Source organism: Pelophylax lessonae (assembly GCF_965119305.1).
Source record: "Pelophylax lessonae genome assembly, chromosome: 8".
Classification (NCBI taxonomy): Eukaryota; Metazoa; Chordata; class Amphibia; order Anura; family Ranidae; genus Pelophylax; species Pelophylax lessonae.
This window is the reverse complement of record NC_138775.1, coordinates 200,593,360-200,665,448: the sequence shown is the minus strand read 5'-3', so window position 1 is coordinate 200,665,448 and position 72,089 is coordinate 200,593,360. Positions and strand designations below refer to the sequence as shown.

At 43.3% G+C, this 72,089-nt stretch overlaps 1 protein-coding gene across 2 annotated transcripts; it reads left to right on the top strand.

Moving 5' to 3' along the window:
* The first annotated feature begins 38,947 nt into the window (after window positions 1-38,947).
* ZNF326 (zinc finger protein 326) lies at window positions 38,948-52,787 on the top strand. 2 transcript variants are annotated; one of them, XM_082265969.1, is made up of 10 exons: window positions 38,948-39,029; window positions 39,532-39,607; window positions 42,466-42,847; window positions 44,629-44,809; window positions 45,655-45,754; window positions 46,923-47,070; window positions 47,806-47,932; window positions 48,649-48,779; window positions 51,517-51,612; window positions 52,533-52,787. In XM_082265969.1, the coding sequence occupies exons 1-10, from the start codon at window positions 38,987-38,989 to the stop codon at window positions 52,710-52,712; spliced, it is 1,464 nt and encodes a 487-aa protein (XP_082122095.1). In that variant the 5' UTR covers window positions 38,948-38,986; the 3' UTR covers window positions 52,713-52,787. The 2 variants fall into 2 exon arrangements, with proteins under 2 accessions (XP_082122095.1, XP_082122094.1); XM_082265968.1 differs by having other exon boundaries at window positions 45,652-45,754; window positions 52,533-52,786.
* Window positions 52,788-72,089: the final 19,302 nt, after the last annotated feature.

Here is a 72,089-nt window from a genome sequence, read left to right as displayed (position 1 = left end):
CCTCTAGACTTTCAATGTAAAATATTTGTAAGATGAGACTGTGTCTTAGATTTTTAATTCCATCTCCAATATACTGTACAGTTCTGACCTTTCTATGCAATATTGTGGCATAAAGCTGAACACATTTCCATAGAACAATGCCACCAGCTGATCTCTGCTGTCATTTTCTGTTGTGAACAATTCAGCAGTCAGTTTTGATGTTGCTTGTTCTTTCCCCTTGTGGGAGGAGAGCAATGAAGACTGTTCCAAGTCTGCCTAAATTGACAATTTAAGCAGTTTCAATAACTCCTTCATCTTCTATGGCAAATTGCCTTAACATCCATTTGTCTAATAACACATGGAGAGACCATTCAATTATCCAACCACAAACAGATCCAGACATATTTATTAGATAACAAAATCTTTCCCATTCCTAATCTGATGTTAAAAAATCCAGGATGCTTTTGTTGTTTAGTTAATAACTATGCAAATAAATACCTAATAATGTGGAATGCGTTATTACTATAATACAGTATCAGTTAGGTGTAGCCCTTTGTGAAGGTATGAAGAAAATAAATGATAGTTGACCTTCTATTAGTTGCAATGGGTTACAGTATACCATTGCTCACTCCACTTCATTTATTATCCCAGCTCCATAAAATGGTAGTGGGTTATCTCCACCATAGGTGTGCACAGCCTATTGCATTAGCAGTGATGGCGAACCTTGGCACTCCAGATGTTTTGGAACTACATTTCCCATGATGCTCATGCACTCTGCAGTGTAGTTGAGCATCATGGGAAATGTAGTTTCAAAACATTTGGGGTGCCAAGGTTTGCCATCACTGCATTAGGGTAAGCACGTGTGTGTCTACTTATATATGGCCATGGCACATTGATCTCCCTGCCTGCACAGTGAAAGAGAAATGCGTAAGCACTTATCTTATGGCAGAGCCAGTGTTCTGCCGAAAACTCCAACTTGCGGAGAACTCCGACGTTGCTTCCGGTGACTGTACACCAGGAATAATTGGAGATTTCGACCAACTGGTGTTTTCACAGAACACAGGCAGCCTTTACACTCTGGTCCATGCTATAAGGAGTGGACATTGTTAGTACGCTTGCTAGTTGTTGCCGCCTTGGAGGCGGCCACGTTTTTGGTTACTAGCGGGCGGACAAACCATGTCCACTAATTATAGCATGTACAGGAGTGTATACGCTGCCGCCTGTTCTGTGAAAACGCCAAGATGTAGAAATCTCCAATTATTCATGATGTACAGTCACCAGAAGTGATGTGATTGGAGTTCTCGGCAAGTTGGAGTTCTTGGCAGAACGCCGATAAGAGAGAGATCTTTCCCATCTTCCTGCCGGTGTAACGTGAGAATTACCTACCCTGTGAGAAAAACCTACCCCTCGTCACTTCCGGCCAGGAACAGCTGAGCAGCGCAGCAGTGCGCATGCTCACAGCCCCGGATACCTAATGGAAGAGCTGAGGATCAGACTAGTGCGCATGCGCACTAGTCTGAAACGATCTCGGTGTCCGTTAAAAAAACCTACCGACGCGGCGTAGCCGAGAGCAGGGAAGTGACCGGGACAGGAGTGGAGATGACTCATGGTGCAGCACAGCTGTTTTAATGTAACTGCTCGCGTTACACAGACTGCCGTGAACCGGAAGTGACGAGGGTAGGTTTTTCTCACGGGTAGGTAATTCTCACGGAACACCGGCACACAGAGCGATAATGTTAATGTGCATGGGGTGATTAGGGTGTGCCCAGGCACATCTAGCACTCTCTGAAGGCCTATGACAGGGATCCTCAAACTACAGCCCTCCAGCTGTTGTGGAACTACACATCCCATGAGGCATTGTAAAAGTCTAACATTCACAGATATGACTAGGGATGATGGTAATTGTAGTTCCTGAACAACTGGAGGGCCATAGTTTAAAGACCCCTGGCCTATGATTTCCACTAATTTTAAAATATCTGCTCATCCAGACCTATTGATAACTGGCAATAAGAAAGAATATTCTTTTCTTTTGAACTTCAGCTAAACTTTCTATGCCAGAACTGACTCCACAAAAATGGCCCTATTGAATAGAGTTATTTTGTTAAATGTAGTAACTTGGAAGACCAGTCACAATTTTCTTTGCTGAAATTAGTCCAGTACAAGGTAGATAATTCAGTACCTGCGTCCCCTAAGGCTGGGTTCACATATGTGCGAATTGGATGTGGGTTTCCCCACATTCAATTCGCATGACATGCGAGTGTCACCTCTCAATGGAGCCCGTTCACACAGGCCCTGGGCAGTCGTGGAGCGGATTGCAAATGGGTCCTGTGTGTGTGTGTGTTTGGGTCCAGGTCAGTTGCGAATTCAGGCAAAAAATCGGACCTGATTTAAAGGTACATAGGTTGAAAAAAGGCACAAGTCCATCTGGCTCAAGCAATAAAAAACAGTAACGAAAACCCAACCATACAATCCCATATACACAATCCTATACCCGCAGTTGATCCAGAGGAAGGTGAAAAATCCCAGCAAAGCATGATCCAATTTGCTACAGCAGGGGAAAAAAATTCCTTCCTGATCCCCCGAGAGGCAATCGAATATTCCCTGGATCAACTTTACCGATAAATATTAGTACCCAGTTATATTCTATACACCTAGGAAAGAATCCAGGCCTTTTTTAAAGCAATCTAGTGAGCTGGCCAGAACCACCTCTGAAGGGAGTCTATTCCACATTTTCACAGCTCTTACCGTGAAGAAACCTTTCCGTATTTGGAGACGAAATCTGTTTTCCTCTAGACGTAAAGAGAAACCTCTTGTCCTCTGTGTTGACTTTAAAGTGAATAACTCATCACCAAGTTCACTATATGGACCCCTTATGTATTTATACACCTGAACCGGAGAACAGACACGCACCGTACCCCAGGCACAAATTCATGGCCGCTCATATGTGAACCCGGCCTAAGGCCTCATGCACACAAGGCGTTTGCCCAGCCCTCCTATACTCTTTCTGGCAGCAGCATTTTGGCTTGAAGCTTCTAAACATGTGTAGCTTGTTCAGGCGCGTCAGCGTTTGGTTAATAATTAAATTGGGCAGAATAATAATTTATTCTGGTCATTGAAGTAAATTAATGCTTAAGTGTTAAATGCGCCCAGCGGTTACCCGCGTCAAGCATTTTTTTTGCCCAAACTCTGCTACATCTGGGCGCGCTGGCTGTGTTTTTTTTTTTTTTTTGGTCTGCCTCTAAATATCCTACTCTAAACAGTTTTGTGTGCATGGATACAGGCCAACATGGAGGCGTGTTTAGAAGGAGAAAGAAAATGCCAGATGCCCCTAGGAGCAGCTTTAAAAACGGCCAGTGTGCGTGAGCCCTAACCGTGCTTCCTACAGCAAAATACTTCATCTGTCAATCCCACGCATGGGGATTCACAAGAGCATAGCGCCTTGGCAGGGCTGACCAAGATGGAAACAATGTCAAGGCGCTTTGCTGATCACATCTGGGGTGCCGTGAATTAGAGTGAAAAGGCGCATTAACAGGTGACGTAAGCATACAATTATAGCAATATCTATGGAAGGAAGATGCTGTGCAGGGTTTGATCCTTGTCTACATTCTGTAAGTAAAAGAACCTTGTTGATGGGTTAAAGTGGGGCCTGCATTAGTTTTCTTTTTTAGGCTTTTGGTGCACTGATGCCACACGCTGGAGTCTCCCGGATGGGCGGCAGCATTTTACGTGAGTTAAATTGCTGGCTTTTATGCATATGGTTTTACCTTGTTATTATAATACAGTTATGTTGCTACAGTATGGGTTTGATTTACTAAAACTGAGGAGTGCAAAATCTGGTGCAGCTCTGCAGAGAAACCAACCAGCTTCCATATTAAAGCCCCTGGTCACATTGGCATGATTTGACATGTGGCGCTGCACTGATTTCCAAAAGTTGTTCCTGCACTACTTTTGGTGACTTTGGGGGTGACTTCAATAGACATTTGTGCATGAACTCACGCAGATGTCTTTCAAGTCTCCCCCAGAGTCAGACTGAAATGCAGCTTTGAAATCATGTGAGTTCAGATGAAGTCGCAGGATTTCAAAGCTGCATTCGGTGTGAATGAGGGCCAATTGTCAAAGCTTAATTGAACAAGCTGAAGTTGATTGGCTACCATGTACATCTGCACAAGATTTTACACTCTCCAGTTTTAGTAAATGAACCCTTATGACTCTCTTTATATGATCCATTCTCCAGAGGAGAGTCTTTTTTTCGCACCCGAAGGGATCTGGTCATCCTGCTAAAGGTTCTACAGCGCTCCTGACTTCCATACTAGTGGGGTTCCGAGATCTGATTTGACCATCGAAGGAGAGTTTTCTTTTCCCAGGTGGAGTTCTGTCACCTGGCTAAGGATTGCAAAGCCTCTACATTAATGGGGTCTGATAAGTTAGCATTTATAATACCTGGTGATGGGATCTTCATAATTGGATTAAAATTTGTGCAATTTTATTTGGGATCAATACATCTGGTGAGTGGTAGTATTTCTCAATGCTGTTGGAGTTTTATAAATATACATGATGACCTTATAAAGTCTAATTTTCTATGCTGAATTCTAGGATGAATATAGGTAGTCTCACTTCTGGCACCGCAGCGGTGATCCATTTTGTCCAAAAAGGATTTACATATGATTTATTCAACCAAGGACTGAGACTTCAATGTGTCACCACAATTATATCGCAATCACCTAGTGCTTTGGGAAATATCGAAATATTAAATGATAAATAGATCGTTTACAAATAATGCGTGTACCGTAAAAAGATGAAGCTACTGCCTTATAAATAAATAAATCAATAAACAATGTGTATAACTCCTCCTATAGAAAACAAAACCCATGAAAGTCAGACACATAAGCAGCGCAAAAATTACATATAACCCACAATAGGGATATACGCAGGAGAATCAACAGTTTGTTTACACAGTCCAAAAGATAGGATGGCCAATCGCCACAAAGTGTTGCAAAACCATGCGCCTTCACCGCACCACCTGACCCCACCTTAAGTAATGCTCACTCACCAGCTGATATCATATGCTGTGCCTTTAAAACATCCTTCCATACTCCACTCGAGTTTCCCCAGAGATATGCCGATCCACCATACACCTTCCAATGGTATACGGTAGCTGCTCCACAAAAAAGCTTGCAACCATGTGAAGGTCCACCGCACACCTCAGTGGCACACTCAGGCAGGAGATGGAAAGAGCGTATATAAAAAAGAGCGTATATAAAAAAGAGCGTATATAAAAAAGAGAGGGCTCATAAGGCAGTAGTCCAAATATGCTTTATTAAAAAAAACAAAAAACCCTTTCCCCTCTCAATACACTCACAAGGATTAAAATCAAATAGCACAGTAAAGAAATCTAATTCAGAACAGACAGACACGGGTGCCGGCTGAGCCACCGGAGTATCACCGTCCTTCGCTCGTCAGCTTTCCTGGAAGATCCCGAAGCCGCTCGTGGCAGCCGCTCTGCGTCCAGTTGTCAGGGTGACCGCGTGCTCATGCCGACGCGTTTCGTCATCAACAGACTTCGACTTCTATGTGTATTTGTGCTACGGATTTCTATTTGGTAGGTGTGGGGGGGGGGGGGGGGCTTGTCCTGGGGCATATGGAAAAAGAAAGAATTTGAGCTGGAGGGGATAGGGGCAGAAATGTACTGGGAGGATGGGGAATTTTTGCTTAGGGGGTTAGCATGCAAAATAGTACTCTGTATTTTTTTTGAGGGAGGGGGATTTTCGCTGACACATAATGCCCATACATTCTGGGGGGGGCACAATTTGGCATATTCGCCCTGGGTTCTAGATGATCTCATCATGGTCAGTGTGTACACTTCAATTTAAAGTGTAACTCCACTTTTGAGATAAAAACATTCCCCTCTCTATATGTACATTGCAAGGATTTTAACAAACTTTGTTGTAAATTCCTACCTTTGGTTATTCTGAAGAAATCCCTGTGTGTTCCTCTGTATCCATGTGGGAAAGTAATGCCTCGTTTCCACTGAGCGGATCGGTTCGGTACAGTACGCTAATTTGAGTGTTTCCATTATGAAAGTGGCCCATACAACCGAACCAAACCGCACCATTCCTGGTCCTGCTTCAGATGTAGGGCCATAGGAAATGGTACGGTACGGTTAGGGTGGAGCTACTGTCGCCACACAATAGAGTCCACTGATTGGCGGACAGGAAACCATCAATGCTCACGTCAAATGAAAGAGCAAAACAAACACCTCATTTGGTGTAAACCCCGCATGGTCCCTGGTAGCTTGACTTGCAGTGGAAACGCTCACCTGAATAGACCGGACCATTCTAACCCTTCCAAACTGTACCGACCCAAACCGTTCCGCTCAGTGGAAACAAGGCATTAGTGTAATAGGAGTGGTTTCATAATTATCAATCAGCTGTGCACCCGCAGGGCTCTAATGAGGAAAGCCTGCATCCCTTTAGAAGTGTTCCTATCGGGAGTCTCTCACCAAAAATGACATTTTTGTTGCAGGGGATGCCAGAAATCTGATTTGTATCTTAGGCAGACTTCTGGTAAAATCAGTGAGCCAATCACACAAGCAGGAAATTATGTTTCTGGGAGGAGTTCTGTACACATTCTGTGTACAGAACACCTCCAGGTAGCCATATTGCATTGCATTTTACAAAAAATTACAGAGCTACAGATTGCAAAAGGAAAGGTAATTTTTAATAACATTCAATTACAATATGACTTGTGTCTCAATGGTATACGCTATATTATTTTTTCTTTATTTGTTATTTTTTTCGCCACGAAAGTCTTTTAAAGAGAAAAACACTTGAGTACTCAATGTTCCCAGCAACTGCTGTATAGGTACTTTGGCAGCAATGACATCAAGCATACTGTAACAATGCTTGGTTTTGGCTGCCCATCTAGTTTTAAATGGGTGCCACCCTTAAAATATTTGTATTTGACATTATAAAAAGAATTTTGGCTGGATTAAAGTTTAATTCAGATAAGATTTATTAGTCGTCTTGCTGACATTCACAATATTATCACAGATGGCAGAATGTAGTCTTCTGCGGCTTCATTGTGCCAAGAGTTCCACCTTGTGGAATATTTACATATTGCAAGATGGGTTCACATGAAAATCTGCACCCAACTCTACCGTAAAATGGTAATCCTAAAAATGAAGGAAAATCAGAAAAACAATTAAGAAATACTCAATTTAAAGAGAAACTAAAAAACTGATTTGCGTGAGTGGGTGTGTACAGAATGCCTCTTTGAAATCTCATTTATTGCTTGTGTGATTGGCACGCTGCCTTTTCTAGAAGTCTGCATTTAGATACAAGTGAAATTTCAGGCATCCCCTGCGACAAGTTTCATTTTTGGTGAGATGATCTCTGCTTACCCATTTCTAAAATGATTCAGACACTGCAGCGTTTCTCATTACATCAGTGATCCTAATCAGCTGGTGATGATGAAAACATGATGATGACACTTTCATTCAAGATTTGGCATTAAAGTGTAACTCCACTTTTGTTGGGAAAAAAACATTCCCGTCTGGGTGATCTCTGTACATTGCAAGGATTATAACTTTGTTGCAGATTCCTACCTTTTGTTATTGTGAAGAAATCATTGTTTGTTCCTCTGTGCCGCTGTGCTTAATGGGTCTAATGGGAGTGGTTTCATAATTATCATAATTATCAATCAGCTGTGCAGCTGCAGAGCACTAATGAGGAAAGCTGGGGGGCCTGCATCTCTTTAGATGTGTTCCTTTTGGGAGTATCTCACCAAAAATGACATTTTTGTTGCAGGGGATGCCAGAAATCTGATTTGTATCTTATGCAGACTTCTGGGAAAATTGGTAAGCCAATCACACAAGCAGGAAATGATGTTTCTGGGGTATGGTCAGTACACATTCTGTATACAGAACACCTCCTGGGAGCCATATTTCATTGCATTTTTAATAATGTTTTAACATTCAATTACAATATGACTTGTGTCGCAATTGTATACACTTTATTATTTTTTCTTTATTTGCTATTTTTTCCCCAATGAAAGTGGAGTTACCCTTTAACCACTTGCCAACCGCCGCCCGACTATATACGGCGGCGGTCAGCCACTCCCAGGCAAAGTGACGTACCGGTACGTCACTAGCCTGGGAGCGAATAGGGGGCGAGCGCGCGCCGCTGGAGGCTCGCTCCCGCTCATACACGACGAAGCCGGCGCGTGTGACCGGCAGACCCGATGTCCGCCGGTCACTCACGATCGTCGGGCAGAGAGGGAGAAAGGCAGGTGGCTAGTGTAAACAAAGCCGCCTGTCATTCTCCCCTGAGTAAAAACACAGATCACTCGGTCCTGCTATGTAGGACCGTTGATCTGTGCTATTACACCACTAGCCACATCCAATGACAGTTAGAAACACGCCCCTAGGACACACTTAACCCCTCCCTCTCCAATACAGTTAACTCCTTCACTGCCAGTGTCATTTTTACAGTAACAGTGCATATGTATAGCACTGATTACTGTAGTAATGTCACTGGTACCCCCAAAAGTGTCAAAAATGTCAGTCAAGGGTCTGATCTGTCCGCCGCAATGTCGCAGTACCGCAAAAAAAATCGCAGATCGCCGCATTACGCGTTAAAAAAAAAAACAACAAAAATGACAAAAATCTTTCCCTTAGTTAGTAAACGCAATAACTTTTGCGCAAACCAATCAAAATACGCTTATTGTGATTTTTTTTTACCAAACATAGCAGAAAATTAATTGGCCAAAAATTTAAAAAAATTTTGATTTTTACATTTTTTTGGGGGGGAATTTCATATAAAAAAATGTGAAAAATATTGTTATTTTTGCAAAATTGTCGCTCTTTTTTTGTTTATAGCGCAAAAAGTAAAAATCGCACAGGTGATCAAATACCACCAAAAGAAAGCTCTGAAAAGGACGTCAAATTCGTTTGGGTACAGCGCCGCACGACCGCGCAATTGTCCGTTAAATTCACGCAGTGCCGAATCGCAAAACACCCCCTGGTCAGGAAGGGGGTAAAATCTTCCGGGGCTTAAGTGGTTAAAACGGATTCAAGGGAACTATCGTCAATTCTTACAGAACAAAGGAAGGTACAAAACAGTAAAAATATGCTAAAATCCTAGTAATATATAACTCATTTACAGGGGATTGATTTTCTTTAGCAAAACTGGAGTTAAGCCTTGACATGGAACATTAACAATGGCATGCCTGTTTTGCATATTAATGGCGTTGCCATTGATGGCGAAAAGTTTGTTAAACATAAACAGTTTCATTCATTTGTCAGCCCTATGAAAACAGGCATTTTCCTATACTTTTTAGTGTGAAATCTCTTACATATTTTTACAACAGTCAGCTACCTCTACTTGCTTCCCACAATTACACCTTTTAACCACTTCAGCCCCAGAGGGTTTTACCCCCTTAAAGAGGAAGTAAACCCTCCTCTGCAAGTTGTACCTATAGGTAAGCCTATGATAAGGCTTACCTATAGGTACTGTAAATAGTTCTAAACATGTACCGTTTAGGAGATATTTACCTTACATGCAGCCAGTGACGTCACTGGCGCATGCGATCTGAAGGAACGGCCGCTGGTGCCGTTCCTTCAGAGCCCCGTTCCGTGACCGTCAGCTTCCGCGCGCGGGAGTGACGTCACCGCGGCTCCGGCCAATCAGATGGCCGGATGCCGCGATCCGGGAAGACGGGCGACTGAACATGTCGCCCGTCATAGAGGTAAGCGGGCGGCACGGCGGGGGCTCGTTCTAAGGTAAGTATTTCATAATGAGCTAGTATGCGATGCATACTAGCTCATTATGTGTTTCTATTTCAGGGTGAAAAAAAAGAATTGGGGTTTACAACCTCTTTAACCACTTTACCACCGGAGGATTTTGCTGTCTTACGTCCAGGCCACTTTTTGCGATTCGGCGCCTTTAACTGACAATTGCGCGGTTGTGCGACGCCGTACCCAAACGAAATTTATGTCCTTTTTTTCTTTTGGTGGTATTTGATCACCTGTGCGATTTTTACTTTTTGCGCTATAAACAAAAAAAGAGCGTAAATTTTGAAAAAATAACAATATTTTTAACATTTTTTTATATGAAATTCCCCCCCAAAAAAATGTAAAAATCTAATTTTTTTAAATTTTTGGCCAATTTGTTTTCTGCTACCTATGTTTGGTAAAAAAAATCACATTAAGTGTATTTTGATTGGTTTGTGCAAAAGTTATTGCGTTTACTAACCAAGGGAAAGATTTCTGTCATTTTTGGTGTTTTTTGGCGGCGATCTGCGATTTTTTTTTGCGGGACTGCAACAGTGGTTAATGTATGCCTGGTGCTTACTAACGTGTGTGGGGGGAGGTGACTGAGTGACACAAGGACAGATCCAGGGTTCAGCTATGCTGAACCCTGCAATCTGACCCTGCCTGTCACTTAGGAGATCCGCCCGCTCTGTTTACACAAGCGGGCGGATCTCCAAACTCGATTCCCCGACGATCGGGGAAGAGCAGCGGCAATCGCCGCCACTCCTCCCCTGGCCCGGCTCCCGCTGTGTCTGAAAACAGTGGGAGCGCGCCTCCGGCGGCGCGCGAGCGCCGCCTACAGGGGGAGGAGTCCAGCGACGTAGGTCTACGTCGCTGGACGGAATCGAGCCACTTTGCCGCAGTACAGTCAACGTGACTGGTCGGCAAGTGGTTAATGACCAAGCCATTTTTGCAACACTGTACCCAAATAAAATTGATGTCCTTTTTTTCCCCACAAATAGAGCTTTCTTTTGGTGGTATTTGATCACCTCTGAAATTTTTTTTTTTTTTTTTGCGCTATAAACAAAAAAAGAGCGACAATTCTGAAAAAAAAAAAAACAATATTTTTCACTTTCTGCTATATAACATTCCCAATAAAAAAAAAAATATAAAAATCTAATTTTTTCATCATTTTCATCAGGCCAATTTGTATTCTGCTACATATTTTTGGTAAAAAAAAAAAAAATCCCAATAAGCAGATTTTGATTGGTTTGTGGAAAAGTTATCGCGTCTACAAACTAGGGGAAAGATTTATGTCATTTTTATTTTATTATTGTTTTTTACTAGTAATGGCGGCGATCAGTGATTATTAGAGGGACTGCGACATTGCAGCGGACACATCGGACACCAAACTGACATTTTTGACATTATTGGGGCGACCAGTGACATTACTACAATAATCAGTGCTAAAAATATGCACTGTTACTGTAATAATGACACTGGCAGGGAAGGGGTTAACTCAGGGGCGATCAAAGCGTAAAGTGTGAGTCTAGGGAGTGTTTTCTAACTGTAAGGGGGATGGACCTGTGATCCTAAATAGGAGGAACACTGGCGCTCTGTGCTGATTCCTGAGAGAACAGTCTGCTGTGTTTACAACAGCAGACCGTTGTTCTCTCTCCATGGAGAGCGATCGAGGGTGCCCGGTGGCAATCGCGGCCGCCGGCCCCGTGAGTCAGCTTCCTCGCTGGCTAATGGGTGTGCTCCCCCTAGGAGCACAGCAGAGCCAGCCTGCCCCAGTATATCTGCGGTGGGCGGTCGGCAAGTAGTTAAATATTTTAAAATCCTTGTATATACTGTATAAGCCTTATCTTTGCACATAGGGCCATCTACCTACAGTGTGTCCCTCCTGGTGTTTTAGTGCATCCAGGTGGGATGGGTGCAGTATCAAACGCCCGCTGCCTGTAGCCTCTCAGTCTATGGCAGGCTGGAGGCTGAACCTGTCCTTCCTGGGTACATTAAAACGCTGGGAGGGATGCACTGCAGCTAGATGGCCCCATGTGCAAGGGGACTTAGAGCAATGTGCACAACAATCTTTTAAAGGCATATGAAAACCTTTTAGTACATTTCAAGCAACTTTCTTAACCACTTGCCGACCGCCGCAAGTACATTTACTGCGGCGGTCAGCCCCTCCTGGGCAAAGTGACGTAGTACTACGTCGCTCGCCCAGGAGCCTGTAGGGGGCGAGCACCCGCCGCAGGAGGCGCACTCCTGCCCCCACTCGTTCACGGAGGTCCCCGCGCTCTCCCGCTGGAGAGGGAGAAAGGCAGGCGGCTGATGTAAACAAAGCCACCTGTCATTCTCCCTGATGTAACAGCATAGATCATACAATCCTGCTATGTAGGATCGTATGTCTCTGTGGTTACATCAAAAGCCACACCCCTCTACAGTTAGAAGCACGCCCCTAGGGACACACTTAACCCCTTGATCTCTAGTAAAGTTAACCCCTTCCCTGCCAGTGTCATTTTTACAGTAACAGTGCATATGTATAGCACTGATTACTGTAGTAATGTCACTGGTACTCCCAAAAGTATCAAAAATGTTAGTCAGGGGTCCGATCTGTCCGCCGCAATGTCGCAGTCCCGCAAAAATAAAAAACGTAGATCGCCGTCATTACTAGTTAAAAAAATAAAAGTAGTTAGTTAGTAAACGCAATAACTTTTGCTCAAACCAATCAAAATATGCCCATTGCGTTTTCTTTTACCAAAAATATGTAGCAGAAAACAAATTGGCCTAAAATGTTAAAAAATTTTGATTTTTACATTTTTTGGGGGGGGGAATTTCATATAAAAAATGTGAAAAATATTGTTATTTTTTCAAAATTGACGCTCTTTTTTTGTTTATAGCGCAAAAAGGAAAAATCGCACAGGTGATCAAATACCACCAAAAGAAAGCTCTGTTTGTGGGGGAAAAAAAAGGATTTCAATTTTATTTGGGTACAGCGTCGCACGACTGCGCAATTGTCCGTTAAAGTCACGCAGTACCGAATCGCAAAATAGGCCCTGGTCTTTGAGCAGCCAAATCCTCCGGGGCTAAAGTGGTTAATGCCTTTAGAGAGCATCCACACCTATTCCCGCATGTTACAATACGTACACTATTTTACCAAAAGTATTGGAACACCTGCCTTTACACGCACATGAAATTTAATGGCATCCCAGTCTTAGTCTGTAGGGTTCAATATTTAGTTGGCCCACCCTTTGCAGCTATAACAGCTTCAACTCTTCTGGGAAAACTGTCCACAAGGTTTAGGAGTGTGTCTATGGGAATGTTTGACCATTCTTATAGAAGCTAGTTTGTGAGGTCAGGCACTGATGTTGGACAAGGAGGCCTGGCTCGCAGTCTCCGCTCTAATTCATCTCAAAGGTGTTCTATTGGGTTGGGGTCAGGACTCTGTGCAGGCCAGTCAAGTTCCTCCACCCCAAACTTGCTACTCCATGTTTTTATTGACCTTGCTTTGTGTACTGGTGCGTAGTCATGTTGAAACAGGAAGGGGCCATCCCAAAACTGTTCCCATAAAGTTGGGAGCATGAAATTGTCCAAAATGTCTTGGTATGCTGACGCCTAAATGGAACTAAGGGGCCAAGCCCAACCCCTGAAAAACAACCGCACATCATAACCCCCCTCCACCAAATGATTTGGACCAGTGCACAAATGAAGGTCCATAAAGACATGGATGAGCAAGTTCGGGGTGGAGGAACTTGACTGGCCTGCACAGAGTCCTGACCCTAACTCAATAGAACACCTTTAGGATGAATTAGAGCGGAGACTGCGAGCCACTACCTTCTTTTCCACATTAGTGCCTGACCTCGCAAATGCACTTCTGGAAGAATGGTCAAACGTTCCCATAGACACACTCCTAAACCTTGTGGATAGCCTCACCAGAAGAGTTAAAGCTGTTATAGCTGTAAAGGGTGGTCCAACTCATTAATAGACCCTACAGAGTAAGACTGGGATGCCATTAAAGTTCATGTGTGTGTAAAAGCAGGCAATAATTCTGGTAATATAGTGGATCTTCATGCATCGAAACAAGTGTGCATACAATTTTATGTACATCTGTCCATTTCCTATGAGTCTTTAATGCACATCCATCCATCACCATAAGCATAAGACCCTAAAGCAACAAATACAGTAAACACTTGCATTATGTGGATTTTTAAAACTTAAATAGCCCATAGGAGAGCGCAAAAATGCAACATAACATGCTTTCATGCAAAGGTGTTTATTTCCATTAAAGTGATTACAAAGGTACAACAATTTTTCCCCTAAAATAAAAAAGAGGTTTATACTTACTTGCTCTGTGCATGGATATTGCACAGAGTGGCCCAGAACCGCCCAGAACCTCCCTCTTTTTTGTGTGCTTCTATAGCAAGCCGGCTGCAATGGGGGCACACACGCAGGAGCACTCATGAGCTGGGCTAGTGATATCCATTATAAATGAGCCCATAACCAAAAGTTTATGCCATTTCCCATGGCAGGTGACATGGTGTCAGATTTAATATCCTCCTTGAAGTATATGTAAAATCTTCTAAAAAAACCAATTCAGTTTAAAGTAGAAATGATAGGCAAATCATTTGTGTATATGTGTGTGTGTATATATATATATATATATATATATATATATATATATATATATATATATATATATGTATATGTATATATATAAAACACATTATAAAAATGCCTTTTTATTAAATTTATTAAATACCTTTATTATAAGTGATCTGGGGGAGGAGAAACAGCAGTTCATTGATCTTCCCAGTTAATGCCTGGGGAGGGGGGGGGGGTCAGGACTAGTCTGATCATTAGAGACACAGCTAGAGAACTGACTACTCTCTCCAGCTTAGTTTGTGTCAGTTTTTAATAGAAAAGCAGATGGACTGGCAGGAACACCAGGGATTTCACAAAAAGGAAGCAATACAAAAAGAACAGGATACATTTTCATACAAGTATAGTACCTGATACAGCAGGCACATTTTAGGAATATAAAATGTTGGCTTTACAAACTTTTCTATAAAAAATTATAATTGGAATTCAATAGAAGCAAGCATGATACATTTATTGCTGGTGGTAGAGAAGTCTCAGGCCAGTTCCGGGGCCTAATCTCACCCAACCTCAACACGAATAAAAGAAAAACCAAGCCTGGATTGTTTCTTCAGATCTTTTATTATCCCTTGCATAGTTTTTTTCACTTGTTGGTTTCTCCTTGTGTTCTTGGCTGACATATTAAACACTGCAGGATCCCTGTCCAGAAATAAAAATAAATCACATTTTTGAAAATTGTTGAGGTCTAGGTGTCTATTATTTCCAATATATGTTGGTAAGGCCGGCCATATTCGGTCCAAACTTCGGCTGGTTCAGCAGGAACTGGCCGAGATCCAAACCACTTGTAGGCAGGCTGAATCTACCAACTTAGGCTGGCCATACACTATACAATTTTCTTGTTCAACTTTCCTTTAGATTTACCAAAACCATGTAATATAGGGTCAAACCTAAACACTTTCAATTTGGATGCAGTCAGGCAGGCCCTTGCACTACATAGTTTAAGGTAAATCTAAAGGAAATTGAATAAGAAAATTGTATAGTGTATGGCCAGCCTTAGGTACAACCAGCCTGTCAGATTTAAGCTGGATACACACTATACAATTTTCTTTAGATTTTTTTATTTAGATTTACCAAAACCATGTAATATGAGGTCAGACCTAAACACTTGAAATTTGTATGTAATCAGACAGGCCCTTGCACTACACAGTTAAAGGTAAATCTAAAGGAAATCGAACAACAAAAGTTGTATAGTGTGTATCCAGCTTTACCTGCGATTATCGTTAGCGGCTCCTGTCTTCTAAAATGTCTGGGAAGGAGGGATTCCCCTGTCAGCACTGTCTGTATTGTTAGGGGAATCGTGCAAATTTATTTCCTGCCGGGAGAAGATAGTGATTTTTGTTAGTGGCTATGGCAGCCGCTTGCGATAATCACAAGAGAATCCGGCAGGCTGGTTGTACACAAGTTGATCGATCGGTCAACTTGGTACATTCAGACTACCGATCAACAGTTTGTTTCCAGCTGAACCCACCGAGATTCACGCCATGTATGGCAATGATTGTTGGCCATGAATTTTCGGCCAACGTCCGATCGGCTGATTGTCGGCTTGTTAGTATGATGCTTCCGACAACCGACTGCGACTTTTCGGCCAAACAAAATCTGGTGTGCAGGCTATAAAATTTTTGTTGGCCGTCAACAGAACGGCCGATTGTTCGTCAGTCAGTACAGATTTCGGCAGACAAAAATCTGATGAGCAAGACTGGGCATGCTCAGAGAAGAAAAAACACACGGAAAGTAAACCAGCACATGACATCACTTCTGCAGTTGGTTGTTGTTGGCCGAAAAAAATCGTGTGCAGTCTAGAGCACATTTCAACCAACACAACAACACTGGACAAAAGACGGCCGATCGGTCGGCCGATAATCGTTGCGTGTGTACGAGGCTTAAGAGTATGTAAAAGAGAGAATACAATCAAGGACTAAAAACATAGAAACTTCTAGCTATGAATATCACCCAAAATACTAGAAGTACCCAAAACCAAAATGGAGAAAATAAACTGCCAGCTTATTTATAAATGGGGAGTGGTTAGAATTCAAAATACGGCACAGTAATCACTAGTAGGCGGGGATCTTCTGAATTCGATTACATAAATAATAATGTAAACAATTAAGTGTGAGGTCCAGTGTATAGGTTATCAGTTGTCTAAATGTTTTGTAAACAAAAAAAATGTAAGCATGCGCAAATAGACACAGAAGAGAGGAAACACCCATTGTTTGCTAACTATAAAAGTGTAATGCTGCCCATTTACAAAAATTCCTGTTGTGGGTGGCCCCCGTCTGCAACCACCCAGCTTGACAAAACCTGATTGAAAATCTAAAGAGCTGTGTTGAAAATTGTTGAACCATTGTTCATTACTGTTATGGGTATTCAAGCATCATCAGGTGCTTCAACTGCTTGAATACGATGGCTTGCATGGGAGATTACTCCACTAAAGCTGGCCATAGATGGGTAGAAACTTCCTGGAAAAAGAAGGTTTTATGAAAGTTTCTTCATTTTTCTAATCATTAGTGGGGTCAAATCGACATTCATTTTCAACCACAGTGATAAGAATTTTTTCTCAAAGAAATGAATTTCTAACATGGTTTTTTGTTTGGTAAAGTCCATTTATTGCAAAATAAATGTTAAAAGCAAACTAAATCTTTCAAAAGGCAACCAAATGTTCTGAAAATTTCCATACAAATTTTTCCTAAAGCCTCGTACACACGCAACGATTGTTGGCCGACCGATCGGCCGTCTTTTGTCCAGTGTTGTTGTGTTGGTTGAAATGTGCTCTAGACTGCACAAGAATTTTATCGGCCAACAAAAACCAACTTCAGAAGTGATGTCATGTTCTGGTTTACTTTCCGTGTGTTTTTTCTTCTCTGAGCATGCCCAGTCTTACTCATGAGATTTTTGTCTGCCGAAATCTGTACTGACTGACGGAAAATCGGCCGTTGTGTTGACGGCCAACAAAAATTTTATAGCATGCACACCAGATTTTGTTCGGCCGAAAAGTCGCAGTCGGTTGTCGGAAGCATCATACTAACAAGCTGAAAATCCACGGCCAACAATCGTTGCATGTGTACGAGGCTTTACCTTCAACTATGTAGTACAAAGGCCCGCCTTATAGGATATAATTGAAAGTGTTTTGTTTTTACCGCATATTATATGGTTTATGGTAAGCCTAACAGAAAATTGTACAAGAAAACTCAACATGTATGGCATTGGCCAGCCTAAGGCTGGCCATACACTATACAATTTTCTTGTTCAACTTTCCTTTAGATTTACCAAAACCATGTAATATAGGGTCAAACCTAAACACTTTCAATTTGTATGCAGTCAGGCAGGGCCTTGCACTACATAGTTTAAGGTAGATCTAAAGGAAATTGAATAAGAAAATTGTATAGTGTATGGCCAGCCTAAGACTTTTCCTAAAATTTTCATTGGAAATTCTATCCATCTATTGTTGGCTTTATGCTGTGTAATGTGGATGGAGGTATCTATTGATTTTCTCTTGAAAGATCCTTTCACACGGGCCTTCCGCCTGGCAGACTCCATTTTGCTTAGCGGAAATCGATCCGCCAATCCCCACTGAGCAGGCAGATGACAGCTCCGTCTCCACGTACATTGCAGAGACAGACCTGTCAGATCCCCGCTCTTCTCTATGGGAGATCGGATGAAAATGGACCGCCTGTGCGTTTTCATCCGATCCTATCCGATCCTCCAGATGGATGGAAAATAGGGTTACCATTCATCTGGATTTCACAGGCAGGATCAGATCAGATAGCGGCGGGTGTCAGCGGAGATGTCACGGCTGACATCCGCTGCTTCATAGGGGTGCATGGAGCATCTGATCAGGTCCACCTGAAAAAACTGACAGGCGGACCTGATCGGAAAGCCTGTGTGAAAGGGGCCTTAAGGCCTAGGGCTGATTGTGAGAAATCTAGCCATGTATCGACTATTGGCCAGGAATTTTCGCCCAGCGTCCGATCAGCCGATTTTCGGCTTGTTAGTATGATGCTTTCGGCAACTGACTCCGACTTTTCAGCCGAAAAAAATCTGGTGTGCATGCTATAAAATTTTTGTTGGCCGTCAACACAACAGCCGATTTTCCGTCAGTCAGTGCAGATTTCGGCAGACAAAAATCTGATGAGCAAGTCTGGGCATGCTCAGAGAAGAAAAAACACACGGAAAGTAAACCAGCACATGACATCACTTCTGAAATAGATTTTTGTTGGCCGAGAAAATTCGTGTGCAGTCTAGGCACATTCCAACCAACAAAACACAACTCTGGACAAAAGTCGGGCGATCGGTCGGCCGATAATCGTTGCGTGTGTACGAGGCATAAGGCTTGATTCAGACTGGCGTTGACACCCGTTCTACGTGCAGACTACCATTATTACTGCGCCTGCATCTGCCTTGGACTGTACGCAGACAGCCTATAGAGGTGGATGCATTGGTTACATGAAAATAGCCAGACACAGCCGCTATTAAACTTTGACAAGCATGCAGGAGCAGGTGCACAGATGAGAATGCACACAGTCTGCGTTCGGATCCATGCACCTGCTTCTGTATGCATGTCATATTTTGACATGCGGTTGTGTCTGTGTAGTCACTATGTCTGTATCCATCTCTATAGGCTGGACTGCCTGCGCACAACTCGTAGCAGATGCAGACATAATAACAAACACCGCCTGCATGCAGAATCGACGTTGACACCAAATCGAATTAAGCTTTATATAAAACCATTAGATCGTGGCATTTTTTCCTTTAATCTGTTATTTATAAAGGTGCAGAATTGCAACCTCCACAAAGATGACAGCTCAAATGACATATAAAACTCTTTCCACTTTAGATGGTTATAAATGTCTGCATAAATGTAAATATCCATTATTTCCTCTCCTGCTGCCAGTCGTACCACGGGTGAAAAATAAGTGAAGTGAAACTTATAAAAATTAAAAAAAATCTGCTGCAGCTGCTACAATTACTCAATCTCCAGCACTGACCCTGCTGACTCACTAAAGGCCCGTACACACGTACCGATCGTCGGCATACAAACGTCGGTGGACGAAGGATCTGCCGATTGTACGCGTGTTAGTATGGTGCCTCCGACAGATGTCTGCGCACAATCCGCGGACAAAAGTCTTTCTTGCAAACATGAAAATATTTGTATGCCGACACCAGAACGGACGATTGTTCGCCTGTCAGTACACAATTCGGCCGACAGACCGCAGATTTGCAAGACTGGGCATGCTCAGAAAATAGAAAACACAGGGAAAGTTAACCATTACATGACATCACTTCTGCAGTCGGCGGACAAAATTCTTGTGCTGTCCTTGTGCTGTCTTTGCACTTTTCAGCAGACACCGACATCCCGGGGAGAAAAGAGGAACATTTGTAAGCCGACCATCGGTACGTGTGTACGGGGCTTTAACCAGTGATGTGTCACTGCTCTTTTTTGGATTACATTAACCCCCAAACAATGCCGGATTTATAAGAGGGAAAAAGGGGCTATTGCCCTGGGCCCCCCAACCAGAGGGGGTTCCCAGACTTCCTTTATAAAAAATTTACTATTTATAAAATTTGTTTCAATATTTAAAAAAACTATCAATGTGCATGGGTGTTAGTATGTGGAGCAAATAGGCCTGATTTCAGAGGCAAAGAAAGGGATTGGGGCTTCTGGCAAATGTTTTACATTTCAACTTCTCATATTACTTTACTATTCTATATATTTGTTTTACCATGACTGTGTCACTGAATTTTTTGCCTTGTTTATGAGAGACAAGTGGGTGGAACAATAGGAAAGTTCAAAAAATGTTGGAAAGTGCCAGGCAACAGCCCAAATCCCATTGTGTGGGAGTGAAGTCAATGACCAGAATCGATTCATCACAGTGAGAAACATGAGAGAGAAGCTCACTCCCCCGCTTGACACTTATTGGGCTGCAGGGTGAATCTGACACTCTGTGAACTTGAATAGGGTGAAACTTTGTTAGCAAGTTTTACCCAAAATTACGAGATTGGTCGCATTTGGGTAAGGCGTGAGATTTATCATTTATTTCAGTTCAGTATTTCAGTTTTTATTTGTCATATTTAATTTCTATGTTGAGATTCCCCTAACTTGAAGTACCCCAGGCCCCCCAAGGTGTAACTCTGGCACTGCCCCTAGCAAATTACTAGCCCACTGTTACAATGTTCCTACTAAATTGCACGTCGATTTCCTGAAAGTCAAGTGTTGTGGTGCCAGACAGTGCCATCTTAGGAGCAATAAAGGGCCCGGACAATGCAGTGAACTGGGGCCCTGCCTACACAATCACCCATGAGAATAAAAATGCACTATGTCCTATGTACTTTGAACATTAGTGACTAAGTTTCATATGGGCAATGATTGATGTACTGTAAATAGTAAAATGTACTCTGCAAAGCACACCACATGATGTATCAGTGCCATCTTAAGAGCCTTATAGGCCCCCAGGCAATGCAGTGCACTGGGGCCCTGCCTACACAATCACCCACGACAATAAAAATGCAAATTATCGATAAGGCGATATTTATTGGTAAAGCAGTGCCAGGATAATGACAGCTTCCAAGTTCGGTGGCTGGGTCCGGTGAACACACACACATACGGGAGTCAGACTCGACTGTCCTGTGTGTGCCTGTTCCTGTGGAGGCAGACAGGCATTCTTGCAGTTGTGGACTCCCCCTCCACGGCCCAAGTGGCCTGACAGCAGCGCAGTGCTGACAAGCGCTAGCCACCTGCTAAGTTCGGTGGCGGGATGCACATGGGGATCAGGACTAATGCTTGGCTGGGGCTGGGGCTGGGTCCCTGGGCAAGTGGGGCCCACGGGCAACTGGCCAGCATGCCCATTTGGTAAAATGGCCCTGGTGCTAGAGGAACTTTTTCCCACCTCTGGTAGCACTGCCCTTTTATACAGTAATTATTGAACTCAATTAAAGCCACCATATGAAATATTTGTGGCATCAACCTCCCGGGAGATCTTTTTCATCTGACAACTAGTCCCCTTGAGAGGTACAAAAAATCATTACTCCCATCACTAGACATTCTAGACAATGGAGGTCCATCTGTTCCCCCTCCTCCCTTCCCACATGCACCACCATTAAAGAATGGCTTGTTAAAATTGACCAATTGAGTCAAATGGAGTAAATGACACATAAATATAAGGACAAGCAAATAATACTTACAATGCTAAATATTCCACAAACAAACATCGACACTTAAGTACCAAAACCTACTATGCAATAGCAATGATCTTAATGTGTAAATACGATCTACAGTATATTACATGTGCATAGAATGACAATTATGATTTTCTACAAACAAAACCAATTTATATTGATTTAAATATGTCATTTTACAAAACATTTTACAAAACATTTACTCAACTAATGTTTGTTATGATTAAAAAGGACTGAGCACCAAGAAAACCTGAAAACTCAATCACCCAGCGCTCTGTACTAATCTAAACCTGTGCTAATGCACAGAGAGCAGCCGCCGAAAATGAACAAGACATATAAAAAAAGGTGCATATAAATATACACAAGCGGCGTTAAAACCCAAAAATACCGTAAATTTCGGGTAATATGACCTATCCAAACATAGGTATAATATTCCAATTAGGTGTAATATGTAAACATTAAAACATCAATAAAAAATGGTTAACATCAGAGTCCGTGCAATAGAAAGTCCATCACCAGCAATGTTGTAAACACACTTACATCAGATCAGATAAAAACAGCATGTACGAATCGATATGGCGCTACGGTCACTGCCGACCGCTTACCGGACTCCCGCTTGCTTCTCAGCGTCCCGGAAGCTCCGGACCTCGAGGTTGTGCAGCGTCCTGTTGCCAAGGTGACCGCGCAAGTCACCGCCCTAACGCGTTTCGTCAGAGGACTTCAACGGAGAGCGTCTTCAACTAAGCAAGCGGGAGTCCGGTAAGCGGTCGGCAGTGACCATAGCGCCATATCGATTCGTACATGCTGTTTTTATCTGATCTGATGTGAGTGTAATGGGTGAGGGGGGGGGAGTTTTTGAATAAAGGTGCATGTTTTATCCCAAAACGGTATTGCCCTATGTGTGTCTTTGCTCCCTCCTTATGCACCGCATCATTTGGAGAATATTGCTTGTCACGATCAGCTCCTCCAGGGATCGGATTGCTGTGAGAGTCCAGGCATGATTTGTTCTACGGGCTTTACCTTATGAGCCATCTGGTAAGCGTGTTTACTCATGTGTCCCACAAGTGGTGAGGTGGAGGTACACACCGGGTAGCGCTATACGTGGAGCCTATATTATCATACCCACACTGAACATTGCTGGTGATGGACTTTCTATTGCACGGACTCTGATTTTTACCATTTTTTATTGATGTTTTAATGTTTACATATTACATCTAATTGGAATATTATACCTATGTTTGGATAGGTCATATTACCCGAAATTTACGGTATTTTTGGGTTTTAGCGCCGCTTGTGTATATTTATATGCACCTTTTTTTATAATGTTTGTTATGTTGTAACTATTAAGGGTTAATGGGAGAGGCAAGTACCAGCTTTTGATTAGAGGGGGAGTTGTTAAGAGCTTGCCTCTTATTAGTAGCCCTAGTCATTCCAATAAAAGGTTAATATTAGGATATTTGGTGCGTAGAATGCCACAGGGAGGCTACTGCTCCTGACAAAGTCATTCTGATAAAACGCGTTGGGTGGGGATAGATTCTGTGATGTCATCGTGCAGAAGAGGCTGCTTGCTTTCAACGATACTGTTCCAACCTGGGATCAGATACTAGAATTTATATGTGTTATGCTTATTGCACAACAGCATGTGAATGTTTTAGCATTGATCATTATTTCCAACGAATAAAGAGCTTTGTGCAATGAGTCCTTGTTATCTTGTCCCCTTTATGACATCTTTGGAGCTCTACAGAAGAACAACCCTTAATGGAGATTGGTATGAGGAGGAGGAGCAACATTTATGATTTTAGACTGTTTTTGATCAAATTATAGAATAAAGTGTGGCATCATAATATTTAGAATACCACATGGGCTCTATTGGGAAAGGATCACTGAGTGACTGAGTTGTGAACTTGTTCCTCAAACACCTAGTACAGGTTTATGCCATCACACACATCAGTTCATGTCTTCTGACATCACTTTGTTTTCTTTGACAATTGTAACTTCTTATATGGATGGAAATGAATTTGTTACAATGTTTATTTTTATCAGATTTACAACTGTAGCACTTGCAGGGTAGAAAATCTAGTTTTCTTGCACAGGTTATTAGCATGTAGGGAATATTTTTTATTTGACATTTTATGCATTTATGCAATTGTGTATTATGTTTGGGTATTAAGTGTACACTATTTTTTGGGGAATTATTAGCTCTGTAAGAATGTATTGTTTGCTCATTATATTGGTTGATAGGCTGATTGGCTGCTTGGGATTTTATGTTGGGGATTTACTGGATTCAGTGCAGGTCTTTTGGTTTGCTGTACAAATACACTCACCAGCCATTTTATTAGAAACACCTTGCTAGTACCAGGTTTGACCCCCTTTTGCCTTCAGAACTGCCTTAAAAGATAAGTGTGGGGTTTGGGGTTATTGCATATTTATACTTACCTAGGTGGATGCAGCATCAGTCCGCCGACACTTCTGCACAGAGAACCGAGTGATCGAACATCACTGATCGCTCTGTTCTGACAGCTCCCCGAGCAGAGAGCTGCTTACTGTCAGACAGCAGCTCTCAGCTCTGTCCGATCCTCGCTCATTGGAGCGCTGGGCTGTAGAGGGGCGGGGAGCGGCCGGCTCAGGCTCTCAGAGGCTCACTGATAGGCTGAGCCAGGTGTTGGTCCAGGCACCTGGCGGTTCTTGACTCCTTGGTCATGATGACGCGGTGCCCGGACCGACATCTGTGATGGTCGCTCTCTGCTGAAAATGGGTCACAGGAGTGCAAAACAAACTGCAATCCTATGATCCATAGGGGAGGTACAGCCAAATGAGCTTTGGCTGTACATCTCATTTCATTCTTAGTGGCATAGATTGAACAAGGTGTTGGAAACATTCCTCAGAGATTGTGGTCCATATTGACATGATAGGATCACACAGTTGCCACAGAATTGTCGGCTGCACATTCATGATGAAAATGTCCCACCACATCCCAAAGGTGTTCTAATGGATTGAAATCTGGTGAATGTGGATTCCATTGGAGTACAGTGACCTCATTGTCATGCTCAGGAAACCAGTGGTGAGATGATTTGAGCTTTGTGACATGGTGCATTATCCTGCTGGAAGAAGCCATCAGAAGATGGGTACACTGTAGTCATAAAGGGGTGGACATGGTCAGCAACAATACTCAGGTAGGCCGTGGTGTTTAAACGATGCTCAATTATTACTAAGGGGCCCAAAGTGTGCCAAGAAAATATCCCCCACACCATTACACCACCACCAGCCTGAATCGTTGATACAAGACAGGATAGTTCCATGCTTTCATGTTGTTTACGCCAAATTCTGAACCCACCATCTGAATGGCGTAGTAAAAATCGAGACTCATCAAACCAGGCAATGTTTTTCAAATCTTCTATTGTCCAATTTTGGTGAGCTCCTGCAAATTGTAGCCTCAGTTTCCTGTTCTTAGCTGACAGAAGTGGCACCCGGTATGGTCTTCTGCTGCTGTAGGCCATCTGCTTCAAGGTTTTATGTGTTGTGCATTCAGTGATGGTATTCTGAATACCTTGGTTGTAACGAGTGGGTATTTGAATTACTGTTGCCTTTCTATCATCTCCAACCACTCTGACCATTCTTCTCTAATCAACACAACATTTTCATCTACACAACTGCCACTCACTGGATATTTTCTCATTTTCAGACCTTTCCCAGTAGATCAGCAGTTTTTGAAATACTCAAACCAGCCCGTCTGGCACCAATAACCATGCCACCTAGAAAGTCACTTAAATACCCTTTCTTCTCCATTCTGATGCTAGGTTTGAACTTCAGTGAGTCGTCTTCGCTCCGTCTTGATGCCTAAATACATTTAGTTGCTGCCATGTGATTGGCTGATTAGCAATTTATGTTAACAAGGAATTGAACTGGTGTACCGAATAAATTGGCCGTTGGGTGTAAAAAAAAAATTATCAGAAATTTTTTGCAGTTTGGTCGTGCTGGTTACAATTTATAAAAGACAGACTCTTACCTCTCACAGATGGCTCTTACGTTTTTGTAAATATTTTATTATATCTTTTCATGTGACAACACTGAAGAAATTACACTTTGCTACAATGTAAAGTAGTGAGTGTACAGCTTGTATAACAGTGTAAATTTGCTGTCCCCTCAAAATAACTCTACACGCAGCCATTAATGTCTAGTACATCCCTAAGTGAAAATGTCCAAATGGGGCCCAAAGTGTCAATATTGTGTGTGGCCCCCATTATTTTCCAGCACTGCTTTAACCCTCTTGGGCATTGAGTTCACCAGAGCTTCACAGGTTGCCACTGGATTCCTCTTCCATTCCTCCATTACGACATCACGGAGCTGGTGGATGTTAGAGACCTTACTCTCCTCCCCCCTCCATTTGAGGATCCCCCACAGATGCTCAATAGGATTTAGGTCTGCTTAAAAAAAAAAGCTACCCTCAGCTTTTTTTTAGCAAGCCAGTGGTCATCTTGGAGGTGTGTTTGGGGTCATTATCATGTTGGAATACTACCCTGCGGCCAGAGATGTATAGTAACGAAGTAGAACTACTTAAGTACTGTACTTAAGTACCGAAATGCGGTATCTGTACTTTCCTAGAGTAGAATTTTTTTCTCCTACTTCTACTTTTACTTCACTAAATTTTTTCGATGATTTCGATACTTCTACTCAAGTATTTTTTTTTTGTGCTGCATAGTTACTCGTTACTTTTAAAAAAATTACCACTGCCAGAACAGTAGATGGCAGGTTGCATAAAGCTCAAAAAAATGTGTATAATGTCGTTTGTAAATCAGCGCATACGAAAATAAAGGCTGTGTATAATAAAAGCTGCTATACCAAATCTTTCCAATAAAAAGAAAATATGAAACAAACAAATAAATGGTGCTACAGCGCTTAAAGTGCATCAAGAACCTACTAACAAACACAGGTTAATCATTTGAATAAATCATTTGAAATAATAAAAAACAATATGATGTTCAAACTTTTGACTTCTTTCTTTAATAACTACATAACACAGTACTTGTACTTCTACTTTCAGTACTTGAGTAGAAATTTTTTTTCAAAACTACTGGTACTTTTTACTTTTAGTACTTAAGTAGCAAATTTTTTGAAAAAACTACTTGCAATACTTAAGTAAAAAAAATGTTGAATACTTTAGTACTTCTACTTAAGTAACTTTTTCTGCGAGCACTTCCACTTCTACTCAAGTCACTTTTTGATCGAGCACTTGTACTTTTACTCAAGTAGAAATTTCGAGTACTTTATACAAGTCTGCCTGCGGCCCAGTCTCTGAAGGGAGGGGATCATGCTCTGCTTCACTATGTCACAGTACATGTTGGCATTCATGGTTCCCGCAATGAACTGTAGCTCCCCAGTGCCGGCAGCACTCTTGCGGCCCCAGACCATGACACTCCCACCACCATGCTTGACTGTAGGCAAGACACACTTGTCTTTGTACTCCTCCCCTGGTTGCTGTGACACACGCTTGACACCATCTGAACCAAATAAGTTTATGTTGGTCTCATCAGACCACAGGACATGGTTCCAGTAATCCATGTCCTTAGTCGGCTTGTCTTCAGCAAACTGCTTGCGGGCTTTCTTGTGCATCATCTTTAGAAGAGGCTTCCTTCTGGGAAGACAGCCATGCAGAATAATTTGATGCAGTGTGTGGCGTATGGTCTGAGCACTAACAGGCTGCCCCCCCACCCCTTCAACCTCTGCAGCAATGCTGGCAGCACTCATACATCTATTTCCCAAAGAAAACCTCTGGATAGGACGCTGAGCATGTGCACTTAACATCTTTGGTCGACCATGGTGAGGCCTGTTCTGAGTAGAACCTGTCCTGTTAAACCGCTGTATGGTCTTTGCCACCGTGTTGCAGCTCAGTTTCAGTGTCTTGGCAATCTTCTTATAACCTAGGCCATCTTTATGTAGAGCAACAATTATTTTTTCAGATCCTCAGAGAGTTCTATGCCATGAGGTGCCATGTTAAACTTCCAGTGACCAGTATGAGAGAGTAAGGGGATGTGTTTTCCAGTGAAAAAAATAAGACAACATTTTAAGGAACAATATTTGGAAGGGGGAAGTATGTGTGTGGCACACAGGTCACCCCATAAGGCCCTCATTAGGTTCCCAATCCCAATCTGTACCATTCCTATCATCTAACCACAGATCAGGCTCGCAGTCCCTGCACACTGTGTAGTCCTTCTTCAGGGACTGATCATTAGACATGTGCTGGCTGGCCCATCTCACACCATATATTTGGGTCATGATTCCCTGGGCAGTGCTGAGGATTCATGAGTTCTGCTAATTTTCCATTGTGAGTTCCTGAGGAGGAGGGAGCTGCTGGCTGGTTGGCTCTGCAGGAGGACAGAATGATTAGCATGGCATGAGCGAGCCCGATCAGAGGACACAGCTTTGTGTCAGCACCTGATCCATACACTGAACCCACCAACAGCACTGGGACACTGACAGCACTGTGACTCTATGCCTTGTCTGTACACTGACAGCACTATTACTGTATATACAGTAATTACATGTAGAGGCTTGAAATGAATATATCCCTTTTCTTTGCTCGCCTCAACCTTCCTTTCCTCTGCTCTTCTCCCCTTTTCTTCAGTTCTGCTTACCTTTTTTTGTGCTCTGCCTCTGACAGACTGGCAGAGTCTGCGCTCGCTTTCTGCAGCAGCAGGTACCGCGGGCGCCGGGCGGGGAAGGGAGGGGTTACGTCGTGATGTCACGACGTCATCGGCACGGGCCGGCATTGCGGAATTGTTATTGGTCAGAAGGCGGAGAGGGGAGGGGTCGGACTCGGGCCGGGGACGCACGCACAGTCAGTCACAGAAGACAGTGTAGACAGTGCAGTATACTACAACGAAAGTGACGAACAACAACAAATACCGCGGAGCGGCGGAATACGGAACATAGTGCGTTCCGTATCAGTTTGATACGGAACAGTACTTGTCTGTGTAAAATACGGAACGATTCCGTATTTTACGGAACGGTTGGCAACCCTAGTGGGACCCCCTTCCCCCACTTGTAGAAGTGATTGAGTGGCCATTTAGCCACTCTAATCACTTCTGCTACAAAGGAAATTACTGGCTGAAAAATGAAATACCAGGATGATGCCTGTAGGTGCAGGCATCATCCTGGTATAACTATTGCAACCTGAGGATGTATATGGTAGTAGTAACAAAATACCAAACTGTGTAAGGTGATTTTGACTGGACTTGAAGCAATGCCTGTGTAATCTTGAGATCTTTGGACCTCAAAACGCATCAAAGTCAGACCAAAGTAGTGCAGGGACTGTAAACGGTACTCATTGGAAATAGTGGAGTACGACTTGTCATGCAACTTTGCAGTCCCATTTCGCAGGACCTAATAGGGGCCTAATAGTTTTGCACAGAGAAGCCCCGATCCTCCTCTTCCGGGGTCCTCTGCCAGCGCTTCGGTCTCCTCCTCTTCCACGAGTGCCCCCGTAGAAAGCTGCTTTCTATTCACCGTAAAATTGTGCTCTCAGAGTTCATTGAAGGACACAGCCCTGGAGAATATTCACCATAGAGTTATAGCGCCACCTACAGTTAGGAATCTACTGAGCTGTGTCTTTCAATGAAGGTAATAGAAATCAGGCAGCACCACGTCTGCCCTATCAGGATAATGGTGTTGAAATAAAGTGCTGCAAAGAGAACTTTCCCTGAAAGGGAGACAACAATGGACTAGCATGTTTCTTTTTATCACACAGGGAAGGAATGTAGTGCTACTTCGATACAATGAACAAGGTTCCACTAAGGGATATTTACTAAGACCTGGTTCACACCTATGCGTTTTTTGTTGCTTTTTGCAGAAACGCACCACAATTCATGTAACACTGTTTCCTACAGGACATGTTTTTTGCACATAAGGCACCAAGGGAGTTTAATTACCACCTTAATCAGCCACTGAACCTGCGTAATTAACGTGTGTCCTGGTTTAACAACTTGCTGACCAGCCGCCATAGTTATACTGCGGCAGGTCGGCTCTGTCCCGCGAAACAACGTACCTGTAAGTCGCTTCACAGGACCACGTGCATGTGCCGATTGGCCACAGGGGTAGCCAATCAGCGGGTCCCGATTGCCGCCGGGCACCTGTAATTGCTCCCCATGGAGACAGAACAGCGGTCTGTCATTGTAAACAAGGCAGACCGCAGTTCTGTCACTAATGATCACAGGGATCCTGTGTTTCTCTTATTTGGGAACACAGGTCTCTGTGTTCATGCAGCAAGCCCACCCCCCACAGTTAGAAAGCACCCTCTAGGGACACACTTAACCCTTTGATCGCCCCATGTGTTAAACCCTTCCCTGTCAGTGTCATTAGTACAGTAACAATGCATATTTTTAGCACGGATTACTGTAGTAATGTCAATGGTGCCCCTAAAAGTGTCAAAAATGTCAGTTAGGTATTCGATCTGTTCGCCGCAACGTGGCAGTCCCGCTAAAAACCGATGATCGCCGCCATTACTAGTAAAAAGAAAAAAAGACAAATCCTTCCCCTAGTTTGTATACACGATAACTTTTGCGCAAACCAATCAATATACACTTATGGGTATTTTTTTTACCCAAAATATGTAGCAGAATACATATTGGCCTAAAATGATGAAATATTTGCAAGTTGATAGTGTAGAGAGAGGAACCCTGCTTGTCAGGGAGAGTGATAAAGCTGTAAGGAGAGGTTCCTGTGTGAGGCGAGTCAGAGTAGGGGGATACCCCTGATTGCTCCATACAGCCTCTGGTCTCTAAGTTTATTGCCGCTACCTGTGTCAGCACCCTGTCAGCCAGGCACCCCTTTTTACACTATGTGGAGTTTTTTTTCTATTGATTGTATGTGGAGAAACTGTGGCTCCATTATTATTTGGATTTTCTACTGTGGAAACGATCTGTATCTGAGAGATCAATCGGTTGAGGCTGTCGTCACGATTAAGGCCCATTCAGATATCCTCTGGCTTTCTATACATCTATATACAGTATGCTGGTTTTGACCCACTAGGCATAAGCCTATGTGAGTCCACTCCATTTGGTCCACCAGGTGACCTTCACAACAGACATATGCTGGGTCCATATCATCCTGAACAGATCTCTAGGATTGATTGGTGGTTATGGCGATCCTTGAGGGCAGCTAATGTAGCCGTGATCTGGGAGATATTCTATTTTTTGTACACAGTGTGGAACTATTCTGCTCTGTATAAAGTATACAAATCCTCTCTATATTTTATCTATAGCCAGCTGATTCCTAGCTACCCCTATATTGAGGGCCCATCTGCGCTGTACCCTAGGTGAAATAGGCATTTGGAATTCAATATTCTTCTGTATTACTGTGCATCAAGCAATTACTATAATACTGTGTTCAGATTCATTCCCTGAAGAAGGATTTTCCGAAACATGTTGGTTTTAGTGATTATATGGGGTTCCATTCCCCATTGTTCACCTCTTGAACCGGTGATATACTTGTATCCATGCACATGAATTTTCACATCGTTTTTATATGATGTTTATCATGAGTTTATCTTTTTGTTAAATAAAATATAATTTTAGTCAATATTACTCTTTTCTCGACTGCCTACTAAGTCCCATTGGGGGGGTATCTGTCTCTATGCACTCCATTTGGTAAGCCCCCCCTCTGATGTTGGTTCTTATGCACAAGGTTGAAAAAACACATGGAATAACGCTTGAAGATTCCTGCTTTTCACTTTCCATTTTGGACTTTTCTTCCATTATTTGCAATGTTTAGCTATTATCAACATTGTTCTACAGTATTTGGCTACATTATACGTATGTTTAGTTTCAATTGTCACACAGTCAATTATGGTACTTTGCACTATATATGCACTAGTGATCGACCAATATCGCTTTTTCGTTGCTGATACAGATATTTTGGCCATTGCATATCGGTATTGGCCGATATTTTCATACATTTAAAATATTTTTATTTTTATCCCTTGACAGGTACTCTTGTCGAGGGATATGGGAGTCTAAAAGACCCCAAACATATCAGCAATATTGGTCACCTTGGTGGCTGATTCCGTTATATCGGGGGAAAGTGGAGAACGGTCCTCGATATATCGGCTTTGCCGATAATTGGTCGATCCCTAATATGCACTTTATTTTTTACTAATTTTTAGTGCTGCACTTTTTTAATTGTTATTTTATACAGGTTGTCTTCTGTTCTGCTTCTCTCTATCCATTTTAGCACAGTGTTCTTCTGTTTTCTATATAGAACACAAATTGGCCTAAAATTATGACAAATATGTTATTTTTTGTTTTGTGAGAATGTTATATAGCAGAAAGTAAAATATATTGTTGTTTTTTTTTTTTTTTTAGAATTGTCGCTTTTTTTCTTTATAGTGCAAAAAATAAAAACTGCAAAAGTGATTAAATACCACCAAAAGAAAGCTCTATTTGTGAGGAAAAAAAGAACATCAAATTTATTTGGGTACAGCGTTGCACGACCACGCAATTGTCAGTTAAAGTAATGCAGCGTTGGATTGCAACTCAGTGGGGGTGGATCCACCGATCCCCCACTGAGCAGGAGGATGACAGCTGTTCTCCACTCTGTGTGCGGAGACACAACTGTCAGGTCCCCATGCATTTCTATGGGGCAATTGGATGGGAATGGACCGTCTGTCCGTTCTCATCTGATCTGATCCACCAGATGGATGGAAAATAGGGTTACCATCTGTTCAGATTTGATGGATCGGATGTCAGCGGACATGTCTCCCATAGTTGCCAACATTTAAAAAATTTCCAGGGACACTTTGCAGCACAGCTATCAATTACTTACCACACCCACTTCCCTGAAGCTCCGCCCACTCTGCATAATTAATCTCCGCCTACTTATCAGATTATAGGGGCTACTTCATAAAGAGAGAATTACAGGGAATTAAAAACTTGAGGCCAAAGTAGCAGATTTGGAATAATTCTCCCATTCTACTGCACTACTTCTGCCTAAAGTTTAAAATTCTCATCACAATTCCCTGCAATTCTAAAGTGTCAGCTTGTCGGAAGGTGCTCTGCCTCCCCCTGCTGGCGGATTTCGGAAAGTGCACCATGCTGACACCCTGGCTCCGGTGACACATTAAATTTGCGACAGACGGGAAGAGTGAGCGGGCACCGAGAGAGAGAGACAACCTGCTGCCAGAACAACACATAGCTGGGGTGAGAGCGACACTGTGTGGAACAAAATGTAAAAAAAAAAAAAAAATTTTTTTTTTAACTACCTCAATACTGGGCACTTAAACCCCCTTCCTTCCCAGACCAATTTTCATCTTTTAGCGCTGTTGCATTTTGAATGACAATTGCGCAGTCATGCAACATTGTACCTAAACCAAATTTGTGTCATTTTTTTCCCCACAAATAGAGCTTTCTTTTGGTGGTATTTGATCACTGCCAGGTTTTTTCTTTTTTGGTGCACAAATAAAAAAAGACCGAAAAGTTTAAAAAAAAAAAAAGTTTTTTTGTTTAGGTTATAAAATTTTGTAAATAGATACGTTTTTTCCTGCACTGATGAGCACTGATGATGCCGCACTGACAGGCACTGATGAGGAGACACTGATTGGGTGGCACTGATGGGGTGGCACTGATATGCAGCACTGATGGACACTGATATGTGGCACTGATAGATAGCACTGATATGTAGCATTGGTGGGCACTGATAGGCAGCGCTGATGGGCACTGATCGGCGGCACTGATAGGTGGCACTGATGGGCTGCACTGATTGGCACTGATGGGGGGCACTGATAGGCAGCACTGGTGGGCAATAATGGGCACTGGTGGATGGCAATAACGGGCACTGGTGGGCAGCACTGATATATGGCATTGGTGGGCAGCACTGATAGGAGGGCACTACTGGCAGGCTGTTTGCCATCCCTGGTTGCCATGGTGGGCATCCCTGGTGGTCATGGGTGGGCATCCCTGGTGGCTCTAGTGGCATCCCCTCCCCTCAGGGCTGCACTGGTAATCAATCATCTGATTACCAGCACAGACCCCCCCTGTGATCAGTGAGTACTTAGAAATACTCACTGATCACCCCAGCTCCAGTATCGATCCTCTTCTTCTCCTCCCTGACAGGATGTGTCAGGGAGGAGAAGAGATCAAAGCCGTTACAACGGCTGTATTTACATTGCATGACGGCTGTGATTGGACACAGCTGTCATGTGATCAGGAGGGCCAATCACAGGGCCCTCCTGACGCATCTTGTTGCGCTGTGTCCGAGGGACACAGGCACATTGAGATCGCGCCGCTGCGCGTGCCCGCGGCGGCGCGATCTCGCTCCTTCTGAGGGACGTTCCGGAACGTCCATTCAGAAGGACGAGACTCCCACCCGGCCGTATATGTACAATGGCCCGGGTGTGAGGTGGTTAAATGATTTACATTGTCCCTGATTAACAGGGACAGTGTAAATTACCCGGGACAGACTCCTATTTGCCGGGATTGTCCCGGGAAAAATGTGACAGTTGGCAGGTATGGTCTCCGCTGACATCCGATGCCCCATAGAGATGCATGGGGTGACCATTCAGATCCGCCAAAAAAACTGACAGGCGGATCTGAACGGTCCGCCTGTGTGAAAAGGGCCTAAGGGGGTAAAACCTTCCAGTCCAGAAGTGGTTAAAGGGATGAGGTGGCAATCCTAGGTGGGAGTGGCCGGCTCAGGCTCTGAGCGGCTCACTGAGAGGCTGATCTGGATGCTGGTTTAGGTACGGGGTGGATCCCGACTCTATTGTCACACTCCCCATTATGACTAAAACCAAGTCTGTCCTTCCTCTAACATTACCTCTTCATATTGATGGCTGACTGGAAATTCCCATCCCATCCCCCTCCCATTACTCAGTACACGTGCCGTACAAGATGGCGCCCAGTCAAAGCACCACTCTCTCATAAAAGCCTCCTTTATGTGCAAGTATTGGTGTAATACGATTAGGACTGGATGGCTCTGGACTCTATTGTCACAATCTTGCCAGGCGGCTCTGTGACATCAGCAGACAGCGGGCTTCAGCCCTTTGTCTGCTAAAACCGGGTCACAGGATTACAGAACACACTGCACTCCTAGGATCCACAGAAGTACAGCAAGGCAAGCTTTAAACTTTGACAATAAACCCTGGAAGCTGATTGGTTTCTATACAGAGTAACACCAGAACACTCCAGTTTCAGTAAATCTTCCCCATTATGACTAAAACCAAATCCGTCCTTATTCTAATAACACGACCTCTTCATATCAATGGTTGACTGGAAACTCCCATCCCCCTCCTCCCATTACACTATCACTCAGTACACGTGCTCTCGACCCTCAAAATGGCGCCCAGTCAAAGTGCCCCTCCCTCATGAAAAGCCGCCTTCACATTGGTCGTGGCTAAAAAATTTCCCACTCTCTTTATAAAAGATGTTTCCATTGGCTGTCTTGTCAGCAAGCACACATTGTATGTTTCCAGTTATTGGTATCCCTCCGCCGTCTAACTACATTGAGTGCGCGTTCTATCCCTGCGCAGAGAATTAGTCCCCGCGCTCACTTGGCGCCACATCTCTCAGCCCGCCCACTAACATTCCGAGCCGGTTACACAACCCCAGAACAAAGCGCCAGTGGGCGTCTCCGCGGCCAAAGGAGCCCTTCCCACACCTTCCGAAGAAAGAGAGGGCGGGCTCAAGCGAAGCGACCGTCCAATCACAGCTCGTCTTGAGGGCGGGACATCACTGACGTCACCCACACGACGGCCATTTCTACAGCACGCAGGAGGAAACGAGTTCTCCATCTTGTGGCAGGCGACAGGTGAGGAACAGACGTACCTTGGAACGCTCTGCTCAACGGGAATTAAGTCGTGCTGCTCGAATATTGATTGAGGTGAGGCGGCAGTGAGGTTGGTGAGTGTTTAGTGGTCAGTGCGCGGTGTTTTCTCCTCAGAGGTCAGAGGAAGGTGGTTAGGGGGGAAATGCGTGACATGGCGGCCGGTCGACCGCGCCTTTGTTCGCTTCCCGCGCTCTGTGCTGAAGACTGAAGCAGGCCCAGGGAGAGGGAGCTGGGAGGCTGGAGAAGGAGGCCACTGGACGCAGATAGTCTGCACATTTTATATTCATGGACCTGTGTGTGTATATATATATATTTTTTTTTTCTTGTTCTATAATTTTATTTGTACGGTAATCTTTAGTCACACTACTGCAGTCAGTTCTCACTGGGCAGGGCTAGATGCAGACAGATAATTATTTTATCCTCAGGATCTGATATAAAGCTTCTGATTTAATGATCGGTGAGATCCTTGTGTAAAAATCCTCCTTTTTTCCAGTATTGCAGTAGATGCTCTTAAATCCCCACAATCGGATGTGAAAAATCTATTTTATAGCTCATTGGTTGTCTTTACTAGTCAGAGAGCAATGCTCCATAGACAACGATGACTGTATAATGTATATGTATCAGAAAACAAAATGGCCGCAGAGGCCTGAGGCTGCATTCACATGGCATGGAAAGCATTCACAGATCTGAGCGCAGCTGCATTGCAATGTCAAAGGAGACATTTACACAGGGGTGTTAAAATGCATTGTATTAGATTTGTTACCTAGAATCAAAAATTGTCTGCGGATATGGGTGGGGGGAGGGAACGACATCTATTGGTCGCTTTGTGCTTAAAGCATAAATATGATTAACTTTAATGTCTACGTGAATGTAACCTAAAAAAAAATAGGTTTCCTAACATTATTTGGGGGAGGGGGTATTTTTATCTCGATCTATTGGTTTGCAAGCAGTTTGGTTCTCTGCATTGTTCTTCTATTAGAAGTATTGGGGATTATCTGTGGTGGGCTAATCAGATTACAAGGTCATTGTGTCCTGGGATTTTCTGCCATCACAAGATCGGTTTTGTTTGCAATAGTTAGTGTGGTGGTTTTTATATTTTCCTGCATGAAAGCACCAATCAAAAAAGCAAATGTGTTTTTTTTGCGCCTAAAACAGGCCTCTAATGCCCCTTTCACACTTGTGCAACTTCAGTAGTCCCTGCACTATAGTCCACCTTTGTTACCTGAGGTCCATAGACCTCAAGATTACACATCCATTGCTTCAAATGGTGTCAGTCCTGTTACTTTCAGGTGTGAAGGGGGCCTAAACGTCCTTATGTGAGTGGATACATAGGATAACGTTGGGATTCCCCATGTATCTTTCTATAGCAGGGGTCTTCAAACTATGGCCCTCCAGTTCAGGAACTACAATTCCCATCATGCCTAGTCATGTCTGTGAATGTCAGTTTTACAATGCCTATTGGAATGTGTAGTTCTGCAACGGCTGGAGGGTTGTATTTTGAGGATGCCTGTTCTATAGTATATGCATTTGTGGTAGCTTTCTGTGTAAAATGCCTCTTGTAATGAATATGCATGTAAAACGTGCTACTGGACTAGTGAGCACCTCTGGTCTAAGGCATGTATGTGCTGCACCTAGTCTAAGGAATGCACGTGTTGCTGTAATAGTATTAGGACTCATTAGCTGTGGATAGGGGTCATGCTTGCCATGTTCATGGTACTGTCCTACATGTGTGAAGATCTTAGGTGGGTGGCTTTACAAAGACAGAAGCAGTAGTCTCTTTCCTTTGCAAAGCTTAACTGAACAAGCTGATTGGATACTGTGTACAAATAACAGGATGACTGACCTGATAGATTCTTCAAAGTCTGGGCAGTGGGTGCCATGGTTGGTAGTGGGCTACATGGATTCCCTGTAATCCCTATCTGGAAAGCCTTGTTTCCACCTTCATGGTCTTCAAGTCTATTCCCCCTGATCTGTAAAACAGCAACCAATGGGCTGCTTTCACTCTAGTAATCATGAGTTTGAAGTTAAGTACATGGGAAATAGTTTTTATGCTTTCCGGTCTGATCTGAAATCTGTAGGCCACTTTTTTAATATCCATCAAATTGAGTGCACATAATTCTAGTGTTTCTAAATTCAAATGAATTTAGTTTGAATAGCAGTGATTGAGGCCTTAGAATATTGCCTGATCAAAGCTGTTTTTGTAGCTGTTTTGTCTCGGCCTCTATCTGGCTGGGCAATCTGTGGCCTTGTGTGTATTGATAGTAGGCTAGATCTGTGTAGTGAGAAAGCAAGGTGAATGGAGCCCATCTATCTTGTGGACATGGTGTTAAGAATTATTCATATAGGTCTGGTTAGTAGCAGGTTAAAGTTCCACATTTCTGACTTGGAACAGTACTGGGGAGGGGCCTTGTAAGATGGCGGAAGTCTCACATTCTGCTCTTCTATTGTCCTGTGGGCTGGGGAGTTTGACCAAACGAATTCAATAGCAGCTGTAAGCCTGAGGTGGGAGGCAGCATTGTTCAGCTTTTGTCAGTTTAGGTGGGGTTAGAAATTTTATAAAGGAAATGTAGTTTTCCAGGACAGCCCACAAGATGTAGAGCTCCTCCCACCAGGACCGGAAATGTGTGCTTGTCATGCAATTCCTTTGTAAGCCTTTCCTTGCAGCATCTATGTGAATTGTATATTTTCTTTAATGTAGCCTATGGTTTATTTATTTATTGCCTTGTTGAAGCAAGGATTAGACTGTCGGCTAGAACTGTTTTGGCTAGGGCAATGTGAGAACCTTGATATCTGGGGTTCTATTGAGTAGGAGTAACAATGAAGTCAAATTCTTTTCTTTGGTGGGGGAGAACCCCTGGCAGCGATCTGTTGCATATTTACCATTGCCTGGTGAGTTTTTAGAACAAAGGGGAAGTGAAAGCAAAATTCTCAAATAGGGCTTGGTATAACAACCCTGACAGAATCTAAGTCCCGGTTCACACTAGGGCGACCTGGTCGCCTCACAGGTCGCCTCCCATAGGGAAGCTGCGGACCCGTTATAATAGGAGCGACGCAAGTCGCTCCGACCTAGAAAAAGGGTCCGGCGCTTCTTTGGGGCGACCAGGAGGTGACCGCCATAGACTTCAATGTTATGAAGTCCGTCGAGGAGCGCTGCTCGCACAGCGACCTTGGAGGTCGTGGTGCGAAGTAGCGTCCCCTATGTGAACGGGGCCTAATTCCTTCTGTTAAAAACAAAACCTTTTGTATCCCAGTGAGGGTTCAGGCTGGGAAGGTTAGTCCAGACCTATATATAGCACACTGTAGAAATAGAAGGGAAAAGCTTGTCTGTCGCAAATCTAGCGCTGCCAGAGTAGCCAGGTAAAAGCGGCTTCAGCTTGATTCATCCAGACCACACCCCCTGGAGGCATGGCCTGGATGAATTTAGTGGAGTCAACTTTTACCTGTTTACTGCTCGAGCTGGATGACGAGTGCAGCAGCCAAGATATTTCTTATTTCTGAACCCTTTTCCACTTTAATGTACTAGCTGTTATGTAACTCCAAACCAAATGTTTACACTTATTTTATTTTCTAGGACCTCAGCATTCAAAAAATCCACAGCAATAAACCTTTTTCAAAACTATGGACGGAGTACCTGGCAGAAAAGCTTGGGGTATGTCTGGAGGTATGTGCAGGCTCATGTGTTATGTTTCTGGACTTGCTAAGTATATAGTGAGATCATCCAACAGTGGAACTGGTGGCACCACCAGGCTCAACAAAGCGAGTTGAAAATTGCCAGGCATTCTAGACAGTTGTAGGTGCTGTGGCTCTGAGTACAATAACGGGGGGGGGGGGGGGAGGGGTTGTGGTTACGTTGCCTTCCGTTCTAATTTTTTTTTTTTTTAGCAGAGCTAGAATTGGCATAACTGAAGATCTTCCATGTGTATGGCTAGCCTGGTCACTTGAGGACTAAGGTTATGGGACCACTGGTAGTGTTGCGTTGGGGTGTATATACCGCATTCCCTTTTACTTTAAATTTATAGCAAACACATTTTACGGTAAAATTCCCATCTCCCTGCTTGAGATATTTATTTAGTGTTAATGTCCCACTATTTTTAGAAATGGGGAAAATGAGCAGAAGTTCACACTTAAGGGAAACCCTCAAATTTACTTATGAATGATTTCAGGTGCAGTCCGTGAATATGGTCATGGGAGCTATGACCGAAGCATGGACAGTTATGGCATGGACAGCGGCAGTGACAGGTAAGTGTTGCCTCATATGTGATTACCTTGATTGCTGGTATACAGATGAGTAGTCATGGGGTGCAATCTATCCAGGCTTACAAGTTGCAAAGATTAGCAATTGGGGTGCTACATTTTGTTTCTATGGGGGTAAACTAAATGTAACTTTTAGTTTAGGTAGCTGGGAATGTGTAGTCATAGTAAATATCCAGAGAGGTTAGAGAATAATTTGATGTAACAGATTAAAATGGTCTGAGGATCCATTTACACTTGGTGTGTTGAGATTGTGGCAGAATCGTGGTTCTGCCTGCGATCTTAACATGCACTAAAATGCAGGTTCCGTTGCCTTTGATAATGGCACCTAAGACAAGAATGGTTTTACTTGGCTTCGTGCAGCTTATCGCATAGCATGAAACTTGTCACCCAAACGCTTCTGCTTCTTGGTGACAAGCTTTAAGCATGTGATTTGCTGCAACTGTCAAAAAACCGCACTGTTAGATGCTATTGAAAGTGGCACCTGAACCTGCATTAAATGCATTTTAAGAGCAGGGGCAGAATCGCAGCAAATCTGCCGCAACCCCAAAACAGTGTGAATGGAGCCTGAATTAATGGGCCTACTTATGTAAACAACATAATCAGTATTTTATTTTTCAACCAAATTACTACTTTGGTTACTTATGCCAGATCTGTCATAAAGGTATACATGTTAAACAAGAACCTAAAAGTAGGCTTCTAGAGAAACTTTGTACCCTTTCTTATTTGGTTTACAAAGTATTTGGCCGTTCCTAAACCTGTGCACTCACTATATATGCCTCTTATCAGTCTGACACAGTAAAGCCTTCCCTGCATCTCAGTTCAGTGGACTGAGCTACCTATGGCAAAGCTTCTGAGGGGCTGTGTATTGAGTACCCATGTTCATGGGCTTTTGGCCTGTTCTGAAAACAAGTTATTAGTGTTTAATGCCTTTAAGTTAGACTCGGTGTAATGAAACTGATTATACCATCTAGACCAGCCTCTTCCATGTGCAGAGAATTTTATAATGTATTTGTCTGAAATGGTGCTCCCTGGATATCTTTCACAGCCTTTTTGCAAAATCTTCAGTCCCTGACTTGCTCCTGGCACACAAGGCCAGGTCTTTGAACTTCATTTGGTTGGCTTGCAGTGGGCAATGCTCCCCTGGATGTCAATGTCATTAGGTCCGTTTGTGCCATCAGGCAAATAACCAGGAAGATTTTGACAAAGGGATGTGGAACACTGGACAAACATCCAGTGGAAATCTTGGTGGCTCACCTTAAGTATAAATGTATTGGGTGCTGAGAAAGTGGGGGGGGGGGGGGAGGATATATAAACTTTTTTTTTTCTTGGCCTTTATTGTCTGAAGTCCTTTTGCTAACATTTTTTAGCTAATGGGAAAAGCTTTTATACACGGCCTGGATAGCTTTACCAAGCCTGTTCCTAAGCCTAGCTATGACGATGTCTCATGTGAGTTATTTTTGAAGATGTTCAGTCAGAGCTATCCACTCTACCTGAACATAAGCCACGTGTTCACATCACAGCTGTGCTTCGGTGCTGTCTGCTTGAGGGAGTCCAGAGCAGCTGGTAGGCGAGTATTAAACTATTAGGATGGCCATACACTTTACAAGAATCCTCCTTTAGGTCTGCCATAAAATATGTAGCGCAAGGATCAGCCTACTTGCATTACAAATTGAATGGATTGTTTAGACATGTCCTTGTATTAAGATAATTGATAACATTTAGTAAATCTGAAGGTTGAGCAAACTAGTGTGTATGGTCAACTTTAGTGTTAGGACAGAGGTTGGCTGTGCATGTGGACAAAAGGGTTAAGATCTTTAAGGGTTTGGGTAAATGTTAGATGCAACTGTTGATTCCTGAATTGGAGAATGTCAGGGGATTTTACTTCCTCTGCTAGATCTTCAGCTGCTTGCATGGATTACATACACCTAACCTTTACCCAAAATGTAAAGTGTAAATTTGGGGTTATTTCAGAACTGTTTAAGCATTTATTTTGTATTTACAGCTTCAAGTCAGTTAAAATTGTTCATGTTTTTGGCTGTTGAGTAATTTTTCACAATACTTAAGGTTTTTTTCTGTAAATGCATGCTCATGCTGTCTTTGCGAAAAAGATGCTTAAAGTGCATCTAAAGACAAAACGTTTTGTGTAGACGTAGGAAGTGTTAAACAGGCTTTTCAACTGTCTGTTCCAGTGGGTTCCCTTTTTCCGGTCTTTGAGACATACTGAAATTAGGGATATGAATGTACAGTTGTGACTTGAACTGGTGTCTCAAATGAAATATTTTTTCAGTTCTGGTGACAACTGTAAAATGTAGTCATCGCTGACTAGGGCACATGGCAAAAACCTCACTTGGATTTAACACTTCCACACTTCATCCAAAACTACAGTGTTTGCTTTGGATGCACTTTATTTCTTAATCTTGCAAGAAGTCACCTAAATTTCCTATAAACCAAGCATTTGTTCAACTTTACCTCTGAAATGGTAACAAACTGAACATTTTTAATATCAATGTTACATTCAATTGGCCCTAACTTTCATGCTTTTTATGGAAACAATTTATCAGCAAGTGCCTTGGGGTGGAGAATTTTCACTGTAAAGCCCATTAATTTCAAAGCCCTTTTTTGATATTAATACCCCAAATTTGCTTTAAGTCTTGCATGGCACTTTTTTATGAAGAATATTTGCTAGTTTTGGTAATTTTATCAACATCTGCCTTAAGACACAGGTTTAGGTATTGTATGTCTAAGATTTAATGTAAAGTTGATAAATGTCAACTGATGCTTTTTTTGTTCTGATTTGTCTAGTAAGCTTACATTTATTTTTCTCCTCACGTCAATTCTTCCAGGTTTGGACCTTATGAGTCTTTTGACTCCAGGTCTTCTGTGGGTGGGCGAGATCTGTACAGATCTGGCTATGGTTATAATGAATCCGATCAAGGCTACGGAGATAGTTATGATGGCCGATATGACAACCCATACCGGAATAGCGTTGACTCTTTTGATGCTAGAAACCAAGGCGGGTCCAACTGGGATCCGTCTTTCCCACGAGCGAAAGTGAGGACTGGGTTTATGGAGGACAGAGGAAGAGACAATTACTCTTCCTACGGCGGTTTTTCTTCACCCTATATGAAGCCTGCAGCAGTAGGCTCTCGGGGAAGAGGAATGCCTGCTTACCCCGACGGTGCTTTTGGAGGACCAGCAGCAGGCAGAGGCCGTGGCAGAGGAGGAGTAAGTATAGAATCTTCTCAGATTCTTTTTGATAGTCACTTTTAATGATTTCAAGCCCAGAACTTTAAAATGGCGCAATGTCCATCTTTATTGCAAATCTGCTTTAGAGGCTTGTGTGTTGTGCTCCCAGTCTAAAAGTTGACTCTTAAAGAATACATGCTTTAAAAGTCACATAGGGAGTATTTGGTACATTCTTTTCTTGTGAAAGAAAAATTGAAGTACCATTATAATTAGCATGCTTTGTGGCTACAAGGACTTCTAGTTTCCTTGATCTCATAATAGATTGATTAAAAACAAATGCAAAAGGTTACACACAGACCTTTTTGAAGTTCTGAGTAGGTTAAAGGTGCAATGTATTATGTGACACTGAGCAGACTAGATTGCCTTTTGGTAATATCCCAAAACCATATGAACCTCTTGGATTAAGCACACCTTAGACTTTTTTTTTTTTTATATTTAACTTCTAAATACTGTCATAGGTCTGGGCTTTGGTCCTAGTGTTTCAACACATTTTGGTGCTGACTGAATTGGAACCTGGCTTTCCATGTAAGAATGCAAAAAATACTTGGTGAGGAACCTCTTGTGAGGTGGCCTGATACCCACTGCCATTATTCCGCATTAGTCAGCATCAACTATATTGAAAGATTGGGGTGGGGGTATTTGAAGTCCTGTTTAGAGGTCTGCTTTTAGTGGAGGGTTTGATTCCTGAATAGAAACCAGATTAGTCCTTTTTGGTGCTTGCCTAAGAGCACAAAGTACCACTGTTGGTACATGTAACTTAAGCCTTTGGCTTTTTTTATTGGCCCAAATGTTTTTTTTCCCCTTAAGTGATATTAAACCCAAAGGCACACTTTTTTTTTTATTTTTCAGCTTACCATTTTTAGATGTAATGGTTTTTATTTTTAGGCTTTCTTTCCTTTTTAATTTCACCTGTTTGATTTGGCTGGTAAGTCTGTCTTAAACAGAACACAACTTGCCACTGACAGAGGTGCTATAGGTAAAAAATGATCAGTTTTTTTACCTATATCCCATGTAATTTCAAATGAGACTGCTGCTGTAACTGCTTAAAGTGTTAGCTGGAATTCAATTTGGTTTTTAGTACATCTAAATCTGCCACTATATGAAACACCCCTACCCTCCTTCCCTATTATGGATTTGTATAATGCCAACAGTTGGCGCAGTGCTTTACCATGAGGGAAGACCATAGTACGATACAATTCAATAGAGGAATTACAGGGCTCTGGTCATTAGAGCTTACAATCTAGAAGACAATACAGCTGTCAGTGTTTGTTGCGGCTTCATCCAGAGTGTAGGCAGTCTAATGTATGTTACTGGACAGATCACAGGTGACCATAGGAAAAAAAACCTAAACGCATCTAATGTGCAATATATTTTTGGGTTTAATACCCCTTGAAGCAGGGTTTAGTAATGCATGCTTACCATCTTCTATTTTCTCTCCTATAGGCTAATGTGATTTACTTTTATATATTTTTTCTTCCCCCCCCCTGCTAAATGGCAGTAAGGTCCCTCACATTTTTTTTAGTTAGTATTAGTTTGAAAATGCATTGCACCTTTAATAAACACCTGTAATGTGTCATGTATTTTTATTTCTGGGGCATGTTTTGATTTGTTTTTCCTGCAAAGTCTGCTTTAACTGAACATAGTTCCCTTTACTGTATTGAGATGACAAGGTGATTTAGCCTTCTCCGGATACAGTAAGGGATAATAGTTGAAAAATAGAGTTATGCATGTGCTAACTTTGAATTGCCTGATTTCTGCAGCTTGCTCGTGGTATGCGCAGGCCTGGTATGGACTATACCCCCCAGCCTTTGTCTGGTGGCATGGCAAGAGGAGTTAAGAGGAAGATGGCTCAGCCATTCAAGGCTCCTGCAGGTTTTGGCAAAAAACCAAAGCTAGCAAAAGCTGGTGCAAACCAAGCTGCCAAACCTGCTCCTGCACCAGGTATGTGCTTTTGTACTGTGTGTATATGTATATATTATATATTGCTCTTCAGTTGATCATGCCTTGGGGCCGATTCACACTGGAGCACTGTGCAGGAAAGGCATGTGCCATGTTACTCAGAGGGCAGCCCTTGCAAGACTCGCATTGGTGCTATTGACTGACCAAGTGGTTGACTCTTACAAACACTGCATTTGGGTCACCTGTGTGGTAGAGCTGCACGATTAATCGTAACAGAATCGAGATTCACTCCCCCTGACGATCTTAACATGACACTTGCTCAATTCTTTACATAGCTATGAGGGAGCAGCTGTCAAAAAAAAAGCCTATCAGCATTAGTCTCCCACTGAACTGTAAACACAAATGATTACATTAATCTCTTTCCCTCTGCCGGAGGAAGGAAGTTTAACCTCTTAAAGACAACCTTTTTCCTACATTGTTGCTTGCAAGTTAAATCCATTCTTTTTTCCTAGAAAAGTAGTTGGAACCCCCAAACATTTATATATTATATATTTTTTTTTAGCAGAGACCCTGCAGAATAAAATGGTGATTGTTGTAAATTTTTATGTCACACTGTATTTGCGCAGCAGTCTTTCAAACTCAATTAATACACTTTAATGAATAAAAAAATAAACAAAACCATAAAGTTATCCCAATTTTTTTTTATAATGTAAAAGATGTTACACAGAGAATCGTAATCTTTATTCCAAGCAAAAAAATCATGATTCTCATTTTGGCCCGAATCGTGCAGCTCTACTGTGTGGTACTGAAATAACTATGCATTTTGGTTCAAATGTGCTTGAATCTCTATCAAACTTATGCTAATCATAATTTTCCATTTGTAGCAGAGCCAGTTGATCCAGAAGAGGAGGAGAAGCGCCGCACAGAGGCAAGAAGGGAGAAACAGAGGCGTAGACGAGAGAAGAACAGTGAAAAATACGGAGATGGGTACAGGTCTGCTTTTACTACTGGGGTAGCAGTGTTTATTTTATTGGGGAAAACCTTTGCAAGAGTGTAATTCTCCCAAGTGATGCTTGACTGCTGAGGTGCATAGGCCTAGAAACAAAGTAAACCTAGTATAAACCCCTTTACATATATAAAAAAAAAAAACACGATTAAGTTGGAAAGGGCAAGGTTACAGCTTTATTTTAGTTTCTAATACCAAACCATTACAAGTTCAGACCAGTGACAGTCAGTTGTACTGTGAGCGATTTTAGTAATGACTTAAATTCCAAAAAGGGGCAGGGTCTGTCCTTACCATCCAGTGCAAGAGACGGCCTACTCCCAATTTGCAAACCAGGGCATACCCCATTACTGGAACCTAACTGCTGGCAAGGTCAAAAACCACCACTAAAGCTTTAACACTGACCAAAAAAAACAGGGCAGGCAGCGCTTCACCACGTTTAATCAAAGACCCAGAATTCCTTGGAGATGGTCCTCTTAACAGAGATCAGGCCCAGCCCCATATCCAAACTCTATCCAATCCTTTCTCCCCATGTAGCATCCTGCTTAACCTAGCTCCTGGCCATACCCCCATCAGTCAAGGCTTTCCCTAAAGGGATCAAGAGGCCTTCATTCGTGCCTGTAGAAGATGACTTTTCATAATTCAGTAGTGAGGGTAGTTTTGGTCTTCCAAGAGCTATGGGCTCCAACATCTGGTACTTAAGTGTTCTGCTGGAAGCCATAGCTTTTGATGAGAAAGCAAGGACTCACTTGAGAGGATGGACTCTTGCATTTCCAGTAAATCATGCTACTTTGTTTAGCTTTGATTACTTTGTTAATGTTTGCGTTGGTGTGGCACACGTGGCTTCATTCGCTTTCCCCTTTAAAATAAATGCTGGCTTTGTAAAAGGGACATAAACACTGGCTTGTTTTTTATTTTACATGGCAGGGATTGAATTTGCTGACTCAAGTCCTAACGCTCTCCTTTCAGGTTAGTCTAAGATGAGTGTTAGAGGAGCTCTGAGGCCATCAAATCTAGATCACTCACTTTCCTGCATAGTTGGTGTTTTTGTCCCTTTGAGGCGTGTCTGATAGTCAGCAGCCTGCAGGAGTTGGGAAGTTTTTTAGTAGACGTGATGTTCTTTGGAAATTAAGTGCAGTTATCTCTTTTCAGAATGGCCTTCACCTGCTCATTCTGCAAGTTCAGATCATTTGAAGAAAAAGGGATTGAGGAGCACTTGGCCAGTGATGCTCACCAGGAGATGCTTGATCATATCCAAAAACAAACTAAATTTGACAAACCTGTCATGGAGTTTTTGCATGTAAGTAAATTTTGAGTGCCTTGTAACAGCAGAGCTTTTCAGATTTGTTTTTAGGATGTCCTGGGAAGTGTTTGCTAACCTTTACATAGCGGTAGAAGCATGTCTCTAACATTTGACGTTCCATTAGAGTGGGGATCACTTACTAAAACTGGAGATTACAAGAATTGATGCAGCTGTGCATGGTAGTCAATTGGCTTCTAACTTCACTTGTTCAATTAGGTTTAAACTAACGAAGCTGATTTGGTTTCTATGCAGAGCTGACCTGATTTTGCACTGGTCAACCCCAGGGAGTGTTTTGCAATATAACTGTCAGAGCATTGCGCTGGTATTGGGTGTTTAACAATGGCACTATGCCACACCCTAAATCAGTGTAATGTGGTGTATGGATGCTAGCTGTAGGAGCATAGCTGTCTGAAACTGTTTCCTGCACAGCCTATCCCTTTTTATGCCCATGCTTATCCTAAAGCACCAAAATATTTTACTGATTTGTTGGCACACTAATAACTCATTGAAGTGCCGATCTTCAAAAAACGTGTTTAAATGCCCTACGTTAACTAAATGTGGCCAAATCAGAGTTTCCAACAGCCAAGAGGAGCTATGTAAACAGGAGCAAGTATGGGTTGGGACTGTAGAATTAATTGCGGCTGCTTTGAATTGGGGGTGTTCATCTTGGCTCTCAAATGAATGTTCCTTTAAATTTTACCTACATCTTTTAACACCATCTCATCCTTTTAGGAATGCATCGTTAACAAGTATAAGAAAACTGCTGCACGTAAAGCTCAGGCCAGCCAGAATCAGACGCAGACTCAGAATCAAAATGAAGCTGCAAAAGCTCCAGAGAAAGAGAAGGATATTATGGAAGGTATGTGGATAGTGTGGGTTTCCCCCCTTGTAACAAATGGACTTGAAGCAGATAGTGGTTGGTTTGAACGAAGGTGGAGAACGTGCTTGTTGTACAACCTATTTTCCGTAACCCCCATGCTCTAGCACAAGTGTACAAACCCCATATGCATACAAGACCTGACGGGCAGTTCTTGGGAGCTGTGGCTTTGTTTACCTCTGCTCTATGATTTTGGTCGGTACGTGGACTTGCAGAAATGGGGAAAGTCAGGATGAAACCAATTGAACATACTACTTTGTAGCAGTCAAATTCCCTGTGGTTTAATAAAAATGAATAGCTATTCTACGCATTTGTTGCAGATCTTGAATGCATGTAACTTTAAAACTACAGTAGTGCACTATATTCTACCAGTGTCTGCATTAAAATTTGCTAAAGCTAGCACTAGGCTTCCTGTCCAGTTTATACCCTTCAAATCATTTGACTTCTGTTTACATTGGTGAGATCGCTGATTTCCCTTACTATGGTATTTAATTCAGATACTTTTTAGATTATGCCAGTACCTAGCGGAGACTGACACGGCCAAGTACAGGTCAATTGTTCCAGTGTAAGCCAGACATGCACTGGAATAATGTAAACAATGGAGGGATCAAGGTCTATTAGTGCCAGTATATTAAAATGTAAATTGACTCTTTATATTATGTTTTATGTAAGCTAATGTTTTCTACTTTCCTTTTTAGGAGTTACACCAGATGATCACATGATGAAAGTTGAAACTGTACACTGCAGTGCTTGCAGTGTGTATGTACCTGCTTTACACAGCTCTGTGCAGCTGCACCTTAAATCTGCTGATCACTCCAAGAGCAAGCTGGTAAGATATATACTTTGGTAATGACTGATACTGGGGAACATGGGGGGGGGGGGGGAAACTAACTCCCCCAGACCCCCCCCTAATCTGTAGGCTTGTTTTTTTTTTTTAACCTACTTAAGATTCATAAACTGACATTCTGGTAGGTGTCCTTGAAACTTGTAGTAATGCAAAGAGGCAGCATGAGATGGATGAAGAATGTCGCGTATGGGAACAGAATCAATGAACAGAATCAATGATTTTTTTTTTGCTTGACATGTACAGTTTCCGTGCGAGAAATCAATAGACTGCATGATCAGAAACCAACAAAAAAGCCTTTGCCGTATGAGACTTTTTGTACAAATTCTTCTGATATTCCTAGTCTCACAGCAAATCGGAACAGACTGTGGTTTGTGTGTGTGTGTGTGTGTATATATATATATATATATATATATATATATATATATATATATATATATATATATATATATATATATATATATATATATATATATTCTCGGCAGATCTGCTTCTACAAACTGCTAGTGCCTAAAATCCAGTAATGCACTATAGGAGCTTTGCATTCTTTAAACAGTATAGACCCTTTAGTGTTTTACCTTGGCTATACCTGCAAAAGAGACCAGCCTGAAATGATCTAGCAGTACTTAATTTTGACTAAAGCTCACCTTAAGCCTTTACTGGTTATCATTCGTCTTTGTTTTTTTAAGCAGTGGCTGTTTTTACATAGGTTCCCACATTCATATTTGCATGGGCAGGATTGGGGGTTCTAAATTAAACTATTTTACTTCACATGGGATGAGCAGCATCCCTTGTAATACTTGGGCAGTGACAGTTAATCTCGATAGTTAATCTTGGAATCAGGGGGTCTATTGACCCCTGATTCTTCTCTGCCCTACAGAGCATATCAAACAGATGAAACAAGTGAAGTCTGTTATGAGGAACAGATGTTGCTCCTCTTTAGGCACCCAACTGCTTGTGTAAGTCCTGGGCTCCCCTTTAACCACTTCCGGACTGCTCATGTTGCTGCTACTGCAGCACAGTGGCAGCCCTGGGTCCAGCAACTTAGACTTGCGTCGCTAAATGCCAGCCTGTCTCGGTGGCGCGCTTCCGCTGTGTTAAGACACAGCGGGAGTCGAGTTTGAGGAGATGGCGATCACGTCTCTTCCCCGATCGTCTGGGAAAGAGTGAGAAAATCCACCCGCTTGTGTAAACACAGCAGGCGGAGCTTCTCTGACACAGGGACAGATCACAGGATTCAGCATAGCTGAACCTGCGATGTCTGTCACGAACCCCCTCCCCCACACACATCAGTAAGCATAAGGCACACATTTAACCCTTGATCACCAACAGGGTTAACCCCTTCCTTGCCAGTGGCATTATTACATTAACAGTGCATATTTTTAGCATTATTACTGTAGCAATGTCACTGGTCCCCAAAAGTGTCAAATGTCAGAGGTCTGATCTGTCCGGCACAATGTCAGTCCCGCAGATCGCCACCATGACTAGTAAAAAAAAAAACATTAAATGGCAAATCTTTCCTGTAGTTAGTAAATTTTGGGCAAACCATTTAAAATACGCTTATTGCGATTCCCCCCCCCCCCCAAAAAAAATACGTAGCAGAAAACAAATTGTCCTAGAATGTGAACTTTTTTCTCATTGCTGCTCTTTTTCAAAAATGAAAAATCGCACAGGTGATCAAATACCACCAAAAGGTTGGGGGGGGGGGGGGGCGTAAATTTAATTTGGTACAGCGTTGCATGACTGTGCAATTGTCCATTATACCGCAGTGCTGAATCGCAAAATATGGCCTGGTCAGGAAGGGGGTAAAGTGGTTAAAAATACGTTGAGAATTTTTTGTCAAACGTGTAGCTAAATACATTTTGGCCTAAATATGACAATTGAATATATTGGTTATTAACTCAAAGTAGAAAATTTCAATTTTTAAAAATTTTTTTGCTTTTTTATCGCAAAAAATAAAGCGCAGAGGTGATCAAATACCACCAAAAAGCTTGGTTTGTGGGGTGAAAGACTTAATTTTGTTTGGGTACAGCATTGCATGACCACGCAATTTGTCAGTCGCACAGTGCTAAGTTAAAGTGGCCTGGTCATTAAGCAGCCACATCCTCCAGGGCTAAAGTGGTTAAAGCAGAACCTGGGAATGGTGGAAGGGCCCACCTATTTATTACCTGTAAAAGTTGGGCAGCTGTAGAGCTGCTCAGATCACTCTTTTGAAAGCTGGTCACTGGATCTAGAAGGAACACCAGCAATCTAGCTGCAGCCATAATCCTGGTATCGCTGCTTTTCAGGCTGTGTAGATCTATGGTAGTCTGGAATTGGTAAAGCTACATGTTCACATCCATTTATCTTTAAAAGTACACACATTTGCAAATGTTAAGGCTACATTCACACCTGAGCGTAGCGTTTTCGTGCGTTTTTTACCGCAATTGTGCAGGCGTTTTTAGATTGAATAGAGACCAATGGGAACGCCTGTTATCTGCCCAAAAAGAAGCTTATGTACTTTTTTTGAGCATTGGGCGTTTTGCTCACAGCGTCAAACGCTCAGATGTGAACTGGGGCCATTGAAATAGGATTTGTCTTGTTGGGCGTTTTGAGAGCTGATCCTAGAGCAGAAAAACTCCCCAAAACGCCTAGATGTGAACGGAGCCTAAAGCAAATATGTTCGTTTGATATTTATAAATTCTGGGACTGATATTTACATGCAACGCATTTTTTCTCCCAGGCTTACAAAGATCAGATAAAGAGAGAAAGCATCTTGACTGCAACAAGCATACTAAACAACCCACTTGTAAAGGCAAGATATGAACTCTATTTGAAGGTAAGTTAATGTGTGGACACTTCTAGGGACCTATTCATTTGTGCTACATATTGTGTTAAAGGTCTAGAAGAGGCAGCAGATTTTGTGTTAATGTTCTGCCTAATGGACCAATAAGCATGTGCTATTTATATTTAGCAAAGCTACCCACCAAATGCGTTGCCACGCTTTGTGTTGCCTTTGTGGAAACTAAATTTGTTATTGTGACATGCTTTAAATACTCCACTCTGACTTTAGGGCTTAAGACAAGAATCCTGTCCCTAGGGGATTCCTACACAACCTTAAACGAGCATGTTATACATTTTATAGTATAAATATGAATAAATTAGCCACAGCCAGGTTTTGTTTAAATTAAATGTTGCTTGCTTTGAGTTATGGGTAGAGTAAAGCCTAGTTTATATCGGCCGGTTTAATAAATCGGCTGACAGTCGGCCCTTATTTATAATGGTGGCCAGTCTGACAGAAGCCAATAGCCCTGTTTGGGGGGGGGCTGTCAGACACAATAGCGCAGCAGGGAGATCGCTGTACTAACGTTGGATTGTTACTACAGCTGATGCCATCTGTATTTTTAGCCCCTTGTTGACGTGGAGGGGATAGTGTGTGGTGTGTACTATAAGATTATGGACCATAACATCAGGTATTCATGTACAGTACAGCTAAAATGAGATTACCAAATGTCCAGTGTGGGTCTTGCAAGTCCATTTATGAGATGTTTACAACACTGTTCTATACCTCCCCTTGGTCCTTTATGCTAGGATGCTGGGGTAACTGGTAATGAGGCTTGTCAACTGGGCAATTTACAAATGGCTGATTAGTCTGTTTAACCTGAGCCACTAATTGGGCAAGGAGGCACTGTTCAAAGGAAAAATGCCTAACTGTTCTATAACATCCCAAACTTACAATTATTGCTTGTCTTTATGAAGGGTGAAAATCCATTTGAGACTCATGTTGAAGAAGCTGCTCAAGAAGCGGTTACAGAGGATGTAGAAGCAGCTGGTACTGTAGCAGAGAGTGAAACCGCAGCAGTCAACACCGGAGAGAGTGTTGCAGAAAATGAAGAAGACTTCACTGCTGATCCATTGACCTCTACTGATGAAAATTAAATGGACATTAATCTGTAGACCTTAGATCCATCCTTTTTAAACTGGTTGTGCCATCCTCTTAAATCTATGCTCTTGGGAAAAAAATCTGAAGTTCTGTTTTTTTGCAAAGACTCTTCCTTTGTTTGTTTTTTTTCCTTTGCATATTCATACAAACAATTTATTTTGTGATTTTTAGCTGATGGGTTTATTTATCAGGATGAACTGATAAAAATGCCATTTTATTTTCTGTCACTATGCTAGGCCCTAGTATTTTTAACCTGAAAATGCTGTGAAGTCTCGGAATGTATTTGTACAATGTTGGACAGAGTTAGTGTTTATTGTAGTTTGTGACACCAAGTAATGTGGCAGTGTAAGCTTAAATTTTTTTTTACTTTTCTATTTTGTTTGCTACTTAGATGGCAGTGTCTCAAAGATAACAAATAAATCTGAACTCAAAACTGTTTGCTGGCTTAATTCTTGTAAAAATTCTAAAGTCAGTTTTAAAATCGACTTTCTATTGGCAAGAGCCTACATACATTTTGACAAATCCCCAGTATAGGCTTGCTTGACAAATGTCCTTTCCATTTTAGCATGTCTAGCTTTCAACTTTATGCAGCTTTCCTCTGTCAAACTTATGATTTCTAAAAGACTACATATCCCTTGGTCCCTTACTGCCTGCAAGCGGTGAACCCTGGACTGACTCCCTCCTGAAACTCCGTTCTCAACACCTGCATTTCAGATAACAGGCTCGGAGTTCTGTGACAGAATCGCATCACATGGTGTATGTCAAGGGTATCAATGAATAGGTTTCTTCCCAAAGGAATCTTGAATCTCCAAGATCCTTGAGATAATGAATGAGTAGCTAGAAACTAATTGTGATAGTGGGGGTCTGTATTTCAATGGACACATTTTACACTGACCGTAGATCAACTTTGATGCTACAGGATATAAGGGAGGTTAAAACATTTTACTAGTTGGAAGAATAATAAGTAAACAATACTGCTGTAGCAAAGGGTCACCCAGTTGTAAACCCTCTCAATTGACTGCACCTATCTGTACTGCCTCTACTACTAGTGCAGTATGAGTCCTCACTGTGGGTGCATGTGACCATGTAGGAGCAGTTGTCAGTTTATAAACTTGTCAAGGACCTTCATGTCAGGGTTATTGTAATGGAAGCTGCCTAGTTAAATAGTCTAATTATAAAGTAAATGTGTACTTGTATACAAACAAGGTGATATTACTAATACTAGTTTACGCTTGAGGTTTAATGAAGGCTGCTGTTCAGGGAGTTGTTCCTGTGCAAAAGGGAGAGGTCTTGCAGCTTTATAAACCAATTTATGGTTCAGAAGCCTATTGGCTTACATGTGGCTTTCTCCTCTCCTACCTGGATGGCAACACAATAGGCTCCACCCTAACAGCTTAAAGGCCCACCATTCACCCCCGAAGTATTCTACAGCAAAACTTTTTCTCTCATTGTTAGTAGACTGATAGATGCAGTTCGCTCTGATTAAACCATAGAAAAATGGTGAGGTAAATGGCACTGCCTATAGATAAAAAAGGGTATTGGTATGACCGGATTGTATTTTTTGACTAACGCCACAATAAATATATTGAATATAATAAATTCACATAAATTTCAACATTTAAAGGTGAAATAATAAATAGTATTATAAAACAATCAATGAAGGCAATATGAATAAAATATAATATAAATATTCTAGGGGTTGTTTGATCATTATCCACCTATGGGATAGTATATGGTTTGCCACCGTCCCTGTCGTAATGTTTTTGGGGTTAGGTACCTCCGGCCTAAGGGTTGAGGGGACTTTATGGGCAAGGTATAAATAGTGACGATGAATACAATGATAGTAAAATAAGTTTTGTTTACTGTATAAAAACCTTATATACAGTGTACAATGATAATGGTGAGGGGTTGTAGGCCCCTGAGTGAGAAGGGTGAGAAAGATAATGAAATGGTGACAGTGTGTAAATAGTGACTTGGTAAAAATAGGAAGCTTCTCTATTTCGTTTAAGAGTTTTCCTCTTTTTGCGTCCCAACGCGTTTCGGCTCGATCCTGGAGCCTTTTTCAAGGGTGTAAGTCACATTATATTCCTGAAATGATCATATAGATAATCTAAGTTACATATTGGTGATACCTGTTGATCGATATATCAACAGTGGTATCTCCAGACAATATATTGGTACATACATTTGTTTTTGCCGCAAGTGGAGATGTTCCCTCAAGAAACAGCGAGAGCGTGAGCCTTGTGAACCTGCAAGGTATTAAGTGGGTTTAGGTGACTCGTATTTGTCTAAAGGTACTGAGTGTTGTTAGGGGTGTACAAATTACTGGCTGTGTAGTAGGTCTATTAGGGCCCCTGGATTGCCAAATGGGAACATACAGAAAGGTCCCATTCAGGTGATGCTTTGGTGTCTTGCTGGGTTATGCTCCAGATTGGAGTAATATATCCAGTCAGAGGGGATCTCTGTATGGATTAAAATGATTTGAGTAGTTAGGTTTAGGTTAAGTGTGGAAATTTTGGATGGAGTACAACCGACATGTATGACCCTTTTAAAAGCTGGTACCTTGTGGGTTCCTTTCTTGCGTTGAGGTCGAGCATCTAATTGAATGCTTGTTGGAGCCTGTTGGGTGATGTGCTCCGATCTGTATCTGATAGTAAAAAATGTATAGGTATTATGTATATAATATAGTTGGACGGTAAATCCGTATGTCCAGTTATGCTTTTGCACTATTTTGTTTAGATAGAGATATATATATATATATATATATATATATATATATATATATATATATATATATATATATATATATATATATATATATATATATATATATATATATATTGTGTGTGTGTGCCCGAAGCTCTGGCTGTGTGTTCGCCACTTCTTGGGTTAATATATATTGTGCATATACCCGTGGGTCCTTCCGGTAGTGCAGCCCTCAATCCAAGTGACTATCAGTCGCTGAATATACTGCAATTCCTGGTAAGGGGTAAACAGGGTTGTATGAAAGTGTGCTTCATTGGAAACCAATTATATTGAGGTAGGGTGCTGTCATATACTCAAGAATATATGTGTTGGTGGCTATCAGATATATATGTTGCAGAACCAAAAGGCAAGGTAAACACCAGTGTAAATAATGATAACTCCTTTAATGGTATTGAGTGGTTTAAAAATGCTGGCATGTTCAGGCCAGTGACTCACTTTTAAAAACCTCAGGGATGCCTCTCCGATGTGCGGGTCTGCAGCGGCTCTGTATGGTACCTCTCTGGCTGTGTGAGTGAGAGGACCTGATGCTCCCCGGCCTTTTAAAGAGGCTCGCGCATGCGCAGATCGCGCCGCACGTTCCTCTCGCTGATTCCCTTCAGCTGACGCTAGGCTGTGGGGCGCGTGCGCGAGTTGCGCACGCATCCTCACCTACGTCATCCGGGATATCAGCTGGCGGCCGCCGACAAGGTAGGGCGTGCTTCCACAGATGTGGGAGGGGGCGTGATGACGATAGCCTCATCGCTTCTATGTGCCCCGGCCGGCCTGGTGGGCAGCGACAGGGGCTTACCTTGCCGGGTGTTTCTTGTGGGTAAAACATTCCTGACTGTGCGGCTCACATGAAAAAATAAAAAAATGGACAATGCAAAACTGACATATGAATCAATAGTTACTAAAGTGAACTCATATAATCTCTCAAGTAGTATTATACAAAGAAGTATTAACAGCAGTATACAATTTGAACCTGGATATCAGTGGGATGAGGGATGTGGCCCCGGGATGGTTGCCCGTATACTAATCGGATTGGATTTGGGGAAAGCCTGTGCCTGGCTTAGTTGGACCACTAGGGGATTCATTTATTGATGTTTTTTGGAAAGGGGGGGGGGGGGGGAAGCGAATGGGAGAAGGGTATCAAAAAGAAAAGAAGGCGGTTGTGTTGATAGACCACCTATATGTGTGGGGTTTAGGCTGTGGGGAGGGAGGGGTCAGGACAACGATCGGAAAATCAACGATCGTGAACTTCAAAGATAGAAATGTAGAAATCATATAAAAATGATATAGAAAATTGATAGAAATGTGGCACAGGTTCCTACTGTATTTATAGTGCAGTTATCTCAGTCTGTTTTCCCAGAAGAAAAACCTTCTAGGAACGGTCTGTAACTTTCTGATTCATTTAGTCCTGGTGGTGTGGTGGCCTTGAGGCGTTGGATCCACCTCATCTCAAGTTGTAGTAGGGTCTTGTTCCAGTCACCCCCCCTACTGGGGATGTGTACCCTTTCTAGGGCCATAAAAGATACGCTTGGCATTCTATGGGCATGTTTGTGGGCCACGTGGCGTCCTAGAGGTAGATAGAAGTTACATAACTCCATGCTGTTCATGTGCTGGTTTACTCTTTTGCCAAATTCCTGCTTTGTTTTTCCTATGTAGAACGCATTGCAGTCACATCTCATTAAGTAAACAATGCCCTTAGTATGACAGTTCGCATAATGCTTGGGCTCAAAGGGTTCTCCATTTGGTAAGGTGGTTTTAGTGCATTTTTTTTATTACTCTGCAGTTGTCACATGTTCCACATGGGTAGGTCCCCTTGACTTTGCATGGGTCTTTGCTACTCCCTTCGCGAAATTCGCTTCTGATTAGGTCATTCTTGATTGCTCCTGCTTTCCTGTATGTGATTGGTGGCTTCTCGGTAATGAATCTTTTTACAGTTGGATCCTTATGGAGGATGGCCCAATGCTTCTTTAGGATGTTTCTTATTTTATTGTGTTCGTTTGTATATCTCATGATGAGTCTAGTCTTCTGTTCTTTAGGTTCTGAGTCCTTGTTCTTTTTCTTAAATAGGATATCTCTTCTGTCTTTTCTCACCACTCTGTTGAACGCCTTCCTAAGGGAGGTCTTAAGTGTATTCTCTCTCCATTAATCTACTGGTTAGCGCATCCGCTTCTTTTTTGAAGTCTTCATATTTAGAGCAATTTCGTCTGATCCTTAGGAATTGGCTGTAAGGGATTGCTTGTTTTAAAGCGGTTGTATCACGCTTTTTTACACTTTTACCTACAGGTAAGCCTATAATAAGGCTTACCTGTAGGTACAAATAATATCTCCTAAACCGGCATGGTTTAGGAGATATTTACAGTGCATGCAGCCGCTCGCGCGAGCGGCGCATGCGCTCTGAAGGTCCGGGGGGACCTTCAATCTATTTGCCGGGAGCTTGCCTGAAAATCACTCCCGCGCGCATGCGCGGGAGTGACGTCATCGCGGCTCCGGCCAATCATCGCGCCGGAGCCGTCTCTTCCAGCCAATCACCGCGCCGGAGCCGCCGAACCCGGAAGAGACGGCGAGGGATCATGGCAGCGCCCGCAGCGATGTCCGGGGGTCCGTGTCGGGGCTTCGTTCTAAGGTAAGTAATACATAATGAGCTAGTATGCGATGCATACTAGCTCATTATGCCTTTGTCTTGCAGGTTTTTTTTTTTTTTTTGAACTTTGGGTTTACAACCACTTTAAAGGAGTTGGATGAAAGCTGGTTGCGTGCAGGATAGTTTCCTGCAGTGTCTTTGCGGTATAGAGTAGTTTTTAGTGTTCCATCTTTTTCTTTATGGATCCACGTATCGAGAAATGGGATCTTTTCTTTACTGTAATTTAGCGTAAAGAACATGTTAAAGTTGTTGTCATTTAGTTTTCGTCTCAGGTCTGGGATGGATTCTTCCAGTCCTGTCCATACAATCAGTATGTCGTCTATAAATCTCTGCCACATCAATATGTGGTCTGTGTATGGTCTATTTCGGTCATCCATTAGGAATTCCTGTTCCCAAGTTCCTAAATAGAGGTTAGCATAGCTGGGTGCGCAGCTTGTACCCATCGCCACACCGCACACTTGCAGGTAGTGTGTACCATCAAATGTGAAATAGTTTCTTCTCAGGATATATTCAAGCATGTTGATGATGAAATTGTTGAAATGAGTGTCTTCTAGGCTTTGTTCTCTCAGTATTTTACTGATGGTTGCTATTCCTTTGTCATGTGGTATATTGTTATACAGGGCTTCTACGTCCACTGTAATGAGTATCGAATTGTCTGGGATTGTTATGTCCTCCAGGATTTGTAGCAAGTGCATAGTGTCTCTTACATAGGACGTAAGGCTTGTCACGTATGGGCGCAGATAGGCGTCGATAACTTCACTCATGCCTTCTGAGATACTTCCATTCACTTAAACGATCGGTCGCCCTGGGGGGTTCTTCTCGTTCTTATGAACTTTGGGTAATGAGTAAAAAGTTGGAGTCCGTGGATATTTAGTCCTTATAAAGTTCCAGAGGGTAGGTGATATTATCCCATCACTTCCTGCCCTGTCGACTTTCTGATAGAATTCTTCTTTGTACCTTTGGATCATAACTGGGGAGATTTTTATATAGCATTTTGGGTCATTCAGGATTTTCAAGCACATCTCCTTATATAGTATGTTATCCATAATTACGACGTTTCCGCCTTTGTCGGACGGCTTAATCGTAATGTCTTCCAGCTCCCTTAGTTCTCTTAATGCCTTCTGCTGGGGTTTGGTTAGGTTTTCCTTGCATCTTTCTCTGGGCATCTTTTCAATGTCCTTTGTAGTTTCTCGCACAAATAGTGCTATTGTGGGGTTTAGATTAAGAGGTGGAAATTTGTGTGATTTTTTTCTTGAATTTCGTCTGTCCACTCATCAAGTCCTCCCTCTTGTAACAGGATAAGAGATCTCAATATCCTGTTACAAGAGGGAGGACTTGATGAGTGGACAGACGACAATCCAGATATCCCGGACAGTGGGGATGAAGAAGACACTGATAAACCACAAGACAAGGATGAAATATTGAAGAAATTCAAGAAAAAATCACACAAATTTCCACCTCTTAATCTAAACCCCGCAATAGCACTATTTGTGCGAGAAACTACAAAGGACATTGAAAAGATGCCCAGAGAAAGATGCAAGGAAAACCTAACCAAACCCCAGCAGAAGGCATTAAGAGAACTAAGGGAGCTGGAAGACATTACGATTAAGCCGTCCGACAAAGGCGGAAACGTCGTAATTATGGATAACATACTATATAAGGAGATGTGCTTGAAAATCCTGAATGACCCAAAATGCTATATAAAAATCTCCCCAGTTATGATCCAAAGGTACAAAGAAGAATTCTATCAGAAAGTCGACAGGGCAGGAAGTGATGGGATAATATCACCTACCCTCTGGAACTTTATAAGGACTAAATATCCACGGACTCCAACTTTTTACTCGTTACCCAAAGTTCATAAGAAAGAGAAGAACCCCCCAGGGCGACCGATCGTTTCAGGGAATGGAAGTATCTCAGAAGGCATGAGTGAAGTTATCGACGCCTATCTGCGCCCATACGTGACAAGCCTTACGTCCTATGTAAGAGACACTATGCACTTGCTACAAATCCTGGAGGACATAACAATCCCAGACAATTCGATACTCATTACAGTGGACGTAGAAGCCCTGTATAACAATATACCACATGACAAAGGAATAGCAACCATCAGTAAAATACTGAGAGAACAAAGCCTAGAAGACACTCATTTCAACAATTTCATCATCAACATGCTTGAATATATCCTGAGAAGAAACTATTTCACGTTTGATGGTACACACTACCTGCAAGTGTGCGGTGTGGCGATGGGTACAAGCTGCGCACCCAGCTATGCTAACCTCTATTTAGGAACTTGGGAACAGGAATTCCTAATGGATGACCGAAATAGACCATACACAGACCACATATTGATGTGGCAGAGATTTATAGACGACATACTGATTGTATGGACAGGACCGGAAGAATCCATCCCAGACCTGAGACGAAAACTAAATGACAACAACTTTAACAGGTTCTTTACGCTAAATTACAGTAAAGAAAAGATCCCATTTCTCGATACGTGGATCCATAAAGAAAAAGATGGAACACTAAAAACTACTCTATACCGCAAAGACACTGCAGGAAACTCTATCCTGCATGCAACCAGCTTTCATCCAACTCCTTTAAAACAAGCAATCCCTTACAGCCAATTCCTAAGGATCAGTCGAAATTGCTCTAAATATGAAGACTTCAAAAAAGAAGCGGATGCGCTAACCAGTAGATTAATGGAGAGAGAATACACTAAGACCTCCCTTAGGAAGGCGTTCAACAGAGTGGTGAGAAAAGACAGAAGAGATATCCTATTTAAGAAAAAGAACAAGGACTCAGAACCTAAAGAACAGAAGACTAGACTCATCATGAGATATACGAACGAACACAATAAAATAAGAAACATCCTAAAGAAGCATTGGGCCATCCTCAATGAGGATCCAACTGTAAAAAGATTCATTACCGAGAAGCCACCAATCACATACAGGAAAGCAGGAGCAATCAAGAATGACCTAATCAGAAGCGAATTTCGCGAAGGGAGTAGCAAAGACCCATGCAAAGTCAAGGGGACCTACCCATGTGGAACGTGACAACTGCAGAGTAATAAAAAAATGCACTAAAACCACCTTACCAAATGGAGAACCCTTTGAGCCCAAGCATTATGCGAACTGTCATACTAAGGGCATTGTTTACTTAATGAGATGTGACTGCAATGCGTTCTACATAGGAAAAACAAAGCAGGAATTTGGCAAAAGAGTAAACAAGTACATGAACAGCATGGAGTTATGTAACTTCTATCTACCTCTAGGACGCCACGTGGCCCACAAACATGCCCATAGAATGCCAAGCGTATGTTTTATGGCCCTAGAAAGGGTACACATCCCCAGTAGGGGGGGTGACTGGAACAAGACCCTACTACAACTTGAGATGAGGTGGATCCAACGCCTCAAGGCCACCACACCACCAGGACTAAATGAATCAGAAAGTTACAGACCGTTCCTAGAAGGTTTTTCTTCTGGGAAAACGGACTGAGATAACTGCACTATAAATACAGTAGGAACCTGTGCCACATTTCTATAAATTTTCTAGTGGTCCAACTAAGCCAGGCACAGGCTTTCCCCAAATCCAATCCAATTAGTATACGGGCAACCATCCCGGGGCCACATCCCTCTCCCAGAACATCTGTCATCCCACTGATATCCAGGTTCAAATTGTATACTGCTGTTAATACTTCTTTGTATAATACTACTTGAGAGATTATATGAGTTCACTTTAGTAACTATTGATTCATATGTCAGTTTTGCATTGTCCATTTTTTTTATTTTTTCATGTGAGCCGCACAGTCAGGAATGTTTTACCCACAAGAAACACCCGGCAAGGTAAGCCCCTGTCGCTGCCCACCAGGCCGGCCGGGGCACATAGAAGCGATGAGGCTATCGTCATCACGCCCCCTCCCACATCTGTGGAAGCACTCCCTACCTTGTCGGCGGCCGCCAGCTGATATCCCGGATGACGTAGGTGAGGATGCGTGCGCAACTCGCGCACGCGCCCCACAGCCTAGCGTCAGCTGAAGGGAATCAGCGAGAGGAACGTGCGGCGCGATCTGCGCATGCGCGAGCCTCTTTAAAAGGCCGGGGAGCATCAGGTCCTCTCACTCTCACACAGCCAGAGAGGAGAGAGGTACCATACAGAGCCGCTGCAGACCCGCACATCGGAGAGGCATCCCTGAGGTTTTTAAAAGTGAGTCACTGGCCTGAACATGCCAGCATTTTTAAACCACTCAATACCATTAAAGGAGTTATCATTATTTACACTGGTGTTTACCTTGCCTTTTGGTTCTGCAACATATATATCTGATAGCCACCAACACATATATTCTTGAGTATATGACAGCACCCTACCTCAATATAATTGGTTTCCAATGAAGCACACTTTCATACAACCCTGTTTACCCCTTACCAGGAATTGCAGTATATTCAGCGACTGATAGTCGCTTGGATTGAGGGCTGCACTACCGGAAGGACGCACGGGTATATGCACAATATATATTAACCCAAGAAGTGGCGAACACACAGCCAGAGCTTAGGGCCCACATAGGGCCACACACACATATATATATATATATATATCTCTAAACAAAATAGTGCAAAAGCATAACTGGACATACGGATTTACAGTCCAACTATATTATATACATAATACATTATACCTATACATTTTTTACTATCAGATACAGATCGGAGCACATCACCCAACAGGCTCCAACAAGCATTCAATTAGATGCTCGACCTCAACGCAAGAAAGGAACCCACAAGGTACCAGCTTTTAAAAGGGTCATACATGCCGGTTGTACTCCATCCAAAATTTCCACACTTAACCTAACTACTCAAATCATTTTAATCCATACAGAGATCCCCTCTGACTGGATATATTACTCCAATCTGGAGCATAACCCAGCAAGACACCAAAGCATCACCTGAATGGGACCTTTCTGTATGTTCCATTTGGCAATCCAGGGGCCCTAATAGACCTACTACACAGCCAGTAAGTTGTACACCCCTAACAACACTCAGTACCTTTAGACAAATACGATTCACCTAAACCCACTTAATACCTTGCAGGTTCACAAGGCTCACGCTCTCGCTGTTTCTTGAGGGAACATCATCTCCACTTGCGGCAAAAACAAATGTATGTACCAATATATTGTCTGGAGATACCACTGTTTGATATATCGATCAACAGGTATCACCAATATGTAACTTAGATTATCTATATGATCATTTCAGGAATATAATGTGACTTACACCCTTGAAAAAGGCTCCAGGATCGAGCCGAAACGCGTTGGGACGCAAAAAGAGGAAAACTCTCTTAAACGAAATAGAGAAGCTTCCTATTTTTACCAAGTCACTATTTACACACTGTCACCATTTCATTATCTTTCTCACCCTTCTCACTCAGGGGCCTACAACCCCTCACCATTATCATTGTACACTGTGTATATAAGGTTTTTTATACGGTAAACAAAACTTATTTTACTATCATTGTATTCATCGTCATTATTTATACCTTGCCCATAAAGTCCCCTCAACCCTTAGGCCGGAGGTACCTAACCCCAAAAACATATAAATATAAAGTGCTAGGTGACAAGTGTGAAGGTCTAATACTTGTCAAAGTGCTTCAGCAAATAAACTATATGCAAAATACACTACAAAATGTGAATAAGCAAATGTGTCCAATAAATAAGTGATGCAGTGCTGGTGAATCTAAAGATTTAACTTATTAGTGATATCAAAAAATATATAATAAAAATGAATTGCTATAAAGTGACTTGGTGCAGTCTAGCCCAATCTTATTAAGGATATTGCAATATATGAAATAAAGTGACTAGTGGAATATAGCTGATAAGCAATAAGTCCATATGGTGATTTTTAGTGAAATTCATTACAGATTAGGTTGCTGGGTGAAGAAAACTGGTGCTCCCCTCAATACTGCCTGCAGTCACCAGAGCTCACTACCCCTACAGCGGTAACCACTGATGTGTATATGGGGTTCCCTCAGTCAGGTAGGGCTGTATATCAGTGGTTGTTAATGGATCATCTCTCTCGGGTTACAGAGTTAGTGAGGTTGAAAAAAGACATCAGTCCATCCAGTTCAACCTATGATGTGTGTTTGCTATTAACCGTACATTGTATACCCCTGTATGTTGTGGTCTTTAAGGTGTCCATCTAATAGTTTTTTGAAACTATCAATGCTCCCTGCTGATACCACTGCTTGTGGTATGAGAATTCCACATCCTTACCGCTCTTACAGTGAAGAACCCCTTACGCACTTTAAGGTTAAACCGCCTTTCCTCAAGTTTTAGTGAGTGGCCACGTGTCTTATTGTATCTCCTCTCTCTGAATAGTTTGTTCCTTATGCTAGGGTCGCCAGTACAGTATTTGTACATTGATATCATATCCCCCCTCAATCGTCTCTTCTCCAGAGAGAATAGGTTCAGTGCTTGTAGTCTTTCCTCATAGCTGATGTCCTCCATTCCCCTAATTTTTGTTGCCCTTCTCTGGACTTTCTCCAGTTCCAGCACATCCTTCCTGAGGACTGGTGCCCAGAACTGGACAGCATACTCCAGATGTGGCCGGACCAGAGTCTTGTAGAGTGGAAGAATAATCTCTTTATTTCTGGAGTGAATCCCCTTTTTTTTAATACAACCCAGTATTCTGTTGGCTTTGCTTGCGGTGGCTTGGCATTGCATGCCACTGCCAAGCCTGTTGTCTACCAGTACCCCCAGGTCCCTTTCCATCCTAGACTCACCCAGAGGTTCCCCCCCTAGTGAGTAGCTTGGTTTCTGGCCCCCAAGTGCATTACTTTACATTTTTCAACATTAAATCTCATCTGCCATGTAGTTGCCCACCCCGTTATTTTGTTCAGGTCCGCTTGCAAGGTTTCAACATCCTGCATAGAAGATATTGGCAAGCCTAATTTAGTATCATCTGCAAATACTGAGATTGTACTAGATATCCCCTCCTCTAGATTATTTATGAATAAATTAAACAGGATTGGTCCCAGGACAGAATCAATGAAATTAATACACCCTCATGTATTCACATCCCATCAATTTGTTTAAGGCAAGTCCCAGACAATGTACACGAGCCTCATATAGTGAAGTACTGTTAAAATAAACTGTACTCACATTAAAGTAGGTAAAATGAGCATAAAATATAATAGGAACTGTAATTTCTCTTACGTCCTCCGACAGTTGCCGCCCACTCACAAGTCTTCACCAATGGGTATTGACCTTTGCTCCGCAGGAGTAGCTAGGCAACAAGAATTGTTAATAACAAAAGCTTTTAGCATAGACACACCCCTAGGGGCTGTCCCCTCAGTCAATACCTCCCTGCACCAGCATTGCAAACTCGGTTTGATCTTGCCTAGCTTAGGAGTAGCAGGCTTTCCTGTGCTGGGTCTTCTCGGCCTTCTACCCTTTTTGATTTTATTTCAAAGTATTTTTTTTTTCTTTCACTAGCTGTTATTTTGTCAGCTTTAGTTTAGGGTTCTTCGGATGAAGATGTTCATGTGGAGCTGGATCTCGGACTTGCCGCCCTGGATCTCATGGGTGAGTGCCAGATGGAACCCCAGCCTGCCATCGAGCGTTCAGCTTAGGTTTGCCCTGGCACATTGAACGACCCATCCCTGTTCGCTGCAGGGATGCTGCCTGTGAGGTGGCTACCTCACTGGACGCCATTATGCGGTCTCGTGCTGCAGTACACAGGCGTCCTGGCTGCGGCACTCCCTGTCACCATGATGGCGGTTTGTCGCTGGAGACGGCTCCCCACGCCATCCGGTACGGTAAGCACTTGTGTGGGGACCATCTGTGTGGGTGTCAGTCTGTGGCTGTGTGTACCCCCATGTCTGTGTAAAGTGCGGGCTCCCTGTCGGATCCCTGTATGGGTTAGCATGCCTTTTTGTGGGCTGCAAGGGGGGGGGGGCCCTCCCGCTCTGCTGTGAGTTTTATATGGACAGTTTGGGTGCAGACATGAATGAGCGGCGACCGCTACTGCGGTCCGCCATTTTTTTGCAGAAATGCTGTGATCGGCCCTGTCCCTGTACAGCGATGTGTTTTGGCGCCAATCGCCGCCATTTTGGCGGGCCGCGCTTGTCCGAGCACATGTCGGCGCCGTTTTCTTGTAGCCTTCTCCCCTCAGCCGAGCGGCCATGTTTGCGAAGCCTCATAGGCTATATCAGTCAGCCGGTATTGCATCACTTCCTCTTTCTCTGGGACAGCGATCGGTGGCAGCAGCCTGTTTGTGTTCTCTCCAGGTTTTTCCTTCTTTGTCCTGTCATTCCTTGCTCAGTGTCCTCTATCCCTGCGGGATCGGTGCATACAGTAGTGTGCGGTGGGCTGCGCTCGCCGTGGTGTTAAAGGGACAGTACCTTTTTTCCTTTCATTGCTGTAGGCATGGATTCTCAGGATAGCAAGTTTCCCCCCGCCCTGGTGGGGGACCAGGGGGCTGCTGCACCCCCCGAGGGGGCTGATCTGGCCGCGGTAGTGGCATCCTTGGTTTCTCAGGTGCAGATGCTGATGGCTGATCGATCTGCAAAAAGAGCCAGGTTATCCATTTCCTCTGATTCAGAGGGCGATGTGGCTGGCGTGCCCTTCTCAGGGTCTCGCTCATCTCTGGACCTTATGGGGTCTGAGGGGGAGGCGGAGGTGGAGGGGGTTGATGTTTCTCCCCCTGGCTCGCCTGAAGAGCTTGCACTCATGGATGAGCTGATTACCTCTATCAAGGAGACACTGCACCTGGAGGATGAGCCCACTCCTCCTGCTCCTCCACTCCTCTTTTGGAACGTAAAGAACCCGCAAATCAGCGCAGGTTTTTCCCTGCCCTGCAGAATTTCATCATACTGTTAATGAGCAGTGGCGCAATTTAAAGAAGCCCTTTACAGTGCCGAATAAGTTTAAACTGCTTTATCCGTTTGCGCCCTCCACCGACGAGCGTTGGTGTGTGGCGCCTCAGGTGGATCACGCGGTGGCCATTTTGAACAAGGCTACTGCGGTTCCTTCTGAGGATACCCTGGTTTTCCGGGACCCCACGGACAGGAGGCTGGAGTCTCTTGCCCATCATGCCTATATGGTTGCTGGTTCTATGCTGAAGCCTATTTTTACTTCCATTATGGCGGCCCAGGCTGTTGCAGATTGGACGAAGGTGCTCAGGCGCACCCTGGTGGCTGATTCGGCTCCGCCTACCACGTTGGCTATGGTGGATCAAATCCATCAGGGTGTCATGTACTTGTGTGATGCGGACTTGAATTTAGCTCCCTTGGCTGCGCGACTGTCCAGTGTGGCGATACTGAACCGTCGTCTGATATGGCTGAAAAGTTGGTCGGTCGACCAATCTTCTCGCAAGACGCTGGCGGATTTTCCCTACGCGGGATCTCGCCTTTTTGGCGAGGCTTTGGATACTCTGATTAAAGGAGTTACGGGGGGCAAGAGTACTCTCTTACCCCAGTCTCACAAGCATAAGTCCTTCCGTGGTAAACGGAATTCCTCGTTTAGGCCCTCTCAGGGGTCCTTTCGTGCCTTTCGGTCGCAATCCAAGGGCAAGCCCTTCAAAGGCCAAGGCTCCCAGAAGAAGCCGTGGGCGGGTAAGCAGAAGTCCTGCCAGTCCGGTTCGACTTCCCATGCCAATTCCGCCTGAAGGGGCGCCCTCACCCGTTTCTGGGGTGGGGGGACGTCTGCGCGGTTTCCTACAACCTTGGCTGACCCACATTCGGGACAGATGGGTTCAGGAAATCGTTCGATCTGGTTACAAGATCGAATTTCTCTCTCGGCCGGCGGGCAGATTCTTTCCCTCAAATCTTCAGCTGTCCCCGGAGCGCTTGCAGGATCTACACCTGGCGGTGCGGGACCTGTGGGCCCAAGGGGTGGTTGTTCCGGTACCTCATCGGGACAGATTTCGGGGGTTTTACTCCAATCTGTTCACTGTGCCCAGAAAGGAGGGCAAGGTACGTCCGATTCTGGACTTGAAAGCTCTGAACCGCTTTGTGTGGGTTCGCAAGTTCCGCATGGAATCCCTGCGCTCAGTGGTGGCTGCCCTGAGTCCGGGGGAATTCATGGCCTCCATCGATCTGAAGGATGCGTACCTACACATCCCCATTTTCGAGGGTCACCAGAGGTACCTTCGATTCGCTGTTGCGGAGGATCACTACCAATTTGTGGCGTTACCTTTCGGTCTCGCTTCGGCTCCGCGGGTTTTTACCAAGGTGCTGGCGCCGGTTCTGGCCCTGTTACAAGCACAGGGCATTGCTGTCTTGGGGTATCTGGATGATATCCTGATAAGGTCGAATGCCAGTCAGAGCCTGGTGACCGACCTGTCCACCACGATGCGGACACTGCAAGAGTTCGGTTGGACCATAAACATTCCGAAGTCGACTCTGTGTCCTTCGGTTTGTCTTCCCTACCTGGGAATGATTCCAGAAGACAAGCTCCGGACACTTCAGGACGAGGTCAGGTCCCTCAGGGACAACCGGCTCTCATCTCTCCGGACATGCATGAGATGTCTAGGTTTGATGGTCTCGGCTTTCGAGGCGATCCCCTTTGCCCAGTTTCACACGTGGGGTCTCCAGGCGGAGATTCTTGCCGAGTGGGACGGGTGGCCGCAATCCCTGGATCTGCGGATCTCATTGAGCCAACGCACCAGAAGGGATCTTCTGTGGTGGCTCCAGTCCCCGGCAGTGTCGGGGGGCAAGTCTTTTCGTCCATTAATGTGGACGGTGATCACCACGGATGCCAGCCTGTCGGGCTGGGGTGGTGTTCTGGGCGTTCTGTCCGCCCAGGGAACTTGGTCGGAGGAGGAGTCCTCCCTTCCGATCAACATTCTGGAATTAAGGGCGATAAAGCTTTGTCTTCTGCGATGGACGGACCGGCTTCGGGGCCGTCCAGTTCGGGTTCAGACGGACAATGCCACCGCGGTGGCCTATATCAACCATCAAGGGGGCACCAGGAGTGCCTGAGCGGCTCGGGAAGTGGCCGACATTCTGTCTTGGGCCGAGACGCACGTCCCGGCGATAACGGCAGTTCACATACCGGGGGTGGAGATCTGGCAGGCGGACTATCTGAGTCTCCAGACCCTGGACCAGGGGGAATGGTCCCTTCACCCGGATGTCTTCCAGATGTGCGCGAAGTGGGGTTCTCCAGATGTGGACCTGTTCGCGTCTCGTCTAAACTGCAAAGTGGAAAGGTTTGTGGCAAGGGCGCGCGATCCTCGGGCGGACGCCTCGGACGCGTTGGTGGCGCCCTGGCATCAGTATCGTCTGATGTATGCCTTTCCCCCGATTCAACTACTGTCCGGGCTCCTTCGCAGGTTAGCCTTCGGAACCGCATACGGTGATTCTGGTGGCACCGGACTGGCCTCGCCGGTCTTGGTACGCAGACCTCGTCAATCTAGCAGTCAACGCTCCGTGGCGCCTGCCGCTTCGAGAAGACCTTCTGTCTCAAGGGCCGATATTCCACCCTGCTTTACAGTTGCTGGCTTTAACGGTCTGGCTGTTGAAAGCCAGGTCTTGAAGGATAGGGGTCTCTCCCCTGAGGTCATTCCCACTTTGATCAAGGCTAGAAAAGCCTCTTCGGGAAAAATTTACTACCGTACTTGGAAAGCGTACTTTGCCTGGTGTGAGTCCAGGGGGTATTCCCCTCGCTCATACTCGGTGTCGAGAGTGTTGGCTTTCCTCCAAACTGGAGTGGACCAGCGTTTGGCGCTGGCCACGATTAAGGGTCAGATTTCTGCGCTGGCCGTTCTCTAAATTTCAAGGCCCTGTGGCATCTAATTCATTGATTCGCACCTTTGTTTAGGGGGTGCGACATTTGGCCCCTCCTAGGAGGGAACCTTTGCCTCCATGGGACTTGAACTTAGTTCTGTCCGTGTTACAACAGGCTCCCTTTGAAAAGATCAGGGAGATCTCGTTGTCTCTGTTGTCCAAAAAGGTTGCCTTTTTGGTGGCGATCACTTCGGCTCGCAGGGTGTCGGAGCTGGCGGCTTTGTCCTGCAGCTCTCCCTATTTGGTGCTTCACAAGGATAAGGTGGTCTTGCGACCTAACCCATCCTTTCTTCCGAAAATGATCTCGGAGTTTCACCTTAATGAAGACATTGTCTTGCCTTCGCTCTGCGCGAAGCCTAAGCATCCGAAGGAGGTTGCCTTGCATTCCTTGGATGTTGTCCGGGCGATCAGGGTTTACCTGTCGTCCACTAAATCTTTTCGCAAGTCGGATTCCCTCTTTGTCCTTCCTGAGGGTCCTCAGAAGGGCATGGCGGCGTCGGCTGCGACCATCGCCAAATGGATCAGACAGACCATTGAGCAAGCCTATGCTTTGAAGGGGAAGGTTCCTCCCTTCCCTGTGAAGGCGCACTCTACCAGATCTTTGAGTACGTCTTGGGCTTACCGACATCAGGCTTCTGTGGCCCAGGTGTGTAAGGCGGCGACTTGGTCGTCCGTTCACACCTTCGCAAAATTTTATAAGGTGGATGTTCAGGCATCAGCCGATGCCTCCTTTGGCCGTAAAGTTCTCAGTGCGGCAGTGTCTTAGGGACCCTTGTTTTTTGGGCCCTTAGCTATTGGGGTGTTTTACCCCTGGGTTACTTGTTTTCCTGGGTTGTTGCTCCTGTTGAGTGCGTTTTCCTGTTGCCCAGTTGGTTCTCTTACTATGGTAAGGTTCCTTTCTCTGATGTGGGTACTGCGTTGCCTTTTCTACGGTTGCGTCTCCCACCCCTCATGTCTACACTGCTTTGGGACATCCCATTGGTGAAGACTTGTGAGTGGGCGGCGACTGTCGGAGGACGTAAGAGAAAACGGAATTTTTGTAAAATCTTACCGTAAATTTCCTTTCTCTGAGTCCTCCGACAGTCGGCGCCCCCTGCCCCTCTTTTGGGGTTTTTTTTTGTGTACTCTTACTGCTATGCTACCAAACTGAGTTGGGAATGCTGGTGCAGGGAGGTATTGACTGAGGGGATAGACCCTATGGGTGTGTCTATGCTAAAAGCTTTTGTTATTAACAATTCTTGTTGCCTAGCTACTCCTGCAGAGCAAAGGTCAATACCCATTGGTGAAGACTTGTGAGTGGGCGGCGACTGTCGGAGGACTCAGAGAAAGGAATTTTACGGTAAGATTTTACAAAAATTCAGTTTTCCTCGTTCGTGGTACACTCCAGGGACGCTATGCGTTCCAGCCGCCGGATGTGCGTTCCAAGGTAGCGGAAATAACGTGATTACGCCATCTCCGCAGTCTCTTATACTAGATGGTTACTAGGCAACCAGACGTAACTCCGTGTCTATTGAATCTTATAGCCAATCACTAAATTCCCTTTGTAACGGTCAGATGTAACCAGGTAGAAAAGGGAACATGCTAATTTATATTTAACTCTATGGCTAATAGAAAATGACCTATTCTTGGAATTAATTGCTAGGTAGATGTGGGCTTGATGTGTTATCTATATCTATGATGTGTGTTATCTATATCTAATGTAAAATGGCTGTTGAAAATATTCAAACGTAATACTTGAAATATAAACATGTATACAGGAGTGTATGTAAAAATGTTATATGAAGGGAATATATCTGTTGGGTATTAATATAAAACTAGGTGCTACTTTTAATAGATTAGTTAAATGATGGGTCTATAAATATATTGAACTAGTGTGTAAACAAAATTATGTATAAAAATTGGATTTTCGCAACAAATTGAAGTAAATTTGTACCAATATAATCCCTTACTGCCCCCATTCTGTCAGACCATAAGCACAATTTTGCACTTTACGCCTCATTCTAAAGTTATGAAACTAATACATAATTTCACCTTTTAATCTTAATATTAAGGAGTCCAAATATTGTTTTCCCTTTGCTTTTACATTATTTGAGCATAATCCCAAATTTCCAACAAAACATTTAAATTTGAATAATGGTTATTGGATTATGACATCCCCCCCCCCCCTCTAATTTTTCCAACACCATTCGGTGGAAAATAA

Excerpts from the sequence above, each read along its gene's own strand:
- ZNF326 (XM_082265968.1), top strand. The coding sequence starts at position 38,987 with ATGGACGGAGTACCTGGCAGAAAAGCTTGGGGTATGTCTGGAG. Across the intron at positions 39,030-39,531 it reads AGCTTGGGGTATGTCTGGAG|GTGCAGTCCGTGAATATGGT; the intron begins GTATGTGCAGGC and ends GAATGATTTCAG. Across the intron at positions 51,613-52,532 it reads GATATGAACTCTATTTGAAG|GGTGAAAATCCATTTGAGAC; the intron begins GTAAGTTAATGT and ends GTCTTTATGAAG.